This window comes from Phaenicophaeus curvirostris, chromosome 7 (genome assembly GCF_032191515.1).
Source record: "Phaenicophaeus curvirostris isolate KB17595 chromosome 7, BPBGC_Pcur_1.0, whole genome shotgun sequence".
Lineage (NCBI taxonomy): Eukaryota > Metazoa > Chordata > Aves > Cuculiformes > Cuculidae > Phaenicophaeus > Phaenicophaeus curvirostris.
The window spans coordinates 28,589,819-28,661,177 of NC_091398.1; the positions used below are offsets into that span (position 1 = coordinate 28,589,819).

General features: G+C 45.0%; 1 protein-coding gene across 2 annotated transcripts; it reads left to right on the forward strand.

Moving 5' to 3' along the window:
- The first annotated feature begins 2,727 nt into the window (after window positions 1–2,727).
- Window positions 2,728–43,772, forward strand: MRAS (muscle RAS oncogene homolog). Of its 2 annotated transcripts, none has more exons than XM_069861391.1 (6): window positions 2,728–2,832; window positions 25,828–26,041; window positions 35,349–35,502; window positions 38,825–38,924; window positions 40,078–40,157; window positions 42,819–43,772. In XM_069861391.1, exons 2-6 carry the CDS (start codon window positions 25,849–25,851, stop codon window positions 42,916–42,918), a joined length of 627 nt encoding a protein of 208 aa, XP_069717492.1. In that variant the 5' UTR covers window positions 2,728–2,832; window positions 25,828–25,848; the 3' UTR covers window positions 42,919–43,772. The 2 variants fall into 2 exon arrangements, with proteins under 2 accessions (XP_069717492.1, XP_069717493.1); XM_069861392.1 differs by having other exon boundaries at window positions 2,734–2,832; window positions 25,831–26,041.
- Window positions 43,773–71,359: the final 27,587 nt, after the last annotated feature.

The window sequence follows — 71,359 nt, forward strand, 5'->3', positions numbered from 1 at the left end:
GAACTGTGGAATACCCTGGAGACCTGAAGTGTAGGAGCCAGGTCAGAGGCTTTTCCTCTCAAATGTTACTGACTTTCGTATGAAATGCATCAGAGACTTTCAGGTTCAGGTGTCTGAATATTTGACTTGGTTTGAAAATACAGCTGTTTCCACAGAAGCAGAAATGTGCCTGTTCTGAACGGTGATATGTTTAAGATGCCTAAGCACAAAGCTGGATGCTCAGATTTAAAGATATAAGTCTGAAAACTTTGGCCTACTGGCCACAGGACTGCTCTGCTCCCAGCATTTAGTGACAACATTTGCAAACCTTCGAGGGGGTATAAATGACCTAGAATCATAAAATCACTAGGTTGGAAAGGACCCACCGGATCATCGAGTCCAACCACTCCTATCAAACACTAAACCATGTCCCTGAGCACCTCATTCACCCATCTTTTAAACACGTCCAGGGAGGGTGACTCAACCACGTCCCTGGGCAGCCTGTTCCAGTGCCCAATGACCCTTTCCGTGAAATATTTTTTCCTGATGTCAAGACCTGCTGTGTTTTGGGAGTCACTAATTGGTATCACTCGCTTGCAGCTTTGCTAGCGCTGGCTTCACTCATGGCATGAGTTGTTGATGTAAAAAAAGAAACATATTTCTTGTAACCAGCCACCTCCATCACTGCACTGCGCAAAGTCTGCCCTTGGGAAACTGAGGAGCCTGTTTTGTCCTGGAAGGATAATTTGCAGCAAACAAAGGAGCCAAGTTTTGCATCAAGTTCACATGCAGACCTGAGACTCCTGTTGACAAACATGTGTCTTACAAACCCAGCTGTTGATTCATGTGAACAAAATGCCTCTGTCCTGTGGTTCAGTTGGGAAAGCCCACAGGGGTTCCCCTGGACAGGTCTCCCATGCCTCAAGATGGTGTGAGATTAGTGAAGATTTTGTAGAGTGAGCCAGCATGGGCACCGCAGCCAAGTGCGCTCTGGCTGCTTGCTGTGGGTCTGCTCTCTCTCACCTCTTTCATGCCACTGGATCAATGCAGATTTCAAGGCAGAGACTCATGTATCTTGTTTGTAAAATGCCAACATGTTCTTCTGCCTCTTGTTCACTTGGGAAAGACAGCATGACAGCTCTCTCTAGTTTCATGCAGACCACAGCTCAATGCTAGACTGCCTTAGGTAGACATTTTCGGGGAGTACTGGGGTATATGTAGTGCTAATTTGGCACAGGAGGGGAGCTGGGTCCGTTCACCTGCCTGTAAGAACCAATTCGAGTCACATACAAATGCTTTGCAGACCAGCATGGAGGCGGGCCCTGCCCCAGCAAAGCAAATTAGCAGGTGCCTAATTGCATCCCACTGAGATGCTGAGATGCTCTGGGTGCTTGGTACATGCCTGAGCACTCTAGGATTGTGCAAAGCAAATTAGCAGGTGCCTAATTGCATCCCGCTGAGATGCTCTGGGTGCTTGGCACACGCCTGAGCGCTCTAGGATCGTGCCCAGGATGCTCCCATGGGAGGACACAGGGCACAGCCAGACCGACCAGTCTGTACTGGCACGGATTATTCTCACGTAGCCATTGCCTGCATCCTCCAACAGGGTAGCATGTGTAAATAAATGAGTGTACGCGCAAATAAACGAGCACTGACTCCTGCTAGCTGCAAGGGGAAGGTGAGAAGGGGCAAAGGAACCTGCAGGTAAGATGAGATGAGCCTTGCCGCATTAAACACCATCGTTTTTGTTGTGATATAAGAAAATCACAGAAATGCTAGCTGCGCTGCCAGATAAATGCTGCTGATAAGGACCACTTTAATGTTATAGAATAAGTTTTATCAAAGTATAATGACCTTCCCTGGAGGCGTTTAAGGGATGGCTGGACGAGGCACTGAGGGGCATGGCTTACTATTTGATAGGAATGGTTGGACTCGATGATCCAGTGGGTCTTTTCCAACCTGGTGATCCTATGATTCTATGATGCGGCTTCCTCGCGTTCAGGCCGAACGCAGCCGCGCGGGGGTGGGGGATGCAGAGATGCTCGTTCCCCGCGGCACCGGCTCCGCTCCTGCCCACCCGCTGCGGCCTCCGGCCACCAGCGCCCGCGGGGAAGCGGTTCTGCACCCTCCTCCTCCTCCTCCTCCTCCTCCTGCGGCGGCGGCGCAGAGCCCCGCGGCCCGGAGCGCCGGCTCCTCTCCCGGCCAGCCCCATCCCCGCCGGGCCCCGGGAGCAGAGCGGGGCCGAGCCCACCGCCTCCCCGGGGAAAACGAGCCGAGAAGTGAGGAACACGCGGGGGACGGAGGGTCCCGGGCCCCGGCGGCGGGGCTGGGCCGGGCCGGGCTGGTCACAGCGGCCGCTGGGGCGAGAGAAGGGATGGCCGGGGGCGGGCTGCGCGGCCGCCGGGGCGGGAGGGGGCGGCGCTGCTGCTCCTGCCCCTCGTACCCCTGCTCCTGCTCCCCCTGCCGCTCCCCCTCCTGCTGCAGCCCCTGCCCAGCTGCGAGCGCTGCAGCCCCTCCGCGGGCCTGGGCGGGCGCTGAGGGCGCGGCCGCGGGTGAGCGGGGAGAGCGGTGGGTGGCGCTTTCAGCGGGTTGGGGAGCGGGGGGGGGGGGGGGGGGGGCGGTGGTAGAAGAAAACGCCCAACAATAAATAGCGATCGGTTCCGCTCCTGCCCCCGCGGGGCGAGGGCGCGCGGGGCCGCGCAGGGAGGAGGCGCGGAGAGCCGGGTGAGCTCTCCCCAATCCCTTCCCTTCTCCTCTCCTCTTCCTCCCAGCCGCTCCAGCCGAAGCGCGGAGCCCCGCTCTGGCATGAGGCTCCCCGGGCAGCTGCCGCCGCTCTCAGCATCGCTCGGGACGGTACGGGGGATCCGGGACCGGAGCGGGGAGAGGGGGCGTCGTTGCTGCCCTCCTGAGCGCTGGGGAACGGGCTGCGGAGAGCGGTGGTTGGAGCGCTCTGGGTCTCGCGTCTTCCTCGCGGGGAGAGGGGGGGTCGCTCCGAGGGACGCGGTGTGGTGGAAAAAAGGCTTCGTGGGCTAAGGGTTCGCTGGGGTTTTGTTGTCTTCGGGGTCCCCCAGCAGATTCGGAGCCGCCCTGAGCTTTACTTGCCTCCCCCTTGCGCGTTCTGATTTGTGGGTCTCACAAGATTGCATTAAAACTGCTCTTGGACCGCTAAATATTTCGTGAAAGCTTCTGGAATCGTGTCTTTAAGTTATTTACTAGACTTTTAGAAGGAAGATAGAGATGCTGTCTTTAGCTACAAAGACATAAGGAGGAGTTTGGTTTTTTTCCTAGTTTTACTTTTTCTCTTATTTAAGAAAACGATTTGAACCACAGCTGAAGGACGAGGACTTTTTAACTTTTGTGCTTGAGATAGCTGGGTAGTGCAAAGGAAACTTGTAGCTTATTGTTACTAGAAACTGTGTTTAGAAAATATTGTTTCCCAGACAGAAATGAAGATAAAGCCGTGCTGGCTGCAAGACTCGGACCTTGCATGGACCAGTCTGGGCTTTCTGCACTTGGCTGCTCTAGTTACTCTCCCAGCCGAGCTGACAGGTTTTTATGCAACGAATTGTGATTTTACACCGTGGCTGTTCAGGGTAGAGTCTGGGGGTTTATTAGAAGAGCAAAGCGTATGGTGGAGTCCTGACCCCCGCGTGAGGCTCTCCCTCAGCCCAGGTAACTGCAGACCTTCTGCACCCATCAGCTGGCACTTTTCTAGGTTAGTTGCCTAATGTTACGGAAGTGTGAAAATCTAAGCCACCAACTTCTTAGGTGTCTTAAGTTCAGGTTTTGATGGCAGACTTAAAGAGATGCTATCGACTGGTAACATTCTATTTGTGTCTTATCTGGAAACTGTTGTTCGTGCAGTAGTTGGCACTAAGAACAAGTGCACCAACTTTATAGTCATACCTGGATATAGATGTGCTTTCCGAATTTTCAGTATGAAATTATCCAGTTAGCTCAGGCTCTTTCTGCACAAGAGATACCTTTCAAAGGCCTAACGCTGCTGTTGTTATTTTTCTTTACGAAAGGTGCTTTTCCGTTGCTCTGACTCTGTTAGGAGCGTTGCAGAAATGAGGTGTATTGATTTAAGTAAAACTAGGAGAAGATAAGGGAGAGAACAAGGATCTGGTAAGGAAATTATGAAGTATTTAAAAAAAAAATACTCCTCTTGGTAACATAGCTGTGGACTGCCTAGTAGAGATGGGATTTGTTTCCATTTACTTCAGCCTGAAAGTACAAAGCTGACAGCATCTCTTTAAAAATAATAGAGTGCATATAGAAAATGGGTGTTCTTAATATTATATTTCAGCATCAATTTGTTTGAATTTCTTTGATTTTTTCTCTTTTTTTTTTTTTTACTTCTCCATTCCAGGAGATATCCTATATGATAGCGTGTGTAGCCCAGATTGCAGGAGGCCAAACACACCACCAGCATGAGTCCTGAACCACAGCAGCTGCACCAGGGTCAGAGCTGGCCCAGCATCTGTTTTCAGAAATTATATGAAAGGCAGTTTCTATTTACTGAAAGGTTTGGTGGGTGTTTTCACAAGGTCAAGATTTTTTGCAGAGGAACTAAGAATTACAGAAACAAAGCTTGCCTTCTTCATGGGGGGACTTTTTGGTATGTGTTGGGTTGTTTTTTTTTTTTCTTAAACTGGGGCTGAGGCTAACAAAAAGGAGGAATAAAGCTGTACTATCTGGTCATTACAGAGGACTTCATTCCTTCTCCCCAGTTGCCTTTTTGGCACTGGGAGAGACATGGCATTTGGGGGCTGTAAGGAGGAGGATGAATCCTGTACCTGAGCTGGTGTTGTCATTGGCAAAGTAATACACAAGGGCAACATAAGGACAAGTGAATAAGGGACAGATGAATGTGATGAATCATTATTGCTGATATTATGCTGTGGTTCCTTAGAGCTCCTCTTTTAACTGTGGATGGAAAGAGTGTCCTATAGCCTACACCTACATGGCCCTTCAGGTTGCACTACATGCTGTCCGTGGCGTTTGCTGTCTCCTCCCTTCCCTTCTTGATTCTGAAGGGCTCCTTGAGGAAAGCTGTTTGGCTTTGTTCATTTCTCCCCTTTGCTTTTTACCTTCCCTCTTTGGGTGTGAAACTTCTTTGTGTCTGGATTCAAGCCGGGAGTCTTTACCTCCCACCCTGTTTGCCAAGCTGAGCATCCCTGCTAACTTGTTGGATGGGGATGAATTTTGCCTGGTGTGTTTGCTTTGCGCTGCACCTGTGATGCTGTCACTCCTGGCTCCAGCATCGCTTGGCCTTTGTGTGGTGCCTCTGCATGTAGGAGATGCCCCTGCCTCAGCGCTGTAACTTCTCCATGACTGTGCATCCCTTTACCTCTCTTACCTGCAGAGGTGAAGGCAGAAGAGATTGCGTGAGAATGTGAAGCCCTTGATGCGAAGGCTCTGGAGATGGAATATATTGGCATGAATTCACAGGAACGAAGGACAGTGGTTTTGCATGATGGTGGTATTTCCATGAGCTTTTACGGTCATAAATAAGTAGATCAGGGCTGAGGTGATAGATTCAATATGGAAACTGTGGAATTAATTTTCAGGTTTCCAAGACAGTACTATAGACAGGGCTGAGGAAGAAAAGTGGTGTTAAGATGTGGAAATGTACCTTGAAAGTGACCTTTCAAAGAGGCACCCAAGTTTAATGAAGTGTAAAGCAGAAGGGGTGGAAGGATTTGGGCCAAGTGAAAACAGAATGAGCGTGGGACTGGCAGATGGGAGGAACGTTAGCCTGCTCCTTGGTGGAGTTATTGCTTCTTTCTCCTGTTGTTGCCAACAGAGGGACTTGACAGAAGATACATAGTAGGGAGGGAGGCACCGCCTTTCTATTCTATTTGAGTGTCACAGGCTGTATTTTTCTCCATGGAGAAATGAAGGCCCAGCACTCCAATCGGTCACATCCTGTGAGTGTTTGTATCCAGTGTAAATCTAGAGCAAGTCCATCAGTTTCAATAACATCTGCAATAAGCCACGGATGGCTCTTTTTGAACAGGGAGAAGAAATGAACAGCTGTAACTTCAGATGCTGAATTTCTTGGCATACTCATTTTTTGAGATTTATGACTCTCTTATTCTCCATTTGAGAATGTAGTGAAGCAATTGCTGATTATATGCTGCATGTATAGATATGAGAAGATGTCAGCGGAGGAGTAATATATATGGAAGTCTTGCATAGAGATATGGCAAACCGGCCACCTGTTCTTAGATGAGGAAATAATTATTCAAAAATATGTCTCCTGAAATAATGATTGAGGAAGGAGGTGGGGGGAGGGTTGGAGGAGGTTAACAATATTTTTAAGTAGTTAGCTGTACTTGTACTTATGGTACTTATTACTGACTCTTCCATTAATTTTACTGCTTTGTATACTAGTTCTTCAAGTAAGTGGTGTTCAGTGCTGCACAGATGTATGGGTCTCATCAGAGACATCAATCCAATGGCTGGAGCTAGCTGAAGAGGTGGGAAGCATGCCCCCAGGTACCTTCTCTCTCTTGGACCACCCAAAGGTAGGGAGGCCAAGGTCAGCAACTCTTATAGGTACTCATAACTGTGAACTTGTCTCTCATAGAGCCTGCTTTTCTTCGTTCTAAAGTGTTCTTCTTTGTGGGGTGTTTTGGGAGCGTAAACATAGCAAATGCTGAGATACTTCAGAAGTCATCTAAGTATCCAAGATACTCTGGGATTGGATTCGCCTTCCTGCTGCTTCTCTTCTGGCCAGAATTGACGAGAACAACTGCTCAGTGCTCTGCAACTGAGGGCTTTTATTAAATTTTTGCTAAATCTTATTTGCGTCAGAATTTGTTAGCCATTGATGAGATTAAAATCTTGAACTACTTTCTTGTACTACTGCTATAGAGCAGCTTAAAAAGTGTGCTGTCTCTTCACCTTCTCCCAGGTGATATAATGCCTGTCTTGCCTTCTCTTGCAGAAGGTCTGCTTTTGGAAAGAATGTTGTACTAAATATATAACTTCATGTAGTGTGGTAAAAATGGTTTATTCTTCCTTCATCTCCCTCAGCCCTCCACCATCTAAGACTTCTTTGTTGCTGCAAATCCCGCCTACTTTAATACAAAGCCTCTCTTTTGAACGTGCAGCAGTTCTCATTCCAGTATTCACTTGCTAAACCTACCTGAAGTGGGCACCTCATCTCCTGGAGGGGGAAAAAAAAACCCTGTATTTTCCCAAAGACGGGTGAGAGACCCCAAAATGGCTTGCTGACCTCTGCTCTCTCTGTTTGGTTATTGTCAGCTCCTGACTGCACCTACCTCATTCTTGATCTTGAGATGGGTGTCACTGAGTAAATCCTGGGGACTGTTTCCCATCTGAATGGTAACTTGTAGTGATCAAACATGGTGGGGCAGACCACTGGTTTATGCAGTGACTGGTCTTAGTCCACTGAAGACCAAACAACTGCTCCAGGTTTCCACCATCTCCAGTGAAAACGAGTACAATTGCATCAGCTTGCAGCCAGATTACAATAAAGCTGCTGCCTGGGCTATAGATTAACCTTGCTAAGGTTCTCCTGGGGTCAGGTCTGCTGCTCTTATATGTGGAAGTAAGTCGTAGAATCATAGAATAACCTGGTTAGAAGAGACCTACTGGATCATCGAGTCCAACCATTCCTATCAAACACTAAACCATGCCCCTTAGCACCTCATCCACCCATGCCTTAAACACCTCCAGGGAAGGTGACTCAACCACCTCCCTGGGCAGCCTCTGCCAGTGCCCAATGACCCTTTCTGTGAAGAATTTTTTCCTAATGTCCAGCCTAAACTTCCCCTGGTGGAGCTTGAGGCCATTCCCTCTTGTCCTGTCCCCTGTCACTTGGGAGAAGAGGCCAGCACCCTCCTCTCCACAACCTCCTTTCAGGTAGTTATAGAGAGCAATGAGGTCTCCCCTCAGCCTCTTCTTCTCCAGGCTAAACACCCCCAGCTCTCTCAGCCGTTCCTCATAAGGCCTGTTCTCCAGCCCCTTCACCAGCTTCATTGCTCTTCTCTGGACTTGCTGAGTCTTGGTGTATTTTCTGATTTACCGGAGTGTAAATAAAACAAGAAGGTATTTCATTTACAGGCTCACTCATCAGCATATATTAGTAACACTTATAAGCTTTTGCCTGGAACTTTGATGGCATAATTACTCTAAAAGGGTAACATATTCAAAACTACCTGTGTGACTTTGGGAGTTAGATTCCTAAGAGTCTTAGTCATTGTTTTAAACAGGAATCAGCTTTTTAAGCCACACGTACTTCTGGAAATTGTGAGAAAAGACTTCTGTTATCGTGTCTTTAAAACGATGGTTTCTAGGACAAGCGTGGCAGCTCTGCCACTCCACTCGTTTCAGATATTAAATAAGGAGGCTGACAACACAATTAGAAAAATACTGTGGAAAATAGATTCTCATGGCAATCATACTTGAGAGGTCGAAGATGTAAAAATGTCTATTCTTCAGTCATCTGACAGCAGGATGGATGTGAGCATGTATTTTCAGCTATGTCTTTAGGACAGCTGGGAGGATGGCTGATGTCTTGGCCATCATTGTAGACAGAGCAGAACGTACATTTTTTCAGACATGATTTGATGCGCTGAATTCAAACAGCTTGTGACTGGAGCAGTTTGAGTTACAAGGGCAAACGTGGTTATCAGAAGAAATGGATAAACTAAGAAAACAGCCTTGCATACTCTAGTATTTATGTTTGTGTAGGTGAGACTTTAATTTGCTATCAGTCTTGGATTTCTTTTTGAGCAGTAATGGATTAGACTTGGTACTTGTGCAGTTTTTAAAGCATAACACTTGTAACACAGAATCTATTTATTTTGTAACATACCTGTGAGATAGGGACCTACTATTTATCTCACTTGTACAGCTGGGGAATTGGCATATTCAGTAAAGCTAAGCACAGCACACAGGAAAGTCTGCAGCAGGACAGCCAGGAGGGTGCTGAAACTAGGACTCAATTCCCATGAAAACCACTAGGCACTGTTCCATGCTTGCTCTTCCCATCAGGTTCCTCCTCGGTGCTTCTGAGGCAGCTTGGAGCATTTCCTTGGCTAGACAAGATAGGGTTTGGCTTTTGTAAGGAGGAAAGCTCAAGCCTTGTGATGGAGGTAGGAAGATGATTATGTCTGGGGGAGGACGGGGAATGGGGAGCATCCCTCATCTAGAGATGCCATCCCTTCTTCTTTAGCAAGCCCAGATTTCCCAATGCTGACACAGGCTGCTTCACAGCTATAGAAACTCCATTCTTCTGGGCAAATCTCTCCTCCTCCTGTGCCCAGAGCCAGCTCTGCTCTTTTTAGTGGAGTTAATATGAGTGGCTGGGTTGGTGATGAAGCCTTCTGCCCAGCTGCTGGCTCTGTATCTGCTGCCACTGTGTTGTGTCCCTGGCCTCCCTGACAGAAGAAAAGCCACCTTTGTTCCATCCCAGCCTTGGGAGAGGCACCAGCATTTTATGTTTGGAGGAGAAAGCTGTCGTAAAGCCAGCAGGAGGAATTTTTTGTATTGGTTGCATGGTGAAGAGTAACAATATGACTTTTATTGCTCAGAATGTATTTACATTTATAGGATGCTATATTTAAAAAGGAGAAAAAATGAGTCATGGGGAGCTATGCTAATGCTAAGTATTTATGTCTGCGTCTTGTGAGGCTGAAGGCAGCAGGAGTTGAGCAACACTCTTGTGAAGTGTCTAGAGGATTTACGGATCAAACTGAAGCCCACTGAAGTCAGCTGTAAGTCACGCTGTGCCCCACTCAGGGTCTATATTGTGTACCTTGTGCTAGTTACAGTGAAAACTATTCTTGAAAAATCTGGGAGCGATCATTGCTGTCAGCTTCCCTGGGCTTGGGCAGGAGCTCGCTGAGCTGCAGGCTGCAGCAGAGATCTTACCCTCCCAGCAGCTACTGCTCCTCTGGAAGGTCAGGTCAATCCCAGCCAGGGGAAGGATATCCCTGTGTCTCTCAGGTCATGCCTACAGCATCACATGAGGTACCTGTACCCTGAGTGGGAGGAGGCAGAGCCTGAGCATGTTTAGGCTTCTGCCTGTTCCTTTACAAGAGCTGTAGTCTTAAAGGAAGATTGGGGTCTGCTGCAGTACAAGCTGCTGGAGCTCTCCTTTCAGAGCCTGTTAGGGTTGCAGGGATGTTATGGTTTGGATACTTTCACTTATGGCATGTCTTGATACTAATTAATTTGGCTTGCACTTTATTTTGAAGTACAAGGGTTGTTTTGGTTTTTTGTTTTGTTTGTTTAAAAGTTCCTTAATGAAGTACTCTTTTATTTGAGAGTGCCAGTGAATTCAGCTATTCAAGTGTCCACTTGCCAGTGGGGCTCAGCTCTGATCACAGGTAGAGGAGGGACCGGGGCTTCTCTGCTGGGTGAGCTAAGAACAGAGGATAGAGATGGACTCACTACAAACAAACCTGGACAGCAGACAGAAGATGCAGATTTGATAACAGCAAAGTGCTCTGCAGTGCCTCTGTTTTACCCACATATGTGAGAGGATGTGTTTTCGAAGTGAGCAGAAAATTATTCAAGTGAAATCTTCAAATTTTATTGGGGTCTATGGTTTTATTGCTGTTTGTTTTCATTCAGGACTTTTTAAGAACTGGCCATATCCATATTAATATAAGTATATTTAAAGTTCCTTCAATGTATTTTTGAAGGGTACACTGAAAAACAGAAAAGGCTGCAATGAGGTAGAGTGCAGAGCTGGTTATGGTTTGTGGAAACAAATACTTGCTCATCTTGCGGTCTTAAGAGAAGCTTAAAAGCTTTTCCAATAGGGGTCTGTTATTTGCCTTGCTGGAAGCACAAAGTAGAATAGTGAGTCTGATATGTGGTAGCAGTAGCTGGAACAGTGACCCAGCCGACTCAACTTAAAAGGATGTTAATTTGTGCAGAGGGAATCCCATCCATTTTTTTCTTGAACTGGCCTTCCCACTTAAAGGGCTACTAAAACTTCCCTTGTAACATGTCTCTCACTAGGCAGTACCCAGTCACTCCAAAAAGGCGTTTAAAGGAATTCCTTCTCGAAGTTTGCAAGCCTGTGATAGAAGCTACTTTACCAGTTGGTTGTTGTGAAACAGAATGACTCCAAAAATGTATGAAATGACAAAAAGTAACAGGTTACAGGTGGAATTTAATCTTTCAGGCATATCCAAGCGTTGTCAGGTCTGTCATCTGTACTTAACATACAGAATCACAGAATAACCAGGTTGGAAGAGACCCACCGGATCATCAAGTCCACCCATTCCTATCAAACACTAAACCATATCCCTCAGCACCTCGTCTGTGATACCCAAATACCCAAATAGCTCGAGTGGTCTGCAGAGACAGCCTGCGATTTAGTAGACATGGTGATCTTCAGAAAATATGTAGTTGATGTTTTGTGTAATACTTGATATGCAAGTATTACAGCCATCAGCATAAATACAGGACTTGCTGGGTGGGGGAGTTCTGCCTATAAAGTAGGACTCATGGGGAAGAAGCTATTCAGTACCCAGCACTCAATCCCAGAAACAGTTGTGGTGTGGGAACTGGGAAAGAGATCACTGAGGGAATTCCTTCAGCTCAGGAGTGCTCACTGCTGAACTGCAGACCAGAGGTTGGTTCAGTGGCTTCTGGTGTTTGATGGGGTCAAGACCTCCCAGATAACCTCAGAGAAGGAGGAGACATGTCCCAGTGCTCTGCCAACCCCCCAAGTTTTTATGAATTATATTTGTGAAATGACAGTGCAACATATGAAGTATTGCCGTCCTAGCTCTCAGAGCAGCTTATGGTGTTGCTGCTAAGGTACCTGCCTAGCCACAAGTCTATGTCTGCCTGGGAGAACAAGGCAGGTATCGTGAGAGTCCATCCATCTGTGTGTGTCTTGCGTTGCTTCCACTTGGAGAGACCTTGGTGGTAGCTGGTGAAGGACCAGAACTCTGGATTAAAAGTTCGAATGTTACAATGAGCCACAGTGATGGGGTGGATTTGAATGTGTACTTCCAGCTCTTCCCTCAGAAAATATTTTGTAGCTTGGGGGCAGAGCACTGCAGGAGAGATTTGTTTCCTCCACATCCTGGGAATGCTTTTAAATTTAACCTCCAAACAGGAGAGGAGCAGAGCAGACCAATTGTTTTTCTTGAGCTTTGTTCTAGCCTGAAGTGATACTGAATGCACTGTTAAAACGCTCTGCTAAGCGTTGTTGCCTCTGTGCATTCCACAAAATAGCTCCATGCGGCACAGAGACAATGAGATTCTGTGAGCAGGGAGTGTTTTGTTACATGAATTTTACGTGTGGAGTGTTAAGTCCATATTCAAAAGTTTGACTTTGAGTGAATGTCTGTAAAGTGTGAAAAATCTTTAATGTTAATCACCAAAGTCTGCTAAGGGGATATAGCATTTCTTATTCTTCTTACCATATAGCAACTCTGTTTAATTAAACATCTGGGATTTGAATTATTAAAGAACAGAACAGTTTCAATGGACTTTTCTGTTGGTAAAGATCTCCAGTAACCCATTTTTAATCCTTGGATTTTTAAATTACGAACTTCAGGAACTCTTTGAACCTCAGGAGGGTGACTTAGTGGATGCAGAAGGGTAGAGAAATACAACTCTTTTTCTAAGGTCTCTTGAGCACAGCAAGTAACTCCCTGTTGTTTACATACCAGCCTTAAAAGAATATGGGGAAAAATTGTTAGGTTGTTGAAGCAAAGCAGGAAAGTCGCGTTTTCAGGCGTATGCTGCATTGAAGCATCTGTTTGGTTTTGTGCAGTGGAAGGATAAATCCTTCCATTACACAAAACACTGGGAGCAGTTCTCTTGTTTGGAGGTCATATGGCATCATCCATTTTAAGGAAAAAAGATAGAGAAAAATAACAAGAGTTGCAGTTCACGAAGGTTTGGGAAGTCTTAGAAAGAAGTGGACAGGTCTAGATGAGAGGCAGGAAGGGACAAAGAGAAGTCGTCTCAGCCGAAGAGTTGAAGGGTTCCTGGTGGGGGTCTGCCACCTTCAAGGCAATGAACAAGGATCTGGGGAAGGTGAGGAAGTCCCTGTTAGCATCCATGGAGGAGGCAGAGGAGCAGGCAGCCCTGAGCAGGGTGTCCTCACAGGCAACAGGAGGCGAGGGACTTGTTGATGAAGCCACTTGGCCCTGACAAGCTCCCAAAATGCTTTCCAACCTCAAGAGCACTCCACCTCCCCAAGCCCTCCTGACCCCATGCTAATGTGTTCTCACTCCCATTTGAGACCACTGCACTTCAAAAGCGTTATTGAGTGGAGAGGTGGGTGGACACAGTGGGTGGAGCTGATGACCCAAAATACCATTTCCCCTTCCTAAGACTGGGCGTATACCAAACTGTGTCTCTGTGTGGTAAAAGAATATGAACCAAAAGTGCTGAGAGATGCAGTGGTTAAATTGAAACATGCTGTGGCAGGATGAAAGTAATCTTGTCCCTTACCAGTCCTTAGTGCTTTGGGGCTTTTTTTTTTTTTTAAGCAAGTGGCAGCAATCCATGCTATCTCTCTGTGCTTTTAATAGAGAAATGCAGAAACATGTCAAGACACCACCAAAGTAACCCCCCCCCCACCATGTTGTGTTGTCTTATAGGTCACAAGGTCAAGATGAAACATTGGAATATCTACCATTGTCTTTCAGTTCCAGTTTTATTTTTGTGGTGTCTTTGAATGTGCTGAAGCGCTAAGGGGCATGGTTTAGTGTTTGATAGGAATGGTTGGACTTGATGATCTGGTGGGTCTCTTCCAACCTGGTTATTCTATGATTCTATGATATGAAAAGGACCCCTGTGTGGAGTGAACGTCCCTTACAGAGAACCCAGGAGTTCACAGAAGGGCCAAATTCAAATTTCATGCTATTTCTCTGAGTCTGGTATGTAAAATATGACACAAATGAGAGATTTACCTGAGTTGCCAAGATTAATGCTAACATTTCTTTGCTTGGTGTTTAAAAGTAATGGCACTACATAGGTGTAGGATCTACCATAAGCTCAGGGCAACACAAGCCTACATCCCAATGTTTTCGAGAAAAGGCCTTGATATCTTGACTCCATTGTGACTTAGCAGCATTGCAGTGATTGGAACGTAAAAATGGATCTTCCTGGGTTCTGATGGCAGAGCCTAAACATTTCTATGAAATATCTCAGACAACATCTGTAGGGGATTGAAACTCAGAAGAATTTGAGCAAGGGAACCTGTTCAAACAAGAGAACAGAGTAATTGAACCAAAATTATGCTCTGGATGAGCTAATCAAGGACCAGGGTTTCTTCTTTGAAAGTAGCTGATGATATGACATCAATAGTCTAGACTCAAACTTTGTCCAATTACTTTGCTTTGTTCAGTTTGTGTGTGGTCTTTGCTGTGAAATTATTCTTCTTATTACCCAGGTAAGGCAGAAGTCTTGTGCACTTGTGGGAGCTGGTGCTCTATACCACTGTAGGCACAACTTCACATAGTACCATTCACGTTTAAGGACAAGTGAGTGTGTCCAGCTCCAGTAAACGATGAGCAATGTGGTGATAATGGTGTTTAACCAGTGTTTTATTTTCTTGTCCCATCAAAGGTACTTATCTGCTTCTTCCTTGAGTGATGTGTTTGTCTGCATTGCTGCAGGGAGGAGGGTGATTGATCCTTGGTGTGTCCAGCACTGTCTCCTCATCCCTCCACGACAGCATCATCTTGGGAAATTTGACTCCACAGTTTATTGAAATCTGTTTGTGCCAACCTGATGATTAGACAGAAGGCATCATTTTTGGCATTTTTGGGGCTCTGGGAAGCTGAGTATTTTGAAAGCTGACTTCTGAAATGAGTATAACCATGTGAAGTGTGCTTCTCCATTGTGATTACTGGAACCAGTTTACAGGTCCAAAGTAGATTTTACTGTTTGTTTTGTGTGAAAGATGCTTTGTGGCAATGGCAGTGGAGAGTGTGCCTCTCCCTTTTCTTTTAACTGGGGAGAGATTTCTGCTGTTGCTATTTTTTTTCCTTCCTCTCCTGCCCTAAACAGCAATTGATTTTTGAGGAGGTTTATCTTTTCTTGAAGTTGTGAATTTCTGATGTGATTGCACAGAGGTAGTGGTGGTTGGAGCCCTGCTGTCACCATGTTTATTGAAGGTGCTTCACAGGAGCACAAAACACTTGAGGTATGATTTCCCATAGCATGCTAATCCAGTGAAGTGCTGTAAACTCACTTGCTGGCACTGTTTAAATCCATAATGCAACACCACCTGCCAAACCACAAGGCATAATGGAAGTGTTAATGAATGTACATATATACCCTCCCACGCAGCTGCAAGTTGAATGACTTAAAAGTTGAAGCGGAGAGTTTAAACTGAGCATAGAAAGAACCAGGCTTAGGGTATCCTTACACTGGTCTGTGCTGAAACTGTAGGGGTGAAGGGTGGCCACAGGGGTCTAAATCTGGGTCAACCTGTAGGGTGCTTTCAAAGAGGTGTTGATTTTCATGTGCCATTCTCTGATATATGGAATCATCCACGTGTGACACTTGAGTAGAATCTTGAGCATTCAACAGCAAATTGCAGGTACTGAGTAGCACTGAATGGGACCCCAGTACATCTTTTCCAAAGGGCTGCCCTTATCGGGGGTTTCTCTCTGCTGCTGGTGAGATTAATGCACTTGGTACGAGGAAGGACTTGAGTCCTGCATAGATAAACTGTTTCTCAAGGGTTATTTGGCCAGTTGCATGCTGGTCAGAGTGTCAAGGTGTGTTTGCCACTGCGAGGGCTTGTCCAGTCTGGCAGCGAGCAGGAAGAGGAGAGCAGGGAGGGAGCTGACAGCCCAGCAGGACTGAGAAGAACCACCAGAGCTGGCCTGGCACGTGGCCAGGATGCTGGTGGTGTACAAGCACCGTGTCCTTAGGTGGGTTCTTGGGGATGCTGTGGCTTCATAGAGCTGCACACCTGCATGTGTAGGGCAGAGAAGGTTCATGCAGTCCCCCTTATCCCATTCCTTATCCTGGTACCCAGCCCCAAGCTCTGCCCACACTCCTCTTTCACACAAGCTGGTTGGATTTACCAAGTATGGAATTGCCTCCCCAGCATGTTTTACATAAATAAGAGACTCATTCTCTTGGCAGACACTGTAACAAGCCTGGAAAAAATTACTGTTACGGGTCTTGGGCCAGTGCTGAGATCTTGGAGTCTTCCAAGCAACTCAGTAATGTCATGGACCCAGTAAATGCCTGGAAAACAGCCTTCCACATGGTTCTAGCATTAAGATACATGAAATTCTACCTAAAATTTGCCAAGTTCCTATTTGGGTAAATCTAGCAGATGGTGTTTATGTGAACCTGGAAGATGGCTGTTCCTTCATCGTCTGAAATTCATGCTGGTGAAGTTTTCCTAAAGCTTCATCGTCACAGACTAACACACTCTGTGCTTTCCTGTAGCTGTAAATGAGTATTAAATGGGTTGCAGGGAACCAGGCAGTCCATCCTTGACCCAAGAGTCTGGGAAAATTGACAGAGTGCCCTATGAGCCTGCCCTGTGCCCTAGAGTGGAGAATTGTTGCAGAAATGTCAGTGCTGCCCTACAGCTCACAGACAGTTCCAGGCAACACTGCAGCGCAGAGAGGGAATGGGCAATCTGTCTGATTTTTCCATAGAATCACCAGGTTGGAAAAGACCTCCATTCCTATCTACGACTAAACCCATGTCCCTGAGCACCTCATCTACCCATCTTTTAAATACCTCCAGGGATGGTGACTCAAACACCTTGCCGGGTAGCCTGATGACCCTTTCTGTGAAAAATGTTTTTCCCCGATATCCAGTCTGAACCTCCCCTGGCACAGCTTGAGGCCATTCCCTCTTGTCCTGTCCCCTGTCACTTGGGAGAAGAGCCCAGCACCCTCCTCTCTACAATCTCCTTTCAGGTAGTTGTAGAGAGCAATAAGGTCTCCTGTCAGCCTTTGTCACAGTTGTTCCCTTTGTATCCTATAAAGACTGAATATTCTCTCTGATCCTCCTTTTACTATTGATGTATTTGTAGAAAGATTTTTTTATTACCTTTCACAGAATTGACCAGTCTGAGTTCTAGTTAAGCTTTACTCCTCCTGATTTTTTTCCTCTGCGTGATTTCACTTCTTCCCTGTAGTCCAAGATGCCTGTCCCTTCTTCCCTTCTTCCATCTCATGATCACTTTGCCCCAGGCATCCTCCAACCGTCACGTTACCCACAAGGCCTTCTCAGTCCTAACACCACCATTATCGATCTCGAGGGTATCAAAGCACTCTCTAACATAGAGGGCTACTCCACCACCTCTCCTACCTTTCCTCTCCCACCTGAAGAGTTTATATCCCACCATAGCAGCACTCCAGTTATATGCGTTGTCCCACCATGTTCTGTGATGGCAACTATGTCATAGTCTCCTTGCCCTACAGTTGCTTCCAGTTCCTCCTGTTTATTGCCTGTACTGCGTGCATTGGTGTAGATGCACTTCAACTGGGCTGTTAATCCCACTGTTCTCATAAAGGGAATAGATTTCATTCCCAAATGACTGCTCCTTAGATTATCTAACCCATCAGTGCCATTTGCATCTTTCCGTCACAAGATGTACTCGCTCCTACTTGCTCTGAGGTGACATACTGGAGGTCCTCACCAGTACACCATCTCTCAGGCACTGGAGTGCCATTTCCAGGCTCACTTCTGTCAAGCCTGCATTCATCCCCCTTCTCATCTAGTTTAAAGCTCTATTAATGAGCCTTGCTAGATTTTTGGACAGAATTTTTGTACCCCTAGAGGACAAGCGTGCCCCATTGCCGGAAAGGAAGCCTGGAGGTGTGTAGGCCAATCCATGATCAAAGAACTCAACCTTTTGCTCCTTACACCAGGTTTGGAACCAGGTATTAACTGTCTGATTTTTCTTGCTCACTCTCTCTTCATTCCTTGTTATTGGAATGGTGGAGGTAAATACTGCTTGCACCCTGGAGCCCTTCACCATTCTTCCCAGAAATAGGATGTGGGCAATAATAGTCATTTTGCCTAGAAAGGACGTAGTCATGAGTCAAGTTTTGGAGAAGATTTGCAGTAGAGCACAACCTTCCTCCATCCACCCTGTAAGAGGGAGCATCAGCATGGGGCTTGATAGAATTCACTCATGCCCTCCTGGAAATGCTATTATCAGGGACCTTCACAGCCTACAGCTCTTCATAGTTGTCTGAAGGGATGCAAAGTCTGTTTGCCAGGAGGGAAAGGCGTCTTTAAAAAGCCATTTACATCCCAAAAGATACTTGGTAGGAACACTGGAGATGTAAAAAGTATTCAATACCAAATTGAACCTGACAGGAAGACAAACTTGCACACAAAAAATTGATTGCTTTGCTGGACTGGAATGAGATGGTCCTGTACCCTTTCCATCCATAAACCATCTCCAAAGCATTCATAGGTGCCATGAAGTCTGTGCATTGACTCAGCCATGCCTGCCCTTTGCACAGCATGATGTCCATAAGACTGCAGGGGAACAAGCCATCAAGGCGCTGGATGGAGGGTGGATGCACAGTGCAATCAGGATACTATTGAGCACCCCCTGTTTTGGGAGGAGGATGCAGGGCTGTAGTGGGAAAGGCAGGGTGGAGCCCTGAGGTTAGTCTCTGCTGGGAAGTTCTTGGCACTGCTAGGGATTCTTCCACAGAACCAGTTTGTGGTGCACATGGAGTGTTTCCATCTGCCCAAGGCAATGCTGGTCAAGGCCAGGATGGCTGTGCTGTGCTCATCTGGCCGTACCATGCACATCTGGCTGTATTGTCAGCAGCAGGACCACAGGCAGGCAGCAGAGCATCTGGCTGCAAAGTGAGTACTGCCACAGCACTGGACTATTGCTTTGGAAACCTTGCTGAGCAGAGTAACAGAGCAGCAAAACCACCCAGGGCAGACGATTTGGGGTCTCTATAGTGGTGTGTCAGCAGGCTGGGATGTGTAGGAGGGAAACTGCCCATTTCCAGGGATTGTGCAAGCAGGAAGGGCAGCTATTGGAATTTTAAGCTGCTTCCTCCACTGTAAATTTGTTCTTGTTGTGTTATCTCTGGCTGGGCAGGGCTGGGGAACATCTTGGCTATCTGATTTTTTGCTACAGTATATTTAGGTCAGCTTCATCAATTCCATGATAACATAAGAGAGGCATTCCTGGCCTCACAATCCAAGAATTTTCAAGAGTAATACAGGAATCTGTCATCCCCCAATATCTCCTGAGAGCTTTGGAAATAAATGAATAAGGAAAGGGATGGTGGACTTAAAGACACAGAAGTGATTGATGTAAAAGTAGCTGAGCCACCTGCTTCCTCAGTTCCCAGTCTAATGTACAGGGATGCTCTCATTTCACGCCTTAGCAGAAGGTTTGGATCAACCTCCAGTGGTCGCCCCAAAACTGGAAACCGTACAGTTTTAATCGATGTCTGAGAGATAAAGGAATGGATCTCACCTAGCTGATTTCTGGTTGTGTATCTGGATTCTCCTACAGAACTGGTAGCAAGTGTTGTAATTCTGCAGATGATCCAAATCTGACTTCAGTGTTGTTTTTTATTAAAAATCTGGCTTTTTCTTCTGAGTGTTGGCTCATCAGAGTGGCAGGCGTCTTCTTACCTATATTGAAAAGGGCACTAAATCACTGAGAAGCAGGCTGAAGATTAATGAAGTGGTTGTGGGAGGTGGAGGAGGAGTTAGGGGAGGGAAGCAGAGTTTGTTTCAGATGACATTTGTCAATATGATTGATGATTGCTGTGTTGCTGCATTTATATGTGGATCAGGACACAAACAGGCACATGGTACTAAGTAAGTACGAGTGAACCCCCAAGCTCAGCCTGGGCACAGGAAAGCTGCTGCTCTGTACTATAGTGAGGGTTCCTTCTTATCGCTTAAGGATTCACAGCAGGGGGGGATGGGGAGGGGGGGTGCCACCTACTACCCAAGCAATTTCCAGTGATGTGGCTTTTTATTATTGTTATTTGTTCAGGCTATAATTCTGTGTTTCCTGAAATAACTACCAACTATTCATCAGGCAGCTACTGCCTTTAGCTGCTTTTTCTGTGAATCTCAAGTGCTTCATTACTCCCCCGGTGAGTTTTATTTCTCTTACAGTAAATCTGAGCAGCATCTGTGCAGTGGGGGAGGCGATGCAATCTTGGGTTGAAAAGGAGAAAAGGTCTGGCTGGCACAGAAAGCTGGTGAGGAGTTCAGGGAGCACAGCCCTCAGGGTACCATCTTTTTGCGCAGGAGGAGAATTCTCAAGGCTACTTCCAGGACCCACAGCTACATCCCCCAAATTCAAAACCCAACCAGTTGCAGTTCTTTATTGCTTGTTGAGGATTTTATTTTTAAAACAGTAGTTAGTTTATTACTCTTTTTTTTTCTCCTCTTTAGTAGCAATCTGACAGTGCTTTGATCACTGCTCCAAAAGGAAATGCCTGTAATTTCCTGTACAGATCTTGCCAGGTGCTGGGCTCTACCAGATCTCCTGGAAGCTGATGGGAGTTGAGAACATTCGGACCTGACAGGATTCTCCTTGTAAGAAAACCTCAGAGCTGAAATTTCATTTGGGTTTTGAACAACTTAATGCCAGAACTACAGAGGGCATCAGGTTCTGGCTTTCCGTGCAACTGATCTCTTCCATGCTGCCTTCCCACTGAAGAGTTGCACGTTGCCCAACTTCTGCTCAGTGTGTCCTTTTTTAGGCATTGACCAGGCGGGAAAACTGAAAGGCTGGAGGAAACTTGGCTAAGAGATAATCATTTTTATTTCATAATAGTTGGCAGTGGTTGTTCATATACATACAGGTCCTTTGGCTTTCGAAGATTTGGAACACGGTCGTGCCAACTTGAGGGAGAAGTTCCTGAAGTTCATTGGGTCCTCATCAGTATGACTCAAGGGAGGCAGCTGCCTTCTGAAAGGGCATGTCCCAGGTTTCCAGGGTTCTCAGTGGCTCCCAGTCCAAGGAATTGGCTGCAACACATAAGGCTGAACTATTTTGGTACCTGGCGAGTGTCCCTGGGTGTGTCATGGTGGTTGTGTGGCTGCAGCCAGCAGCCTGCAAGAGGAACAGAGAGGGAAGTGTTCAGATCTTGCAGAGCTTCACCCTTGGAGTCATTGCATGGAGCTGCTAATGCTTGCGAAGTGGCCGGGTAAGAGGGCATAATTGGGTGAGTTGTGGCTAAAGGAAGAGCTATTAATTGCAATCGTAGGAGTAGTTGGCAGCCTCAGTGGCTGATAATCTTCTGCAGCCTCAGGTGAGGTTGGTGTCTTTAGGTATACAGTGGTCTGGCAGGGCGTATGTGAAGAGCTACCCATGGACCAAAGCAAGCCACTGAGAGAAAAATTCCTGTGGCTGTGGGCTGATGAAATTGGTCAGCATACATATATATATACCTAAGTATATGCTAAATTTCAGCCTATTGCTGTAGTGGCCACAGGCTCCTTGATGTTCTCAGTTTTGGAGAGCTGCAGCAGGGAAGAAGGGAGCTGGTGATTCCCACGCAGATCTTGCTGCTGCTTTTTCTTGAGGTTTCATAACAGAATTAAGCAATTTGTGTCACATGTTGCCATGGAGACCATAAATCACTGTCATGCTGGCCTTCTCTCTTAGGGAACCAGTGTCTTTAATTGCACTAACCTCCCCTACAAATCCAGGGCTTAGTTCTGAGCTTGTTTATGGCTGTAATGGCTTTGCCCTGGGAGCTCAGCCTCCAGAAGAGTGGAGCTGGAACTGAGGATAGGGGAGCTTGCACATCCAATATGAAATATCTGAGGTCGAGTTTATTATTGTTGTATGTGGCCACACCTCTGCTCAGATGAACAGAAATTATAATGATTTACATCAGCTGAGATCTGTTCCACTTGCATTCAGGGCAAGTTTTGCAAGGAGGATGGGGATGAGATACATTACCTATATGTTGTGATGACCTGTTGGGGCTTAGTGGGCAAGTCACAAACTAAGATGAATCTCTGGTGTTTTTAAATTACTTGTCTGCTCCAAAGGGACAGCTCAGCCCTTCCACTCCTCCTCCATGCCCAGACAGGTAAGTGGGAGTTTTATGCAATTTATTCTGCCTCCATAAAAAGTCCATTTTGCAGAGGAGGCTTAACCTCAGTGACACTCTTGGATCAGCATTTCAATTTGTTCCTTGCCATCTATCCCAGAAGTAGCCACATTTCTGACTGTCTCAGCATTACTGGCTTGTGCTGTCAGGACACATACCTTGCCAGCACATGTGAAGGCAGTGGTATAGATCAGCTTCCTTCCAGTGACTTAACCAGAGCCCTGATGGCATTCATCAGCATGGAGTATGGATCCTTCTCTTGGCTCCTTCAAAATAAACAACTATATAAGTTGTCAGATGATTATCATCAGAGCTTATTAGTGTATTACCACACACTGCTTTGTATTCAGACAATAGATAAAAATGTCTGTGCTTAGTTCTTTCCAGTCAGATCTACAGCAAACATGCTTATTCTTGCTACTGTCTGAGGAGGACGTTGTCAGTACTCTTGCCAAAAACACATGAAAATCAACCCAAGTCTTGTGCACTTACCCATAGCGATGTAACCAGCCAGTGTGGAAGCTCTACACACCTTTGAGTGTTAAATGTTCTCCAGGAGGTGGCATGTTGTTTTTAAGGTTTGATTTATTGGCTAGTTTAGATGATAATCTCGTCAAGGTATGAGTTGTCTTCTTGCTTTGGTTATCAGGGCAGGTGGAGGTGTAGAGGGATTGACGTACTTGGCTTTTGGAGGGTTTGCATTATGTACCTGCGTGTTGGGAGCACAGGACCCGCCATCTCAGTTGAAGGGGGAGTATTTTCATGACCAGTAGGAACAGCCCTGCAGAAACATCTAAACTTATTGCCTTTTGACACTCAATAGAAGTTTTTGTCTGTTCATCACCTAAGATATGGGGGTTGTGCTCAACAAACCAGCCTACAGTTCTTCACATCTTTTTTTTTTTAGTTTATTTTTTTAGTGTAGTGGTTGCTGTTCTCCCCAGGCTACATAATACTCACTCTGGTAGCTTATACATACAGTATGACTAAACTTCTGGAAATGATGGGAAGGAAATGCCCTGATTCAACCCTGTCGCGCAGAGTCAAAGTTTGTTCAATAGGCTAAATATTATCCTAGTACTTTGGGGAGCGTTTCATGCAAGACAAAGTCAGCGCTTCTTAGGAGTGAGCTGAAGGAGCTGGTACAAAAATATCAATGGAAATGCAATGCTTGTCTGCTGAGCAGTAGTTTTTGCTCTTGTGATGAGGTCAAAAATCATGCACAAATGGAGTATGGTTTTAACATCCATGGCCTGTTCCCTGCCATGTCAGGAACAATCAGTTCTTTATACTGCCTGGCCAGAGCCACTCCGTCATGTAAAGATGGATGGGGTGACATCCTGACCATGGATAAAGCAAAAAATTGTCATCAAATGTTAGGGGGAAAGGGCAGAGTTTTATCCAGGGTCTCTGTCCTAAAGAGCCTATGAGGATCGTCTGACCTAAGCAGGATTATGCAGAAAGAAAACTTGGTCTTCCAAGCAAAAATGAGAAATTTAATTGAAATTCATAGGTTTCTATGCAGCCAAGCATGCTGCTTTTTGATGTGTCATCTTGCACATATGAGAAAGTTGCTTACTCTCTGAAAAATGGTGTTAAGAAATTTTCCCTTGGGATTATGGTCAGCAGCTGAGGGTGAGGTCTCATTTGGTGCTTAATCTCCTTCTCCTGGTCCAGCAGCTGTTGTTTGCAGTGGAAATTCTTGCTGTTCTGAAGAATTTCCTCCAAAGATAGTTTAGAAACTACCAGACTTGATCAGACTTTCTTCTTGCTCTGAAAATTTTAGCTTATCTCGACTTAGATGAGAGGCCTTTGCACTTCCTAGTGGCCTCAGCAATGTCACCTCTGTGATCACCCACTCTCTCCCTCCTACAAGACTTTCTTTATAGTGGAGAAACTAAGACAGTTCCTATGCATTTGGTTCAAGGAGAAATGTCCAGTACATGACCTTAATTTGGGGTCAATGCAATTAACCTACACAACATACAGGTTATTAAACTGAAATAGTGAACTAGAGAAACCAGAAACTAAACTTAGAAGTCAGATGTCTTCTTTGGTGTGAAACAGAATGATCATGGGGGTTATGTTCTTGTCTGTTCAAAAAATGGCGTAAGTCAGCTTTTGGGCTTCTTAGGAAATGAAGAGTCAAAGTGTTTCATTTAGAAAATATAAAAAAATTAAGAATTTCTGATTTTTTGTTTGTTTTATATATTACAGGCCAAAATAAAATTGTATTAATCGGCAACTCAACTTTCCCTGTGTACACTCTGCAGTCTCAGCTCCTAATCACCACCTGGGCCAGGTGTGGCACCAATCACATCAGCTTTGCTCAGTAGTTTCTAAGAACAAAAAAAGTTAGTCGTCTTCTTAATGAAGAAAAATCCCTGTAGTTATTTGGGAAAGCCTCCAAAAGCTTGTGTGGGTAGTGGGGATGCTGAGAGTTGATGGAGGTTCCTTCAGAGCAGCCAGTCCAGAGCATTTGTTGTCCCTCCTCAGCTGTGACCCCAGGGAGCACCTGCAGCCCGAAGGGCTTGAGCAAAACCAAAATGGGTGGGAGCAGCTGCCTGCAGAAGGTGCCACCCCAGCTGTTCCTGTGCTGTTTGGCTTGCATCAAGAAAACTAATACTAAGGAAATCAGCTGCTCTCTCTTGATTGAGCCTTATCATTAGGATGGGGTTTGGTTTTTTTAACTGGCTGAAAAACATCCCTGAAAAGGCAGTGGTCGTTCTAATCTGGGAAATGGCCACCCATTTTCCATCTAATTTGAGTGAGCATCACTGCTGTCCCTGGGGGCAGGTGAAGGGCGCTGCCCTCCATAGCATTTGTACAAAATTGCTTGCCTGACTGCTTCTTAAATAAGCGGTTGCTGCTGTTGAATGTTGAAATGGGACATTCAGCAATAGCTGCCTCTTCTCCTCTCTCCACACATGTGCCATTGCCCAGTTGCAGCTGGTGATTTTTTTTCTTCTTTTCTTGAAGAGTCAGCTCCTCTGTGGCTCACCCGAGAAGGGGAGTGGTGTGACCATGCAGCAGGGGAAGCTGCTCTCCTGGCTCTGCGGGCTATGTTGTAGCCACAGAAACCAGCCTTCTTGCCATGGCAGGGTTGGGGCTTTTTATTGAGGGGAAAAAAAAGAAAAAAGGCAAAACAAAACCACCTGTCGTTCCTGGCCTGCTGCCTACTTGTTTTTATTTCTTGAACTTGAAAATGAGGGTGAAGAAAGCAACTTAAGTGCGTTTTTGTCTGCCGGTGGGGCCAGGATTGGACTTTTAAACCCAGTTTCATCCATCAGTGCCAGTTCTGCCTGCAGATTTGGCCCCAGGATGTAATGCACCATTTAATGTTTGTTGTACCTCAGGTTAAGCAGTGAAAAATAGCATAGCTCTGTCTCACTAACGGGATTTGGTCACTGGCAACTGGAAGTCATCTGGAGCTTGACAGCTGGGCTGAGCCAGGGTGATTTTCAGCATGGGCTCAGCCTCTATAGGAAAGGTATTCAGACTATAGAAGTTTTGGATGTGCATTTGGTGGCAATTAGTCATCCTAGTAGATGAGGCAGGAGTAAACAAGCCATAGCAGTAGGGTTGTCTGCACTCCCAAGTGATGGGTCTGAGTTGCAGTAGAGTTCTCGGGTATGGTAGGTGCTGTTCCTCCTGTCTAAAAGGACTTTAGATGTCTGTACTGCCTTCATCCTTACTTCTTAGGCAGCAGGTAAAAGCTGCCTTGAGTATGTGCCCCTCTTTTCATTGCTAATGAGTGATTGGAGATGATCTTTTTCTCCAGCAGGTTTAGCACACTGGAAGCATGGCTACAAGTGCTGTTCCCAGCGAAAACCTCCCCACATACAAGCTGGTGGTGGTTGGAGATGGTGGTGTGGGGAAGAGCGCTCTCACCATTCAGTTTTTCCAGAAGATTTTCGTGCCAGACTATGACCCAACTATTGAAGACTCTTACCTGAAACACACGGAAATAGATGGGCAATGGGCAATTCTTGATGGTAAGCAAGCTACTTTTTGTGGTCCCCTTTCCCATCTAGCTGAGCAAAGTGTAAATAGACTTCAATGCCTCCCACAGTGTGTTGTACCCTGTGTCCCTCCTACTCCGCTGTGGGCTGACAGGAATTTGAGTGCAAACTGGTCTGTGGGCTGCAACACGTGTTCTGCAGCTGACGTCCTGCAAAGCTTCTGCTTCCAATTGTGTTGGTTCCAGTTCTGCTCAGAAATGTTTCTTGCAGGAGCATGTAAACCTATAGCTCGTCATAGACGTTTGGGATAGGCTTCCACGAAGGGTGAATTATAGCACTGTGAGGTGGCTATTGCTAATGATACTTCATGTGGTTAGGCTCCTCTCCTGGGAAATAAAAGTGAGTGGGTAACTGAATGCGGGTCATAACCAGAAAAGCCATTTAATCAGAACTGTCATCCACTGACAGTGACGAACTGTACCTTCTCTTAACTCTCATCGTTCAAGCATAATGTTTTCATATCTAGTTACCTGTTTCATTTAAATATGGGTAAGGTGCTGGCCTGGAGAGCTGCTGTAACCAAGATCTTTACATTCTGTGAAGAAAAATATACAAACAAAATACCGAAGAAAAACAAACAAGCAAAAAACCCAAACAAAAACTCTTTTAAAAAAAACAAACAAAATGCAGAAAAATCCAAAGCAGCCAACCCCTCCGAAAAACACCCAAACTGAAAAATCTTAATTCTGGAGGTGAGGAAAAAGCTTTATATTGCCTAAAGGTGCAACTTATTAGTTTGCACTGCAAGAGAAAGACTGACCACAGCCATATCTTGTTAAATGTTATAAGTTTTTGTTTGGCTTTATACAGTAATTAAGTGGTACATAAAAGCAAGCAAATATCCTGTGCCTTAATGACCCAAGTGCATATTTTTGCCACTAACGCAAGTGAACTGAATTTAACCTCACCTGCATTGAGTTCCTGCCTCTACCTGCTTGTCATCAAGAGTTTTGATGTCTCTGTGTGTATATATCACTGGTGTGGGGACAGAAAACTGGGGGATTGGCATGAGCGGTGGAAAATGAAGGCTGGTGGGTTTTGCTGTGAAGACTGTATGCTTGATCTGGAAGCTTAATTGCACTCTTAAGGATTTATCAGGTACAATTTAGTGCGTACAATTGGCCTTAAAGTCCTTAAAGAACAGCCTTTACTAAGTGTTTAAAAAAAAAAAAAAGCAACTTAATCTTGCCAACATTTGTTCACATAAATAAATTAGTACCTGATAGCTGACATGAGATAATATTTGTGAAATTGGTGCCCAAATGTGTCTTCTTGTCATCTGCGTCTGAAATACCAGCTCTGAACTAACCATCGTACCTGTGCATCATTGTTTCTAAAATGCCAGTGTTGTATAAAAGAAAAATCCAACCCTGCTGTAAATGAAATCTTTTTAGTCCAGGATCCAGCCCTCTAAAATGACCAACATTTCTCTTTTCTGGTATGCCCTGTGTTCTGATCTAACAGAACCAGCTGCTGTACACATCGACAATGGTTGAAACAGACTGTTTTTTCTAAACAGTTTGAAAGTAGGGAAGGCACCTTTCACTGAATATTTGGAATTTTTGTTTAGTCAAAAAACTACCCTGACCTGGGATGGGGTTGGTGAAAGTCATTATTCTCCAACAAGCAGAAAGTTAACCCTTTGTTTTAGTGAAAAAGCTTTCCTTTTGCTCAGTTTAGTGGCTGTACTTGGGATGAACTGAATTCAGCTGTGGCCTTGAATGGCATGTTGGGAATCCCTGACTTTCAGAGTTCATGGGCCCACAGATGCTTTGCAGTCACAGAAGTGAAACTGCAGCTTCTCCTTCTCTTTCCCACTGCTTGAGATTCTGTACAATGAGAACTTTGGAAGAAAGGCAATGTCCTTGCTTGGAAAAGCATGTGAGCCTTTACCATCTGCCCAATAGAAACAGGGCATAAAGACTATCACTTGTGTCTTCTGCCACAGCTTTCTGTGGCTTTGGATCTAGGCCATTCTCTGAGGTCACCATATACTTGGACAGCTGCTCTTGCTGCGGTTATACATGGTTGTGCAAATCACTTGCGGTATAAAATTAGTGACGAACGTTATCAGAAGGGTAAAGATGCATCATGATAAATTCTGGAGTTTCCAGTTGTCCTTTATGATCAAATCCTTTACAAGCTGATGTTGTGTGCAGTACTTGGTAGGGAGAAGAGGCCGCCCACCCCCAAAATGGGAGCTGGTTTTAGAAGATGAAACTATCAAGTAAGAACATAACTTGAGGGGCTCCATAAGTTTCTAAGTTTGCAGAAGCAGTTATTTAAAAAAAGAAAACCACAAATGCATTGTCATCCAACAACTTAATTTAAAAAGAAAAAAAAAGGAAAAAAAACACAGCCCACCCTCTTCCAGGCTGTTGCCTGAGCAGTTCTGTACAAAGCATCTCTAGCATTTGGTATCTGCACCCACGTTATGTTGTAAAAAAATGCCCTTGTGCTAGCCAGCTTGCATAAAGCATTTGTCCTCCCTCTGTGTAGACCTCCACCCACATTTATTCAATAGCACTGGCAGTGTGATGAAATGTTTGGCTTGCATTTTTTTTCCCTTTTCTGAAATCTCCTGCTGAAAGTAGACTTAAATAGGACAGGCTATTTCAGATTTTAGACCTTGGAGCCAAACCTATGTTCAAACTCGTTCATATTTGCTTTCTGTCTTGGGTATATATTTCTGCGTCTATTTTCTTACCAAAGAAAAGTCTGTGATAGTTCCCTGCCTCCCAGAAGATTGTGGGACCTTTTCTTGGTGTGTTTGAGTCCAGTGCCACACAAAAATACTTTATTGTTGGCCTTATACTAGCTTTATAGAACCATCAATGCAGTGTCTGGAGGAAAAGTGCCGCAGAGGGGAACAGCGCACTTAACCTGAACAAGGGATGCAAAGGCAATTTGTGGCCAGCCCATTTTTTCAGCTGCCACCCCAACAAGGCTTTAAGATCACTCTACAATTTTTTTCTGCATATGTTATCTTCATTTGTTCCCTGCTGTTCATACTGAAATCAGCACAGTGATGTGCTTGGTTAAATGCATTCACACGCAGGGGCCGTATAGGCAGATCAGGTCAGAATTAAGTGGGGGCCAGGGTTAATCTGCTTTGATTAGCTGTTGCTCCAACTGAGTTGCTATCATTAATTTTGTACGCTCCTTTCTGTGTGCAGGCTAACTTAGCAATTAGCAGAGGATTTCTTTTGGTATGGCTGCAAAATGCCAGTCTGGAATTATTAATCTGGGCAAGAAGCCAAAAGTGGAATATCTTAATAAAGCAAAAAATTCCCAATGGTTCAGAATTCCTTATGGCTCATCAACCACGTATAGATAAAAAGGTAGTGAGGAAGGATGGTCGGAAGGACATGGCTTGGGCATATTGATGAATTGGGCTGAAGCCTTAGCTGTCAGTAGGACTGTGCCTATTGGTACTAGCAAAGCAAGGAATTGTGCCCATGTGTTGGGTGAAAGGAGCCTGTGGTCTCTATTCTTCCCTTTCCTTCCCCTAGTATGATTTAGATGAAACTCTCGCTGCCTAGAAGTTGTCCTCCTACTCATGCACTTCAGTTTTCCTTTTTATTTTATTTCTTCCCAAGTCCCCCTCTCAATGCCTGGGTGCCTTTGTGCCTTTGGATCTGCAGAGCCCTGGTGTGCAACCCAGTGGAGAAACACCAAGCACCGTTCCTTCCTCCAGGCTCCCTCTCTGTCCTTTCCACTTGTGTCTCACATGCATCCCTTTTTCCTGAGGATTTTTGCTGCTAGTCATCCCAGGACAAGTTGTCTGCTTTTCTGCTTTTCTCCTCAGGAAGTTTGGGAACAATTCAGCCAGGAGGCCAGAGAGGGATCAAAGGTCACTTCAGACTTAAAGGCAGAAGAGTTAGTTTGCAGCTTGCTTTCTTTTCTTTATTTAAACTTCAGGTAGTGTCATTGAAAGAATTAAAATTCAAATTAAGTTTATACTTCTTTTATTTGTGTGTACAGTGTTTTCTCTCCCTTCATTGCTGGGATTTTGCAACCTTGAAAGAGAGGTTTTTTATTTTGGGTTGTGGGGATTTTTTTCCTGCCAGGAAAATTTTGGTGTTGCAACATGGAAAGCACAAGGCTTTGAATACTTGCCCTTTGTTAGAGAAAGAACTCCTTTAAGGGCTCACATCTTTATTCTGTTTATTGATGCGGAAGCCTTTCTTCTGAAGGCTCCTCTTTTTCCTTAAAGAAGGGGCAAGAATTCAAGTACTTGGGTTTTCCATGTTATAACATCTGTGTATTTAATTAGGGCAGAGGAGAAGAGCTCATAAAAGCCCCAGTGTTTCCCTTTCGCAAGTTTTTCCCTGAGGAAAGTTCTCATGCTGGAGGCAGTGTGGCTGTATCTGAGGAGTAGAAGCGTTATATGAAGCTTCTACCTCGCCTTGCTCACAGCATGAGCACCTCATACCTCTTCAGGGTGAGCTGGGATGGGGAAGTATGGAATATAAGCCATGGTTCCTGCACTCCGTCTACTCAGTGCCCAGAATACTAATTCCTCAGCTGAAGCCAGTGTCTGATGGGAAATCCCGTCTCCTACCATGCTGCTGATGGAAGAAAGACAAAGACTGTGAGAATGGTTTTCCTCAGCCTGAAACTCTTTGGTTTAATTTGTCAATTCAAGTTTAGTTTTCCCTTGAGCTTAGCTACCAAGCTGCAGGACAGCTGGGGATGGAGTTTCTCTGTGGCTCTACCTTTTGAAGCAGAGCTGTGGTGCTGAGAAGAAAGCAAGACTTGGAAAGAGAAGCATCTTGAGGAGTCTGACTGTGTAACCTGTGGTGCCCTGACAGTGCCATGTTCCTAGTTCTGCTCTTTGCTCCAGGGACTTTTTCTGTATTTCATATTAAGAAGCGGAAAATGCCTGGAGTCAGACTCCTTAGCACTGCTCCTCTCCCTGATGCTGTCAATCCAGGTTCCTGTCTGCCTGCTGATCCATCCACGCCCTTAAAGGCTCGCACATGTGCTGCACATGCCTAGCCAAAGGGATTTCTCTGGAGACTGCTTGCAAGAATGAAGTCATACACAGTGTGCTCGCCTTTCAGTCAGCTGTGTCCTGTCCCTGAGCTTCATGATGTGCAGCCACTCTTCTGGGTGCTGGAGGACAAGGCACTCCAAGAGCTGAGTTGAGCCACATTCAGGACCGGCTGTAGCAATGTGCAATCACTGCTTGGAACAGGCTTCTTGTGTCTGGTTTGGGCAGTGAAACACAAGGGCTGAAGGATAGGAAATGGGTTTAACCTGCCTGTCTGTTCATCTTTGGCCTCTTAAATGCCATAGACAGTGGAGAAACTCATGAGTTGGTCTCTACATCAAGCTTCTCAGCAATGTGAAGTTAAAGATGTAGGAGGGAATTTTGCCTAGGTATGAAAAGAGAAGAGGAACACACCTGTATAACCAGAACTGAGGTCCTCAAAGGCTGTGTTTGAATCTGAACTGAATCCAGCCTAGGCTGTAGAAAAAACAGTGCTGTCCCTGGCTTAGATTTACGTGCCTGTGTCTCCAGATGGGTGCTCAGAGGACTGTCATTTGCAGCAACACTGCTACTTAAAATACCTGGAAGCACCAAGTGCTGTTTTGGGCCACAAATTCCTGTGTGTTCCTGGGCTCCTATGTCTGCTCAGAAGTGCTTTCTAAGCAGCTGCACTCTTCCCTAGCCCTTCAGGATTCACATGAAAATGGTGTGGAGAGCTCTAAGGGGGCGGGACTCAATTACCAAGGAATTCCTCACAATGGTTGGGGTTACATCCCCTGGAAAATGGAAAAAGGCATGTCTTTTCTGAGCAACCTCTCACCTGCAAAGCAAAAGACTTCCCTGCTGGGCTCCCTCAGCCTAATTGCTCTTATTTTAGTCTCTAGCTGATTGCGTGATAGCTCTGTAAAATGGCTCTGCCCTCTATGGATGTCTGTTCCTATGTCAGACGTATTCCTTGGCTTCTCTCTTCTTGCTCTTCACCCAAACACTTTTGTCAGTGCTTTTTCTTTCAACTTCTTTGGTCAAGTTTGTGGGAACTTCACCAAGTCTGCTGTCAGAAGTCTCTGGCTATGCACTGCACAGCCTATGAATTTGATTTCAATTCTTGGAAAAATGCTGTGCTTTGGTCCAGCCTTATTTCCGCATTGCCTTTTATGGGGCAACTGCCAATAAGAGGCAGCTGCTGGTTTTCAAGTGTACCAGGGCAGGGGAGAGCTCGCAGTTCTTGTGTGCTTATGATTATTTCTGTGTTTTCTGATATCCTGTCTTCAGAAACAGAGATTTTTTAAAAAGGTGAATGCTAACGTCCTAAATCTCCTCGCTCATTTGGGAAGCCAGTTAAATCATCTTCTGGTTTCCCCTTCCTCAGATTTCTCCTTGCTACTTTCCCATTTCTGTAGATAAGAGTATTTTTCAAGCTTTTATGACATAAGATTACAGCAGGAGCACAGCCACTTACATCTGGCCCTTTCTCGATGCTCATGCTTTCCACAGCATGGTCCCATCCTGCCTACGAAGGATCCAGATTGCACTCTCTTCTCTGATTGTTTACAATTCATGTAGCACAGAAGCATTAGGGTAAGAGCAGTGTCTTTATGAAGAGCACATTTAAAGTTAAAACAAGGATGTTTCTCTGGCCGTCCACATGATGCTTAACTTTGAGTAGCCTCTCTGAGATTGACCTTAATCTTAACTGCTGCATGTCTTTTACTTTCATTTCCAAAGCACCGTTTTAAATATTGCCTGGACTTGCTTGCCTTTCTATGAATGCTGCAAGTGCATTCCCTTTAAATAGCAGCTGCTGACACAGCAGCTCTGCCTCTGTTTAGTGTGATGCTGGGGCCAAGATCCAGGTGAGGTAGGAGTGGCAGGACTGCAGCTCTGTGCTGTCCCTTGGGAATCCCCACAGCTCTCCCCCAGGCGCATCCTCTGCCCTCTCGCAAGGGAGGGAAAGCTTTGGAAAGGCAGCAGCTAGGCGTGGGCTGATGGGTGCAAGAGCAGAGCTGGATGCTCCTCATGTGTTTCCTGGGTGGTTTGCAAATGCACCAGAGCGAGGGGAACTCCCTAAGCAAATTACCATGCAGGATATGGCACATCCATCTCCACCATCCTGCCCACAACTTGTGCTCAGGCACCTGCCCTATCTCAGGTGGTAGGGAGGGCAGGAGAGCCTGGCCTTCTTCAAGAAGCTGTCCCACTCTTATCACAAGCTGGGTGTGTGTATTGGAGAGGGGAAGGGTGTGTGTGTTTGTGTGCGTGTATTGGTTGTCAGTGCTCAACCCTGCCCTGATGCTGTGTCCAGCTGGTACAGGAGTCAGATGAGGGCAGCCCAGCCTCTACTGACAGGCTGGGCAGGTAGGAAAGATTAATTTCCTCTTCCGTCCTAGCCACATGGTTCTGGCCTTATTCCATGGCAGCAGTTCTGCTCAGAGCATAGAAATTCACGATCACATGCAGTGTCTTTGGGTTGCTTTTCTTTTTTCTCCTTCTCCTTCTCCTCCTCCTTCTTCTTTGTACAGTCCTTAAGAGTAGCCTGGATGTCTTTAAGCTGAGACCCTTGTTTCCTAGATTTAGATGGGAGAATTATAATGAAAGGCTATGAAGAGAAATCTATGACTTTCCAGCAAGGTCCAGATTCTTGGCAAACAGGCTTATATCTCAGGGTCTCTGCAAGAGCCTAGAGGCTCTTTTCACTTTAAGAGCTCATGGAAACAGACGTTTAAGACCAGGTAAGGCCGGCAAACAAATGGAGCTGAAGGCTTTAAAGGGCAGCAGCAGCAAGTAAGGTCTCCAGGTCCTCCAGTGCAGCTGCCTTCCCTCCAGACATGTAGTGAACTGGCTCATGGCACATGCTGTGACATGCAGCATGTCCACCTGTGGCCATCTGTGCTGATTCAGCAAGTAACACCAGCAGCAAAGTGGCCTTTATCCTGACCCCATCTGGAAATGGGGTAGCCCGTGTACTTACCCCTACAGGGAACATATTGCTAGGACTGTGGGCCAGCTCAGACTAGAAAAACCTGTGTCAAGCCCTGCTGCTCTGTCAGCAGTATGCTTCTGCCACAATCTGTGTCCACTGGTGCCCTGGGCTTTCCCCATTGCTCGTGGGCAGCAGATGCTAACGCTGTGGCTGTACAGCAGGGGTGGAAACAGTTTTCCAACCCAGCCCAGCTGACTGGAATTTGAAAATTTTGCCAGTCATTATGAATGTCCTGCATTTGCCTCTAGGATACAATGAGGCATTTGGGCTATTACTTCTGAGTAGCCGATGCATTTTGAGCTCATACTGTGTTTGTACTGGTGTAATCTAAATTGATGAACTCCACTTTTACCTTCCTCCTGGCAGTGTCTAAAGCTGGGGCCCAAGAACTGGCATTTATGTGTGCACCAGTATGTGCTGTTCACCAAGAAGGCTGGCATAGCTTGTTCTCCATGTGGTCTGTGATGTAGCTGATTGGACCCCCTGCAAGGCAGAGCGGTAAAGAACCAGTGAGCTATGGTCACATTAGACAAGTGGTTGATCTAGTGTGGAAAAGCATCTGCGTTACTGCCACAAGTGAAGTGTTTTGAAGGATTTGAGCGTAGATCTAGCCATTGTCAGTGTACAGAAACACGATTGCTATATGGGATAAGCAAGGCATCACTTAAAGCTTTTCCACGTGTTTTAACTAGCTTCTCAGTATCAGCACACAACTTGGGAATAAATATTGAAGGGGAGTTTGTCAAGGCCATACCATCTTGCTCCAAAGGCACATAATTGTATAGAAATAACATACAGGTATTGAGAAAAGGAAAATGTTTGTAGCTACCACTTTGGGTTGTCTCGCAGCTCTGCTTCACCATGTAGTTTGTAGATTGTCTCTGGTGTTTAAACTGACATTAACATACTCTTCCAGTCTTGGGCTTTTTTTTTTCAATGCAGGGAACAGAGGGAGCTGGGATAGGGAAAGGTGGAGGGCTGTGAAATACTTTGAGTCATGTCATGCCAGAGGAGCAACTCCCCATGTTCAGTGGTCAGTATTTGGAACTGGAAAAGGAAGGTCAAATCCGTGTAGTCTTCTTCCCCTCCATCCGCTCTCAGTGCAGGCACATAGTAATGAGTGGGGTATTGGAGTGGGGGATTTTTTGTAACAAGAAAACACTTTGTCTGTCCAAATGGCTTTCATGAGCCTTTAAGAGGTGCAAGAAGCTCAGCGGAGGCAGAAAGGCTGTGTAGGACACACAGCAGTGACAGCAGCCACAGGTCCTTACAGTAACTAATAACCTTTGTCTCTTCTGTCCTAGTTCTGGATACTGCGGGCCAAGAGGAGTTCAGTGCAATGCGGGAGCAGTACATGAGGACCGGAGATGGTTTCCTTATAGTCTACTCAGTGACAGACAAGGCTAGCTTTGAGCACGTGGACCGGTTCCACCAGCTGATACTCAGAGTCAAGGACAGGTGGGTACCATGGAGCCAGGCACTGCCTGACCCCACTCCCATTGCTCCGGACACTGTGCCATGGGGGTGGTTCCACATCTTGCCCTGCATTTTGCATCCTGGGTGTCCCAGGGCAAATCCTTGCATGCTCTGTGTGGGTTTGTTGACCTGTATATGAGGAATGGAAAAGGATAAAACACTTCTTATAAGCATGTAGTGCTTTCAACGTGGAAAAGTTCAGTAGTGTTATGATGGAGTGAAAATGGGTCTGGAAGTGAGAAACTCCAGCCAGAATGGGCTGGCAGACCACCTTTGAAGGTAACCAGTTTGGCTCTGAAGATGAAAATAAAAGATGGGTAGACAAGGTGCTCAGGGACATGGTTTAGGGGCAGGTAGGCATGGTTGGACTCGATGATCCAAGAGGCTTTTTCCAACCTGGTGATTCTACGAGAAGGATGCTCTGTGCACTGTGAAGGCAGTTTGGGAATGCCAGCAGGGAGTCAGCAAGCATTCAGCCCTAACCCTTTTGTGTGTTCTGGCAGCACACTTCTTTCTCTGGCTTCAATTTGTGCCAAACAAACCTTAGAAGATCCTGCATGATTTGGGGCTGCGAACAATTGTCTTGAAGGGGAAAATGCCTCACATTGTGTGACTAGGGAGAAAGCAAGAGAGGTTGCACTCCTTGCGTGTGCGTGGGAGAAGGTAGCGCTGAGAGTTTGTTTGTGGTAAGCAAATGTGTCCTGACAGCGAGAGGGGAAGCTGCCAGGGTTTTATCTCTGAGATGACTCCCTCTTCCCATCCCAGTTCAGGAGGCAAGGTGTCCATCCTTACTGGGTGGGGTGTGAATTAAGCCCTCATATGCCTGCAGCTTTGAAACACTTAGTTTTTCCGTTCATAATGGCTTTTAATTATGGAAGTCATCAAGAAAAGCCACCAGAGGGTTCAGGCCTCGTTGCTGGCTTCCTTTTGCAGCTCTGAATAACTTCCCCACAGGAAGGGTGGACTCATATCATGTGAGGTTCACAGCTGACAGCTCTTCCAGTAAAGTATCCAAAGCAGAGCACACAAGAGTGAAAAGCAAAGGAAAACCCACCCTTTGATTTAATCTAAATGAAGAAAAATGTCAGTCACTCAGTCCACCTCCCAGATAAGGACAGTTTTTTCTTCACTACCAGCTCAGCTTGAGGCAAATTAAATCTGTTTCTGAAAGCTGAAGAAGACAGGGCAGCATTTCTTGTAACCTGCCCAAACCAGTGTTGGTTTTGTCTAATTTAACTTTGTGAAAATAAGATGTGGTATTAATTGTTTTGCTCTGGATTGAAACTTTTACCCCTCTGCAGGCTGTGCAAACACCGCAGTGGTGCGTGAGAAGCAGGAAGTGAAACAGGCTGGTGAGGTTGTTTTTGTTTCCCTGCTCAACACCACCAAAGCACAGAGCACAAGGAGCTTAGTGCTTCATCCAAAACCTGAGCTTGTTCAGAAAGTTGCAGTTGTGGGAGCAGTGTGAATAAAGAAACAATCCTGCCAGACCCGCAGGTAGCTGGGAGCATTGCCCTGGTTTTCAGGCTAGCAGTCAGCTTTGGCAGCTTAAAATCCAAAGGAATTGCAGGATACCACATTAGCAGAGCTGTTCAAAGCCTTTGTCCTGTTTCTTTCCTTAACCTTCATTATAGTAAAATTTCCAACTATAGCAGCTTTGTCCAACTAGCAATTGTATGGTTTACAACAGGGAACAAAGTCCCCATAGAGTTTTATGCGTGATGTAAACAAGGCAAATGAGATACCATCCAAATGTAATCCCTTTTTTATCAATGTGCTGCCAGCCAGAAAAAGAAATCTAATAATCTAGACAAGTGTTTTGCTCCAGAACGATCAGAGTCAAGATATATCAATGCACACGTATTAAAACTAAATCAAAGCCATGTTATCAGAAGGAATAACTGTAAAACTCATTTAAAATGCAGAATGCAGTACCGTATTTTTCCAGCCAGAGCAATGGGGCAATGTGCCAGAGAGAAGATGGAGACCTTATCGTCTCAATGAAAAATGATGCAGAAATTCTGTTTTAAAATCCAGAGTTACTCAAGGAAGTGTTTTATGCAGAAATGAGTACTGCCAGCTGCTCCTTACCGCAGTAAAATCAGCTCTGTTTTAGCAGAGAACACTGGAATCATTTTAGGAAGGTTTAAAGTTAAATATAAGAAAATAATACTGCAATAACTGTCAATTATCAGAAGTGGCCTCCTTCTTTCTAGCAGTGGGTAAAGGCCCTGCTGCACAACTTTATTCTGTGTCACATAGCTGGAGGAGAGGCTTCTGTGTGGGAGGTGGAGTGGCGCGGGAAGCAGCTGTGGAACCAGGAACCAGGACCTCCCATGACATGAGCTGGCTGGCTAGGTGTAATTCCTGGAGCTGTAAGGTTTTCTAGTGGGGCAGAACCTGACCTACACACCTCGTCAAGAGTGTCTTGCACTGGACATGCTGTGGATAGAGGAGTCTCTTTCAAGCGGTTGCTGAAAAGAGGCACTTACGTGCTTGGTAAAGTTAAAGAAATATGGAATATTGTTAGAGAAGTAGATGGGTTTGCTACAAAAGTATGTTTGTCCATCAGGCTTTTGCTTTGGGGTTAGAAGCAGGACATGGTGGGTGATAGCATCTGGAAGATTAGCAAGACTGGTTCCATCCAGCCTCCTTGCAGCTACCACTGCCAGTCTTTCAATTCGTCTTGGGGTCACAGCCATTGGGGATCTTTACCCCTAGTTATTTTCTTTCCCATTTGATGCCCCTATAAGCACCAGCTCCCAGAGTCCATCTTTTCTTCCCCTATGATTGTCCTCAGTGGATTACCAGGAGATGAACTGACACCAGTTCCCCCACCATACCTCATCGCCTTGCAATGACAAACAGCTGCCAAGATATGCAGTTACTGAGATGCCTTAACTGTTACAAAAGAGTCCCATCTCCTCTTTAAGATCTCTCTCTATATCTCAGGTAATTTCCTGACTAATTCTGTAGTTCTTTCTTGACCAAGTGGGATCTTCAGTCTTAGCTATTGCCAGGCACTGCAAAAATGATGACACTAAGTCCCTGAAGTGCCTGCAAATAAGAATGAATGTGTGGATGCATGCAACTTGTTAAGTAAATTTTTACAATATGCATATATGTGTAGCACAGTCTAGGGGCTGATGTGTGTTTATCTGGTCTTTCTTTATATTTCTTTACACGTATGTAGTATGTCTGTAGCTTAAAATGTTAGATGATGTCAGCATCAGAAAGTGAAACGTGCTCAGCATTTTTTATTGTAGTCTCCTAATAATTGGATGATGGTTTTGATTTTTTCCAGAGAGTCATTTCCAATGATTCTGGTGGCGAACAAAGTTGATTTAATGCATTTACGGAAAATTACAAGAGAACAGGGAAGAGAAATGGCAACAAAACATAATGTAAGTTTGTAGGATTGTTTAATTGGTTGTTTTAAGTCCTATTACAGGCATTCAGAATTGAATTCTCTGCTCATGTGGAGCTGAATTAAAGCATTTCTCTAGCAATGCAACATTTACAATTATGTTTTTGACTACTACAAAGTAGTAGGTATGCATTTTCCTTTCAGTAGAGCCAGTCCATCATTAAAACTAGCACTTTGTTTATAAAGGCTTGTAGGGATAGGACTAAGGGCAACGGGTATAAAAAGGAGAGGGGCATATTTAGACTAGACTTAAGGAAGAATTTCTTCACCATGAGAGTGGTGAGGCACCGGAACAGGTTCCCCAGGGAAGTTGTGGCTGCCCCATCCCTTGAGGTGTTCAAGGCCAGGTTGAATGGGGCTTTGGGCAGCCTGGTCTGGTGGGAGGTGTCCCTGCCCGTGTCATGGGGGTTGGAACTAGGTGATCATTAAGGTCCCTTCCAACCCAAACTATTCTATGATTCTGTGATGGGAGTTCAGCTGGGCAGGTTCACTCCCTCCCACAGGAAGCTTATTTCTGTAGGAGCCAGGACACCTAATCTGCAACACAACATGTTGCACCCACCTGTACACACACACTTTGGAAAAGGGCTTATACAAAAATACCTTATCAGAGGAAGTTTTATAAATCTGCCAACACGGTGGACAGGCACTCTAGGAGGCCCCATCTGGCAGTCAGACTTCACAGGAGAAGTTCATTTTACACTGGAGGGGAATTGTAGTCATGAAATATGCATGCAGTAGTCCTAGTAAAACGTGGCAAGCAAGAATTTTTTGGCAACTGCACATCTTTCAACAACCTTCTGTTATTTTCATGTCAGCAAACACTGCTTAGGGGGAGAGAACATCTGACAACATGAAGTCTATGATTATTCTTCCCAAAACCCATAGCTCTGATAGCAGCTGGTTTGCCTGGTGCTTATTTCAGACTTTTTCTAAGCATTTTCTAACCTTGCTCTGAGTGTGAAGGTGTTGATAGCAATGTCATGACAACACTTTGTGTACCTGTATTTTCCTGGTCTCATAGGCACCCGATTTCTCCAGCCTTTAGAGTTTTTAATTTTGAAATTCGTTTGCTACCAACATGTAGGCTGTTGCCAATCTTTTTATTGTGATACAATTCTCTCCTCCAGATTCCCTATATAGAAACAAGCGCTAAGGACCCACCTCTAAATGTTGACAAGGCCTTCCATGATCTTGTGAGGGTAATAAGGTAAGTTGCAAACTCTTCACCTGCCTGTGGACAGGATGTTCAGGAGTCCTGGCCCAGAGAGCTAATAGCCAGCTTTTGGGGAGCAGGGGCCACGTGGTTTGGGTGAGGGTGTGGGATTTCTGGGGTTTGTTAAACTTTCTTGTCCTCTATCTGCATAGTGTTGTTACTAGTACCTAGTTACCCTTGTAGGACATCAGTGCTAGGCTGAGTTGAGAACTAGCTGTGGCTGTGATGAAAATATATTGTTCAATGAACAGTGCAAAATCTACTATAATGATCAACTTTAAAAGGCTGGCATTAAAAGCTTTGGACCCGTAATTTGGGGTTTCATAGCTTTGTCTTCTCAGGGTCTCACATTGCCAGGTGTGTAAAAGGACTGGCAAAAAAAAATCTACAAAATTCTAATGTTAGAAGTGACTTCTAATATTTTCTGCTCACTAAATGGAAAAAATAGAGAGCCACTTTGTATGAGAAACAGCATGATCTCATGGCTAAGCCACAGGTTTCCTCCTCAGACTGCAGAAGTTTGTTCCCGGTCTCGGCATGGGCTGCCTTTGGTCCCTTTGGCAAATGCCTGCTCTCCAGGCAAACCCCTGCTGCCAGTGCTGGCAGGGAGGGGCTGCCTTCCAAAATCCCAGCTGCCCTGCAGGAAAAGGGCTGCACGCACATCCTGGCATCTCGGCTGATAACCTCAAATCTCTCTGAGAGGATTTGGGTTTTTTTTGGTACCGGTTGTCTGCCAGATTTTTCTGGGCCCTCATTTTTCATGTTTGGGAAGGGTGCTGAGCTGAAATCATGCTCCTCCCCCACCATGTAGTCAAAGTGCATCTCTCAGCAATTAAACCTTGAGGCATTTATTCACAGCGTATCTGTACTTGTGAATATCTTAGCACAGCCTCAAGTCAGCCTCCATCAAAAGCAGATGGTACTACCCACTCTTCCCACATGTCTCAAAAGCAGGGAGCAGAAAGCCTTTGCAGAACTACAGAGCTGAGCTGGAAATGTCCCAAGCTATTTCCCAATAGCTGGCTAGATACTACTTTTGTGTTACAGTGAGCTCTTACCATCATCTATTCTACTCTGAGGGAAAAAAATCCACATTGCCAAAATAAGAGGGTGTGGCTCTGTTTGCTTTCTCTACGTGTCTCCAGACATGCTGGAAGAAACATTGTAATCAGACATCACTAAATTCAAGCCCTGAAAATGCACTGCATAACCTCAGAAACAGGTGATGCACTTTGGTTCCGTGAGTGGTCACTGTAAAAGTCATTGCCTGGTAGGTGAAACCCTCTGTGACATCAAGGATACCAGAGATATTTGCGAGAACTGGAACTCAGGCTAAGTCAGAGAGCAGAGAGGTGCTGTGGGATCTAGCTGCTTATTTGTCACAAAGCAGCTTTGCTTGGTCTTTGGACATTACAAACTGTCCACAGCCATAGGATGGCATTACCCATCAAGTACTGCTGCTCTCTTTTTTAAGTGAGCTTTTCCAAATAGAATGTAAATTTACAGCTCTCTACTATGTTGTTCCTGGAGTGCTTTACAAATGTAGAGGCTCCTCAAAGCCCTTGTGAGTTTGCAGGGTGAGGACACTCATTCAGGTTTGACACTGTTTGTACTCCTTGCACTTGGCTGATTCCCAGTTTATTTAGCTTCATGCAAGAAACTGTTGTCTGGAAGTAAACCAGAAAGGAGTGAGGTGATTGAGTCCTCCTCATAGATTCTTTAAATTTCCTGCTATCCCTTTCATCCTACAGCAGTGCACACACAAGGGCTGCACAGCAGAAAACTTGAGCAGGAGCTGAAGTTGTAAGAAAAACACCAACTGAAGCCATAGTTATTTGTCCCCCAGCTATGTCTCATCTTGGCCTGGGTAATTTGGTCTGAAGGCTCAGTTTACTGGCCTGGCATATTACATGGCAAAGAGGCTCATTTTGATCTATTCAAACTCTCGGGTTGGCTATTTAGACCCTATGTGAATCTACAGAAGCTGCCAGTGTTCTTACGGTTTATCTTGTAATAAGATCTACGTCTACAGGATGCCTATCAGGTGTTTGAACTACAAAGCCTCCTTCTGTTGAATTTGCGCTGCGGCAAACAGGTACAGTCCAGAGCCACCCCATCGGCTGCAGGCTCTGGTTTCTCATTATTATTTTTGAACCCTTCTCGGTAACCAAGTCCACAGCACTGCAGCTGGCTAAAGGCAAAGCTGGCTGAAAGCAAACCTTTCCAGGAGGTGTTATTTCTCTGTGCACTCTGTATCTCTTTCATTCTCTTCCCTAATGAGCATTAGCAGCGTGATGGATGACATTGCATTGCTTAGAGCAGCCCTATTTCCCAGAGAAGGCCCCTAACAGGGGAGGAGGCAGCAGTTCACCCAGGACAACTGGAGGCACAGTGCCCTGGCACGACATACATCCATGCCATTAGCCTTAATGTTTGCTTATGGCTTCTTTCCTCCTTGAAAATACCAGTGGTTGTCCTGTTAGCTGTGTGGCACGAAGAGCCACATGGTGGTAGAAGTGTATATAGAGATAGATATAGAAACATGCATATGCATGTGAAGATGCCATTCTGCTGGCTGCCCAGCGCTCTGGCTGCTGATGTCCAACTCAGCCTTGTGTCTCATCTGCTTGTTTTCTTGTCTGTCTCCCAAAACAGGCAACAAATCCCTGAGAAAAGCCAGAAGAAGAAGAAAAAGACCAAATGGCGAGGGGACAGAGCCACAGGCTCCCACAAACTCCAATGTGTGATTTTGTGACAGGACTGCCTGGGAGTGCCTTGGACACCTTCTTTCCCCCACCCTTGACCCACTGGCAACCCAGGCAAGGGGCAGCAGAGTGATGCCCATGTGGCCTTGCCTCCCCCAGGGGCTCCCCGCAGCGGCTTGGGCTCAGAGGAGGCATCTCAATGGGGTCAGGACCACCCCTGGAGGGGGGCTGTGTGCTGAGGCCAGCGTGGGAGCTGCGCGAACGGGAGGTGGATAGGATCAACAGGACCTCAACTCTCAAACATCCCCAGCACCTTCCAGGGGCCTCCATGATGTTTATTTAAAAAAAAAAAAAAAAGCGTTGGTTTTGTCTGCTAACATTTCTCCTTGTGACCCATTTCTGAACAACCATGAATACCCCCCTGTTTGGTACAGTTGTCTGTGTACATGTGGGGGAAGGGAGAGGGCTTTTCTTTTCTTTCTCTAATTTTTTTTTTGGTTTTGTCCTCTTCTCCTTTTTTGTTGTTTGCTCAGCGAGTGTTGGGTTGCAAAGAAACATGGCCGGGGTTAGATTTTTTGCACTGAACTCTCTCTTAGGCACCAGTGCCAAAACACGACTTCATATGAAAGTGCATAGATGTGGAGGAAGAAAATGAATTCCAGCTGCTCTGGGTGCTCCAGACATTGTGTCAGACTCTGGAGGGCAGCCAGCTCACAGACCATAAACTCCAGCTTAGGAAAGGCGGCTTGGGCTTGGATTAATTTTTTTTTTCTTACCCTTTGTCAAGAGGTTTTGTTTCTGTTTTGTAATTTGGGGCATGTCAAAGTTAAGTCGTTTTGTTAACCTGGAAATATTTAAATTAAAGTAATTTACAAATGGAAGGGTATGTCATCTTTAAGCGGGGGGGAAGGGAGAGAGGAAGTAAAATCTAAACTGAATCTGTTATCTGGGTGTTGAATTTCTCCTTCATAAATGTGTGTAAAGTGGCGCAATCTAAATCCCTCTTTATTATTCCTTAACCTTTCCCTGCAAAACCACTCTTGGAGAGATGAATTGTTTTGCTTTTCCCAGGCTCATCTTGGACACACAAAAACAATCTGGTGTTCTTCGTTTCTTCCTCTCCCTCCTTCGCTGAAAGTCAGTGACTTGTAAGGAAGAGGTATTTTGAAATTTACACAAGTGGGATGTGTCTGTTCATAAGCTTAGTATATCTAAAATGTCTCCCTGAAAACAGTGGAGACTCAATATCTCATGCCTTACGAAGAGGCAAGGCAAAAGACCTGCAGTCATTCAAGCCATCATCTGTGGCACCAGCAATAAAGTTGTGCACATCCTGGAGGGGCCACTTTCTCTCACACCTGCGTTGGTACTAAGAATCGCAGGGGCAATTTTTTTTTTCAGTCTTAAGTGTGTCATCTGCTGGGCTGAAGCCATCAGCTCTGTTCATAAAGTCACCAAACCCCTTTAAAAGTAACAACTTGCTTTTCATCAGCTTGAATCCCATTCAAATATGTTTCATGGACATGACTTAAAATATTGGCAGAGTGTGAATGCCAGAGATGTGTGTCTCTGAGCACAGAAAATCATGGTATGGGCTATTGGAGATCCTATTCAAAGTGGTGGATCATCACAGACTTAATTGTTTGTTTGTATTTGCAATCCATTTGCCATTGGATTTCATTTCTTGACTCTCTGTGTGGCTGCCTTGTGAAATGGGTGTTGGCTGCTGATTGTTTTCAGGTGAGTGCCACTAATGAGAACATCTTAAATTTGTCCTATCTTCATCATGTTGAGAAGACGGCAAATGTCTGTGACTGGCTTAGCAAGCTGCCTGCTGAAACACTGGCTCCACTGCCTCTGTCCCCTATTGTGTGATGACAGATGCTGGGACTGGATTAAGGAGGCGGATATTGGAAAGAAATATTTTTCATTGACTCTTGCATTGGATGCAGGCCACGTGCTTCAGTAAAGTTGCAACACCCTGTGTCAACTAAGATTTGGCTCCAGATCATTGTAGCATTTCTCCCACTATGTTTGTTTCCTTGTTGGCTTAACTGAAACCATCCAGGTCAAATCCTGGCTCTTGAGACTTGCCCGTCTTCTAGTGGTGAAGAGTTCCTTGCAGACATCTCATTTGTTCTGTCTTGAAAACCTCTAGGAAGTCAGAAGGTGTCCAATATGTGCAACCAACCCAATTTGCTGTTAACCCCATTACCACTTTCCTGCCAGAATCCCTGTCGAGCCTGCATACTGCCTTAATATTTTTAAAATTGTACACAACTAATGCTATAGGATCCCCTACAGAAGAAGATGATGGCATTTTCAGGGAGCCCTGCTAATACCCCTTAGAGTGCTTCCACTTAAAAATAACGTGATTCCTGCTGAAATCCCTCATCCTTATTATTTTTATCTAAAACCTTGGGAATACTTGCCTGAAAACAGCATGTGTGCATCTTGAGTCACATCTGCCGGGTACTTGGCACTGCATGTGAGAAATTATCTGCTGTTTCTGAAGCATCTTAATTATTTCTTCAGCTTCTTCAGTTATAGATACTGCAGAAAAACAGAGGGAAAATGAGCAGATTAACGACTGAATATGGGTGGGTAGTGGCAAGTGTGGAAAGCATACCTATTTTCTTCTATGTTCATCAACTTGTTTATAGCAAGGAGTGTTTTCCAACAGGTATCACATCTCCAACGCGTCTAGGGTGCTCAAAATTGTGAAGGGGCACAAAGTCTATTACAGTCTAACTCACCCTTCATATTCAGGGCTGTTAGCAACACGAGAGCACCTTCCCTGCTATGTGCAGGACCTAGAGGCCTGGATGGTCTCTAGGTCATGGTACCGTGACACTGGTTCATGGTATTTATGCTGCAGAAGGCACTAACTGTGCTGGTGGGTAGCTTGTTTTTTTCTGTGGAGCATCCAATGGCAAGGAATTTTTGCTGTGATCAGAGACAGTCCAGAGAAGGATCCTCTAAAGGGTGCACTTGGAGCTCATTTTCCAAAAAGCTGATTATCCAAGTGACCTAACATCATCTTCAGCCCCTGGGCAAATCTGCATTCACTTGTTTTGCAGCAGTCTGGTCCTTCTTCTGCTAGACAGGAATTCAGAAAGGAGAGCTGGCCATAGCCTTACCTTGTTTTTGATAGACACTTCTAAACAATATGGGAAGAGAAGAAGGGTGAAACCTTGCAGATATTTGAGAACCAGTGGCCTCCTTTTTTCATTTTAGACACCAAATAATGTTTGTAAAACAAAAAAAAAATCTTAAGCTCATAAGTTTTGGCTTTGTAAAGGTATAATTCGCCTCCCCAGCATGGGACCTCATCCCAGCTATAACACTGCCATCAGGTAAATCACATTGCTATTTCCTCCCTCAGGTCCTTCTGGCTACAAAGCAGGAATAATGGCACTAGCTTGTTTTCTTGCCAGCTTATGAGATGTATGGCATTTATTGTTCAAAATTGTCTGTCAACCTTTGATTCTCACTAAAGGAAAAGGTGGACTGAGAAGGAAGAGAAGGAAAAGTTGGACTGAGAAGGAAAAGTAGCTGGCTAAAATAAATACATTTTCCTCTGGCATGAGTGGAGGCTGTGATGGTCTCTGCATGCAAACTCTAAATGGAACAAAAGACTCATAAGAAAACCAACAAACAAAAAATGCCGTCTCTGCAGCCCTACAAGGTGATGGGCTACCTACAAACCTGGATTCTTGTCTCAGCCAAAACCGGAGCTGTTGCTGGTACAGCTGCTGAATGGCAGTCTGGGTACATCTGAGTAAAACATGTCCAGCTGATGGTGCTCAGCAGAAAAACGCTAGAGGTGGCAAACAAGATAAACAAGGGCTTAACAAGGGGCTGGGATTGCCTGTTTTGGTTCAGATGTTTCAGTTTGGCAAGAGGGCATTGTAGTATGTTGCTCTGTTCCTTAATCAGTCATAATTAATTTTGGCTGGCTCTTTAAACCCACAGCCCTACTAGAATTTGTAAATTGTAATTTGTAAATAGGCTGAGGGTTTTAGACATACATGATGTGTCTTGTCTCGGGAGGAAATGAGCGTTTTTAGACATGGAGAGGACAGTATTGTAATACTGGCTTAGTCTTTTCCTTTTTTTCTTTTTTTTTTTTTTAATTGCTTGTTACCATCCTAAGGCCAAAACAGACTGTCCAGAGCCTTTGTCAGTTCCAATGATTTCAAGAGATGGTCACTAAATGCTGCTGAAGTTCTTGGGAAGGAGGCAGTCCCCACGCAAAGGTCTGCTAAGAGTAGCATATAATGAGGAATACAGAAGTGTTTTAAGAGACACAGCTTGTGCACTACTGTAGATGTCAGGGTTCAGATGTGTCTTTATTAAAGAGAGAGAGAGAGGGCTTAAGAGAAGTTTGGCTTTAGAGAAATAGCCAAGCCCATGTGACAACTGCCACACCAACTTGTGCACCTGGGACTGGACATGAAAGCTCTGTCTTGGGGAATACAAGTTCTGTGGGTTGGGGTTCAGTGGCCAATCTACCTGCTGTAAGCCGGGCAAAAAGGAGGACCCTTAGTGCATGTATGAAGAACTGTACACAGCAAACGTAACAGTAAAGAAAGGAGATGAAAGATGCTGTGGCACAGGGAGTGTAGTGGTTGCAGTTCACTGCTCCCCATGCTGGGAGCTCTGCTGCAGGCAGTGGTCACAGAGGCTTCATTCTGTGTCTTGCATGTATGTATCCAATGCCATTTAAGATGCCTCTAGATATCCAGGGTGTTTGCCTGAGGCTTTCTGTTGTAACACAGCACCTGAGGGAGATGTGTGCCCTTCTGGAGCAACAGCTAGCAGCCAAGTAAGGCTCACCTGAGCATCTGAAATGGCCCAGCTGCGTTTCTTTAGGCAGATAGCTGAGCATCTAGCTCATCCGGTGCTTAGAGAGCCCTTTCCTATTTCACAGCAGCACCCTGAGAAAAGCCTGTGGATATTTCTAGCTCTTCTGCAAAGTGATCTCACCTACTTTCTAGGGACTCGACAATGAATCAAAACAAAGTCTGAAGTAGAAGTTCCCAATTTTGCCAAATATATTAATTGCATCTTGCAGCCTAAGTGATCTCACGAGTATCACTTGCACAATTAGGCTGTAAATAATTCAATATTTGGCTATCGGGGATTCCATCGATTTTACGCAGGCTTTTTGCTTCTTTTGCATGCAAGGAGAATAAATATTTCATGGATGATCTCACAGGCAGTTTCTGGGATGACATGGGACTTGTTTGCAGCAGAACAGAGCAGGGAGATGACTCTGCCTGTGCTAGGTCCCGTGACAGGTTGAGTTGAAGAGGAGCAGCAGTATAGAGGTATGTTCTGGCTTGGTTTTTTTTCCCTACTATTGCGGAATATCCCTCAAGCTCTAAGTGGCCAGCAGGTTCTTGAGGCCAAGACTTCCTGAAACAGGAGAGACACAGGGGTGCTGCGGCACCTCTGTGTACAGTGATAAAGGGAGGGTGTTGGGGGAAGAAGACTCACACTCAGCATGTGAGACACACCAGTCAGTGAGCATCAGGGTTTAGTGCTTATAACAGTGATGGGGATGTCCAGCCCCAGTGGGTGCAGAGTAGAGATAGGCAAATCCCCTAATCATTCAGGCAGTTTTGGGACAGCTTTTATATTTTATATATTTTTTTAAGATCTTAAGGGACCAGCAATATCATGCCAAGCCCAACACAGCAGTCTGACTTGCTACGGCATATTGCTACTACTCTGGTTTCCTTTCCTTCTCCCAGGTCTCTTCTACAGACCAGGGCATGTGCAACATGGTCTGAGAGCTCAAACTGGGCGTGTGATCAGGTCCAGGAGTCAAAGAGGAGGGACTCAGCCAAAATCCTGGATTTGCTCAATAAGAGAGCAGGAGCAAGAGGAGGAGGAAGGAGTTTTGTGAAGTAGGAGCCTGTTCTATAAAGCCAAATCCTCTGTAAATCTGGGTAAGAGTGATTAGGACAATCTCTGCTGAGAAGCAAGCCTGGCTGAACCAGTCACGAGCTGGTCCTTAGTGAAGACAGACATGGTTATCCTGGAGCTTCTGTGATGGCAGCTTCTCTAAGTGCTGTAGTCCTGCCCAACCAGCCCAGGATCCAGTCGGGGGTTTGGAAAACCTCTTTGCATCTCAATAGCCCACATCCCCTTAGAGCTGGAGCCCTGGTGCTGGGAACACACTGACAGGCCTGGGCACATGCTTATGGGGCAGAGGGTTCTTTCTTGCAAGCTCCATAGTGAGAGCTCTATTTCAAACAACAGTTCCCAGGATGCGAGCAGACAAAAAGCAGGAAATTTGAAGTGAAGGCTGATGCATCAGGCTCTGCTCACACAATTGTGGAGGCTGAACAAAGCACAATGGTGTGAGCTGGGGACAGGGTGCTGCCTGCCCTCCCCTGGGAGCTTCCTGCCTTGCCTTGCCCTCATCCTCTTCTCCAAACCTTCACAAGAGATTACGCTGGTTTCTGGCATTGAGTTTCCCACAGAACTGGTCACAGAGTTTCATTCCCACGTTTTTTTGCTCAGCTTGGTGAAGTCTCTTTGTTTCCTTCAGCACCTTCTGGCCAGAAAGGTTAGCTTGCTGATGGGGAGGGGTGTTGGGGCAGTTTTTGGCAGGTGTTTCACTAGGAAGAGGAGTCACACCACAAAAGTGAAATACTTAAAAGTCAGAGATAGCACTTTGCTACATTTTTGGTGCTTTTCATCTAATATGTAACGATTATTTTGAAAAAAAATTCTCACATTACCTGCTACTATAAGAATAGAGACGTGACACTAATGATTTTTTCATTTCAAGATCTTAAGGCGTTCATGAATCAATCCAACCACTTTGCAGTCAGGACACTCAGAGGCAGCAGATCTTGTTCTCTAGGCTGCAGAAACAAGAGCAGAGATCTAAAGCATGGAGAAAGAAAGAGCTGAAGTTGGTGAGAGGCCCAAACACCTAGCACTGCTGGGACTTGTGCTCAATTTGCATCAACTGAGAAACTATAATTAACATAGACGTAACTGAAGATAAACATTAAATGCTGAAAGAAGAGGTCTAAGGCCAGCTGTCTTGAGAAGTTCAGTCCTCAATACAAACTGTAAATACTACTAGATATAAGCTGCTTCCAGAAGTAGCATATTGTATTTCCCAGTATTTTCAATAATTTTTTTTCCTAGACAATGCATCTCCTTCCTAATGTGGGATTCAGCTTATCACATTATGGAGATAAAATGAAAATGGAAAAGGTCACAAGTTCTACTTAATTTAGGAAACAATGTTTACTCTTCATAGAATGGCTTTGGACTTAGTTATAAGACTGCTTTGGTTTTTCTTACAGAACAAGGGTTTGAATCCTGCTTGTCCCATGGAGTCCCCAGTGCTGGTGACTGTATCAGCAATGGGCTGCCCTGGGAGAACAAATCTGTGAGCACCAAGCGTAAGCCGTATGAACCCACAGCTGGGTTGCAATTTCAAGTTCCCAAGGGGCAGAGGCTAATGCTTATTTTTAAAATGACATGTTCTTTGGCAATATTGTCCCAAGGCAACAACAAAGAAAGGACGGTATCTAATGCCAGCACGGTGTTCTTCTTAGCATCCAGAGGTCTTCAAAACTGGCCATATGAATAATGTTACTGATGCCTGTGCTGAGTGAATTCCTTCTTCTTGGGCCAGAGTTAGTATCAGCCTGACCAACTCTACAGGGAGGAAGGTTGGTTATATGTTTCTTATATTTTATTGCCAAGTAATGCCAAACTGCAGCCTTATTCATCCCTAGAAACCCTCTCAGCTGGGATTCATCTTATTGTGATCAGCATGGGACTTGTAGCACTGAAAAATCACTGGAGAGACAGTTTGGCTCCAGCACAGCGCACAGCATCTTTTACTGCCCTGCTGCCTCTTCTCAGCCACAGCTTTTTACCACAAGCTCTGTAAATGCAGGACAGAGCTGGTGCTCTTCCCTGGAGAGAGGCTGGTGCCTTGAATTTGATGGTAAGGGCTTGGGTTTGCGTCTACTGCACAGAGCAGTTTGAAGGACAAGATCAAATTCATTGCCAACCTGCATCACTAAGATATCACTGTATCACTTTGGGGCGATTTGACTGTTTCCCAGAAATGAATCTCCTGCATCAAGCAGCTAAGGACAGGAACAATTTGTGTTTTCACTTGGTATCAGAATTAGCTGTTTTATAGAGAGGCTGGACACCAGGAGAGCACCTGTAAGGAGAGATGACCTTTCATGCTGTGCAGACTGATCTTGTCCCCTGTGGTTTCCATCAGTTCAACATCCAGCAGCAAAAGTAGACAGGGTGAGTGGTGTGGGGTCTTTCGGACACAGCCAGCCCTACAGGGTCTGGTGTGAAAGGGGAGGTCTATACACCTTTGAGACCCCTTCTAGCATGGGCAGGGCAGGCACTGCCAGCAGAACTGCCAGGTGCTGGACACCTCTGAGAATCTGCTGGGGTGTTTCATGAGGGCACGTTACACTTTTACATACAATCCTGTCCCCTTCACTTTCCTTCTAGTGCAGAAAATGACCTGAGGCTTCTCTAACACCTTAGTCATTTGTGTCTCTTCTCAGCAAATCTGGGAATAAAACTTCCCCAAAACCAATGGTGAAAAAATTGCCAAAGGAGGAGAGTGTAAAAGGAAAACTAAGCACTCTGCAGTTGCATTACTGGTGGATGTTTTTTATTATTACTGTTATTGGCTATTCAAACACTTACCAAAAAAAAAGAAGAAAAGGAGAAGTGGAGGAGGTGGCAGCCTCAAAACAAACAAGATTTTGAACAGTTCACAAACTTTTTCTAAATATATTAATCTTCCAAAGGCTCTTTAGCCTCTTAGTTAGACTTAAATAATCATGACCTAGTACTTACTAAGTAATGAAAATCTTTTGAGAATTTCCATTTATACTCCGGGAGATCATTGTAAAACAAAAGGCTGAAAAAAATCCCATTTGGATGTGAATATTTAATACGGCACTTTGGAAAGCTGCTGTGCTGACATTAATTTGGGCAGACAGTCAAATAAGTATTAAAATACACAAATATGCAGAGATAAAATTAGAACAGGAAAAAGCTCTAAGTTAAGCCAAAAGAAAATGGTTTACAAAGACCTTTTGATGATAGACTTTCAAACACAACTGGAACTAAACACTACAGTTGTTACTTCATAATCAGGATTATAGATCAGCAGCAGTCCCAGTACTTTCTGGTATGTAAATATAGGATGGATGTTGGATTTGTTTAGGACCCATTTCAGAGCCCATGAATGTTAACCAGAGCCTTTCTATTAAGTTGAACAGGCTTCGGATCAGGCTCTATCACCTTCTGATGAAGGAGTCCCACAATTCCTTTAATCAGCATCTTACTGGAGATGCAGGAGTGAAACATATTGCAAAAGCCAAGCTCCAACAGGATTTCTGTTCAATTATGTCTTAACATTAAACTGTAGCTAATGTGCTTTTACCAGATATCCTGATGAAATACTATTAAGAGCTCATGTGTTGCATTAATTAAAGTGAAAATTCATAATGAATTCTTTTTGCAAGGCAGCAGGGATGAATTGGTGACCTACATAACCTCCCTTCCCTCTGAAATAGCTTTCTGAACTAATGAAATGAATCCCCCTGGTTGTGGCAGAGGGAGCCGTGCTTTGCATCCCAGCTACATGCTGTGACACGAAAAAATCCGGGCGCTCTCTGCAGAGATTATGGCTGGCATTTCATTATGTCTAGCAACAAGAGGGAACTTTCAGAGGCAGGAGGACTCTCCATTACAGGCACCTTGTGTAACAGGAGGCTTTTGAAAGCACCATTAAAATTCTTTGAGAGTGCCCTCGCAGAGAAACCAGGCAATAAGCTGGCTGACCCTCTACCTTATAAACCAGTCTGAATGCACAGACAGTTAAATGCACATTCATTTGAGCATAAGAGGCTTAGGGTATGACATTAAAACATAATCCACAATGCACAACAAACACACATGCAGCTGGCAGGCTAAAACCCATTTTTGCAAGCATTTTAGAAGAGGAGAAGGAGAATAAGTTTTACAGCTCATGTATGTGGGGACAGAATGCGAGGAGGGGAGACCTCTGTTTCCAGGCATATGTTTTTAAAAGATAAAATGTGTGTCTGAATTCTGATTATGCCTGTGTTACTACATTTCTATCCATGGTGGTTTGAGATTAAAAGCTATTTATGAAGTTCCTAAATCTCAGCAGTCTACATCTCACTAAGCTATTGCTGTGTAATCAAAACGGTGCCTGTACCGATACTGGTTTGTGCCAGTGAGTCCTAGTTGCCTGGAAGATAATGGCATCATTAAAGTCTCTTGCCCCTGTGAGCCTTGTGCTCCTGGACAGAAAAGATGCTTTCATTGTAGGTTTCAAAGGAGCTCTCAGTCATTGCTAAAGCACATTGTCCATTCAGAGGTACTGGGAAGCTATAGTCTATAGCTGCTTTATTTCTCTGATTTTCCCCTTCTAAGGCAGAGGATAGGGGAGGGCAACTCAGAGAAATGCAGAAAAAAAATGTTGATTTTTCATCAAGAAACCTAAAATACGAATCAGATATTACTTGGTTAGAAACCATGAGAGGAAGAAGTGGCTGAGACTGCTTAGGCTTCTAGCAACAGAAACAGAGAGTGCTCCTGTGAAAGGAGACACGCTCCACAAAAAAATGCCAGCTTCATCAATAATTTTCAATTCAGTAATCATTTTGACACAAAAAGCTGTGACCAGCTTCTTTATTCATACAAAAGTCATTCAGCTCTGCTATTATGCCTTAATTCACAGCAATCCTTCTTACTGGACAATTTCAAATAAGAAATTATGTCTTCTTAAAACATTCAATTCTGCTACATAATCTATTCCTGTCTTCATCCGGTAACATCTTTCTAAAACGCAGAAAGATGCTTATGCAGCAAAATTATCACTTGTCAGTTTAGGATTGTGGTTTTTTAAACAGAATGGGGTTTTTTTCTTACCTGCACTCTGAGCCTTGCTAGTTCTTGTGCTTTCAGAATGACCTTTGTGTTCACTTTGCACTGTGCCCTGCTCAGTCAAGGAGCCCATCTTCACTGGGGTTACCATTACAAGACCACATAAAAATGACAGAGACACACAGAGGTAGCCTATTAACAAGTATTTTCTGCATTTTTTGCCATACAAAACTGAGCAGAGATGTATTTAACCTCTAAGGCTTGGAACAAGTAATATCTGCTGGGAACTGTAAGAGGCTTGGCTGTAGTCCATCTGACCTGCTACCCTCATAAAACCATTGCAATTAAACATACACTCAGTTATGTGTAAGAAAGTTATAGAAGGCCATTACAGCAGAATCCAGAGTGCTCACCAAATGCATGTGGTACAGACAAAATGCTTTGCATTGCTGTTTAAGGGTACTTTCAAGCACAGCATTTATATTTGCAGCTTAGATGAGTAAATTCCCTCCACAAACCAGCACTCCTTTCATATTTTCCTTCTCCTTATCTGCCTTATTATTCTCTTAGTTGTTGCCTTTACTTCTCCTTCACTACCTTTCCATCTTCCCTCCATATTATAAACCATAGCTGGTGTAAGAGCCTTTCTTCGTTGCATCACCTTGCTGGAGCATTCTTTGTTATAGTTTTTGTTATTGATTCTCCATCTGTTTAAGGCTTAGTGGCATTTATTGTTTTTAGTTTGCTGAAGCCTTTTTGAATGTAGGATCTAAAATCACAGAATCACAGAACAGTCAGGATTGGAAGCAATCTCTGGAGATCATCCTTTCCAATCCCCCTGCTAAAGTAGGTTCACCTAAAGCAGCTTGCAGTAGCACAGCAAGGCAGGTTTTAAGTATCTCCAGAGAAGGAGATTCTACAACCTATCTGGGTAGCCTGTTCCAGTGCTCTCCCACCCTCACGTGTTCAGAAAAATGTAGACCTGCTGCTCAGGGCTGTGCCTGTAAGGTGCCACCAGAGCAGGGACTTGATCTGAACAAGGAGTCTCAGTCAGCTGAAAGATTAGAGGCACCTTAAAGGTGGAGGGGAGGAAACAATTAGATAAAGAAGAGTTTAACACTGCTTGCCTGAAAACACAGTCAGGGCAAGAGATTGTTGAAACCCCAAAATCAGATTTGGAGTCCTAGCAAGTTGAAGAGGCTGGTTTACCACCGCACTGGAAAGCTGAGGGCAGTAGCAAGAACAGTTCTCCCCAGCCTCCCAGACCTCCTGATGCACACCAGGCCCTGCCAGGACTCACTTTGATGCCCATGCTCTGCAAAATGTGAGGTCAGATCTTAATCCAGTGTATTCAAAATAGACACTGGTTTAATTGTTTTTATAAATGACCAGAGCACAAATGGCAGTAAATCCATGAGCCTTTTGGTTTAATCCCATTTCAGACACACAAAAAACAAAACCCTGACTGACAGCCACAAGCTCTCTGAGAAGAGTCAGTTCTTCGTGCGTTTCTCTAACTATAATTTTATTCAGTCATGTACTGTCATACTCCAATCCTCTAGTGTCAGTTGGAAAAAAAAATGTTTTCCATTATAATGACAATGCATTGAAGATAGCTTAGAGCAGAGAATGGTGCTTTATAGCAGCCGTCTGTGACAAATCTGGGTTGTGAGGGAACATTGTGTGTGTCCTAGAGATTATAGCTTTTAAAATTAAAAAACTCATTCTGGTTCCCTGGGGCTTCTTAATGAATTGCACATGCAACAATGCCTTAAAGAAGCATCAGTGATTATCCATCTGACTGCAGTCCACTCGGTATTTACAAAATAAAAGAACAGCCATCACCCTGAAAATCCTAAACCTACTTGAAGAGCTCAGCTGATGCTGTGGGTACACCCCATTTTAAAGGCAATGAAGTAATGAAGTAGTAGTAACCAAAGGAGGGAAAGCTTTCAGACAGATGGGACCTTAGAGGCTTCCCCATGTCTTACTATGGTTAAGGGTAAGACAATACACCCACATCTGAGTCACAGACCAGTTGCATCACACAGAGTGCAGGAAACAGACTGATGGCAGTAGGTCCCAGTCAGATGCCGGTATTATTTAGACACCTGGATAAAGGGAAATAATGTTTTACACCACTGGCAAGAGCTAGGATGAGGCCAGGAGCAGCAGGCCTGAAGATATGACCCAGAGGGAAGTGACTCTTGTTGGACCATGATGATAAGGTCCAGTGAGGGTTAGCAGCCTTGTGTCTAGGGCAAGGGATGTCCTGTTCCATCTAGACACCTGTTTAAACATGTAACCACTATGGCCTTTCCGCCTCAGATAGACGTACTGATCACAGCATTTAACTCCACATGTTAGTCATAGGTGTGCAAGGGAAGAGTTCAAACTACCATGGCTCCCTCTGCAGTTGTTGGATGAGATGGGCTCCCCTCCCACGTAATACAGGCTCTGCTGAGGATCACACCGCAGGAAAACCTGCCTTTCTCCAATGAATACACAAGGGCCTCTGGAGACCACAGTCCTAAATTAGAAACCTCATTTAAATGCCTAAGGTTGGGTTATGAAAATACTCGGTCTCAAGAGTTAGTAGAGACCTCTGGCTTCCCTGTCCCATCTTAATCACCCTTCCATGCCCGTGCCACTCACCCTGCACCCTCAGGGGCTCTCACAGTCCTATTACAGCCTGTATACACAAACCTAACAACACCTGCGGGTCCAAAAGTGTGTTTTAAAGCATCTCAAACTGGATTGCTCAGAATACTCTCTGTGCATGTGGAAGAAGGCTAACGCATCCCAACGCATTGGACTTGCTGCACATGGGACACAGTGTCCCTCTGCCTTTGTCCAGGATTTCTGGATGCCCAGCAGCCCTGGCTGGCAGATACCCAAATATCCACTAGCTCCTCACCAGCGTCGCTGTAGAGCTGTCACATCTACCCACTTTCTTAATGCCTGCCCCACATTCATCTTTTGTTTTCCTGGACTTGGTGGCTTCCAGGGGAAATCTGGGTCAATGTCTTTCCACAGGATTTCTGTTCCCTTCCTGCCCTGGCTGGCAGAAGGGCATGTGCCAGGACAGTACTAAGGGGCCATTGATGAGGAAGAACAGGCAGGGAATTAGGGTTTTTTGTTTATGTCAAAGCTGTACAGAAAAGCATAGACATACAGAAGGGTACCATTAGGAAATATCAGTAAAAATCAGAGGCTGATGTAAGAAAATCTCTTCTTTTCTCCAAATATTCCATAGATCAGTTTGAACCAGTGGGAAATTCAGTGTTTGCTTTTTTACTGTGGCTAATAGCTACTCAAGTTTTCATAATTTTAAGCCATTATTCCTAATATATGTAGCAACTTAAGTCTAAAACCATACTTAGACAAATGTAACCCTGACTGCTGGGAAGACCACAGAAAATAAAGAGCCTCATCCCAATTTCACTAAGTGTGCAGGAGGATCAGCATGAGTAAAAGATCTTGTTAGTTCTCTCCTGCTTTGCTCTTAGTAATTGGTTGATATTTTGGGGGTGATATAATCTGTGGATATTGCATTCTGTAGCATGTGCTGCTAACCCTCCCTAGTTTTTTGGTTTTGTTTTCCAGAAGACCCTTTTGAAATTACATACAGATTCTGAAATCAACCCAGACACTGCTTTTCAAGCCAGAAGTATTTGTATAAGCATTATCAATCAAGCCACTATCTCTTATTGCTACTGTATACTTACTTTCTACCTGGTTTGAATTCCTAATCGGCCCTGCCGCACAACTTAAAGCCCCAAAGAAAGCAGGGGAAGGGATGTGGGAGAAAGTATTACTTCTCCAGCTGGGATCAGGAGGGTTTCTTGTGAATTACACTGATAAAGTCCATTTCCTGGAGAAAACCGACGAGAAGCAGTTGGTAACAGGGTGAGTAAGAGACGGATGTGATGGAGTATGATGTATGAGAGTATGTACAACTGGCTCGATTATCATCAGAGCAGTTGGCCTGGCAGCTGCTTATATCATGTGTTTCAGGCTCGTGTACTGTAATGTAAGCACACAAGAAGTCCTTTGGACAGGAACAGAGCAGATAATTCAAGAGACAGACTGTTTTTCTGATTTAAGTACAGCAAAAGCTCTGAAAAATGCAGGTGATTTTCTGTGCTGCCCACAGCAGGCTTTCACTTTCCCTGCCTAGGAAATCACTGCTTCTGTCCCCATCCTCTAGCTCTCAATCATAGCCAATTCTTCGTTACAGTAAGGTTTTCTCAAGCTGCCTAAAGTGCTATTAAGTGGGTGGGAGCTCCCCCATGGGCTGGTGACCCAGGGTAGGGGGATGGTCTGGGTTCTGCCAGAAAAAGAGCTTCCCTCTCCATGCAGTAATGATGATGGGTCGGGTTCCTGCACAGCCCCAGGTACAGTGAACACCAAGGGGACCTGGAACTACCTCTCCATCTCAGGTGTAGAGTGAGCATGAATGGGACCTCTATTCACATATTAGTACAATTATTTCATTGCTTTGCACCCCTGCTGCCCCCATGCTATTCCCATTAAGCACTCACACATGCTGTTGGAAGCCAGGGCAGCTGTACTCGTCTATCAAAGCTTGTCAGTTTGAAAGCATAGGCTTTTCCCATTAATTAAGCAAATGTAATGTGATGAGCTAAGGCTGTAAACGTTTCTAGGCCCACTTAGAAATATACAAAACACTAAGCAACAAGGCTTCTTATTTTTTGTGCACTTACGCTATCTGAGATGCTACTCTGGGGCTGAGATTTTTGTTCTTAAATTTTTGTGTGAGAGAGAAAATAGGGAGAGGTAACAGAAAGCACTAAAAATGGGTCATATCTAGTAATCCTTAAATTGCTGTTTGAATTATAGGAGTCAGAAGAAGAAACTAATTTCTATACTCTAAAACCCTCTTCTGCCTCCACAGTTTTTAAATGGATGTAACTAGAATGGCTGAAAGCTGAAATTCTGGTAAGAATCCATTCCTCATTTAAGATTTCTGCTTGCTTTGATGAAAATTATCTATTACTTAGCAGTTATGGATCTAAACTGGGGTGCTTTAGGCTGTAAACTTGAAAGCAAATGGAGCAGTCATTGGGAAGCTGTGCATAGAATAAGAAATTCTTGAAGTCAATTTGAGTGGTATGAACAAGATCTACTTAAGGACTTAAACCTAAAGTGTGATGCTGAAAATCCCCTATTCAGCTTTTGACAGACTTTCAGCATGTGTGAATTCCAAAGGCACTTCCCTGCTTAAAGCTCCCCAGATACCTACAGTGATAGAGATCTCCAAGTCTCAGAATTGTTCCCATCCCATCCAGACTGATCCGCTCAGCATGTCATGTGCAGCTACAGCTCTTTAGGACCCAGAAATTTGGCATTCCTTTCCATAAATCCCTGCAGTGGCTCAGCCTGGCAGACCTGTACTAAGAATATCTCAGAAAAAGTGGCTGTGCTTACACAGGCAGCTCAGGCCCCTCTTGAGCTCCGAAGAGGACTTCGGAGCAGCTTGCATCTACACATGGTTTGCAGCAAGTTAAGCCCAATGCCTTCTGCCTCACCCTCTGCAGCTTCTGTGCCATAATCAAGATCAAATTCCTGGCATATCACATGCCTTCATGTACATGGAAAAAATAGCCAGGACTTAAATCACGAGAACCATTTCCTGAATCCAAATGCATTTAAATGAACCATTCCACCCACAGCTGACACCTTCTCTACAATCTTCAAGATGACCCAAATTCCTAACTTTTTTTTTTTCCAGGAATCTGTCTACTGGGGGTTTTTCTACATGACAGAGGAAGAAGCTATCATCATGGCAGGCAACACAAGAGTAGGATATGTGCCTCGTAAGTTCCTTTCCTACAAGCCAAAAAGCTTTAGGGAGGCTGGGATAAGAAAGTTTTCCCTTCAGTCTCTCTCTCATTGCTCACACAAATGTCCTAGGGGACACTGGGAAGAAAATGTTTTTGAAAGCACTTTAACTCGCTCCCTGAAAAACGACAGTACTTCAAATAGCTGTAGTTCTTGGCAGGTAGAAAGGGCCAGCAGGCAGCACAGGGGAGGAGGTTCAGCAGGAGCATCTCACAGCCTGATGCTTTCTGAGGGCTTGGTACTCTGACTGCTCCAATCTCTTCCCAGTGAGAACTTCTTGCTGCCAAAGTAGAAATGGATGGGGGAACGGGGCTGTTCCTACAACTATCCTCTCATCTAGATGAGCGTGTTATTAGACATGAGGTTTGCCCTTATGATAGGTCTGTAGTGCTTGAGACCTAGACCATGCTCAAGCATAATAACTGTTAAAACCTGTTTGTATGGGCGAGGCCACAAACACACCTGGGTGCTTCTCTTATAACATGCAGTCACAGCTGCTGGAAGGGCAGTAGTAATGCCACATTTTCTATGGTTTCCTGATGCCGGGATGATCAGCAAGAAGCAGGAAGCCAAGGTTTAATTTTCAGTCAGAAGAAGGAGGCTCAAAGAGCTCTCTCAGTCAAGATAGTGCTCGTGGAAGGCACATATTAGCTTTTGAGTGCAGAAATTCCCCATCTCTCCTGGACCAAAATAGAAGTAAAGGACTATCGGATTTACATGGCCATGAGCACTTGCAGAATAGGATGCAACACTGGATCTTCATGTTTTGGACCTTTTAGTCGGCTGCCAAAATATTTAAGACTAAATTGCAGTCACTGCAGATGTTTCACGCGTAAGTGCAGGTTATCTTTTCTTAACACTGTTAGACCCAAACCATTAGAGGCAATTCCAGTGACTGTAAGCTACCAAAACATCTCCGGGAGCCTACAACTCACTAGCTTTCAAGGAAGAACAGGTTGTCAGCCTGATTTCTGAGGGCACACCAGCACTGGAAGAAACAAGAGGAAACCTGCTGGCATTCTGACAAGCTCTTAGGTACCTGGGTCTAGGAAAGCCTGTGGGAACCCAAAGCATGGGGTATTGTGAAATTCTGCTTGGTGTCCCTCTGCTTCTTCAGGTAAGATCCTCTCTGGTATTTAAAAGCTTTTTTTAATCACTAGTGATTAGATGTCTGAATACTTTTAGATAGCTGGCCTCCACCTTTCTCAGAAACAGGAAATTTTCACTATAACTTACACTATTGTGGTTTATGCTCCACCAATAATAATGGAAACCTAAACATTTGGACACTGGGCAGAGTCCAATGGCATGAGGTTTAACAAGGCCAAGTGCCGGGTCCTGCACTTGGGGCACAACAACCCTATGCAGTGCTACAGACTAGGAGAAGTCTGTCTAGAAAGCTGCCTGGAGGAGAGGGACCTGGGGGTGTTGGTTGACAGTGACTGAACATGAGCCAGCAGCGTGCCCAGGTGGCCAAGAAGGCCAATGGCATCTTGGCTTGGATCAGAAATGGCGTGACCAGCAGGTCCAGGGAGGTTATCCTCCCTCTGTACTCGGCACTGGTGAGACCGCTCCTCGAATACTGTGTTCAGTTCTGGGCCCCTCACCACAAGAAGGATGTTGAGGCTCTGGAGCGAGTCCAGAGAAGAGCAACAAAGCTGGTGAAGGGGCTGGAGAACAGGCCTTATGAGGAACGGCTGAGAGAGCCGGGGTTGTTTAGCCTGGAGAAGAGGAGGCTGAGGGGAGACCTCATTGCTCTCTACAACTACCAGAAAGGAGGTTGCAGAGAGGAGGGTGCTGGCCTCTTCTCCCAAGTGACAGGGGACAGGACAAGAGGGAATGGCCTCAAGCTCCACCAGGGGAGATTTAGGCTGGACATTAGGAAAAAATTCTTCACAGAAAGGGTCATTGGGCACTGGAACAGGCTGCCTAGGGAGGTGGTTGAGTCACCTTCCCTGGAGGTGTTTAAGGGATGGGTGGAGAGGTGCTAAGGGGCATGGTTTAGTGTTTGATAGGAATGGTTGGACTTGATGATCCGGTGGGTCTCTTCCAACCTGGTTATTCTATGATTCTATGATTTTACTCAGAGGACCCAGGTATCCTGTTTTGTACCTTAGTTTGATACTGGTATTCAGTAAATGTTGATGTAATGACTCCTTTAAAGGTTGTAATTATATTTACCAACACAGTCACTGAAGAGCCGTTTATATCTTGTATATATAGTTGCAATTCAGCATGTGCTATGAATATTTCATTGTATTAGTCCTAACATCACAAGCTAATAACACTGGAAACAGGCATATGGGTAAATCACAGAGGACACTGCACTCAGTATGTAGCTAACAGTGATTAAGTAGTCTCTGCTTTCAGAAGGAAGATAAGGGCCAAAAAGAATAGGTCCCTGGATAACATCAGGTAATTCTTATATATAGTCTTTCATGACACAGGCGTAAATCACAATAAAACCCATCTGCAGATCTAAGGGGTGAAATCATAAATTCTGCTTTATAAATGAGACCTGCACATCTGATAGTGTTCATTCTCCCAGATTTACAGCAGCTGTAAATGATGTACTAAAGTTCACAAACCCATTTACACTTTCTGGATGGAAAGAAGGGAGGCAAGATCTTTCCAGGGAGGAGAATATATTTCAAGATGTACTCAGAAATGAGAGAGATCGTGTGTGCAAGTGAGAAACTGACACTTTATTGCAGACTTGTCATTTCTTGACTTTATACTTGAGATTCTCTCCTCTAGCCCCAGTTTTGGCAAGTGTGTTATGCCTTCTCTTTTTCCCCCAGGCCTGGTGAGGTAAATGCACCTGATGAAGTCCAATGACAGCTTTGGCTAGTTCCTAGAGCATACCAGGCTCAGATAAAACCCTTCACATTGGCCAGGTGCCTGTGCCCTTTCCCAGGCTGCAGCTTTTTATTTGTCTTTTCTGTCGTCAGTGTGAGACAGATTACTTCCCTGGTGCCCTTCTGTGGTTTGATGGTGCTAAACACTGGGTATAGGCTGACTCAGCTCCTTTTCACATACATAATATGTTTTTATTTAGACCCGCTCTCCTGCAGGGGCTAATGAGGAGTAATGTATCCACACCTGCGCTTCCCTGCACACTGCTTAAGCCTCAACCTGTTAAGCTGAGGTGTTATCTAAAATGCATGGTAGATTATTGCATTTTGTATTTATTGTTGGAACTGGGTCCTTGTAAATGTTTTAAGAAACCCAGGATGTTTCCATTTCACGTTCACTAGGATGTCATCCCCGTGGCACACTCAGACTGAGGCTTTGGACAGCGAGAGAAAGCCCCAAGCAGGCTTGCACTGCAAAAAGTCTTCTCGCTCCTTCATTTTTAGCTTCTTTACTGTAAACTTCCAGTACACAATCCAGCAGCACTAACTTCTCTCCCTGTTTCAGTACTTCTGCTACATCAAACTTACATTTCTGTATAATTGAGTCCAGCATCTTTGCTTCTTTCAAAGCAGTTGGAGCTTCCAAGCATGAGCTCTCTGTTTCCAAATGTCATCTATGTAAAGCTCAGTACCTCCTCCAAAATCAAATATGTTGCTGTATTTTCTTGTAAAATGCCTCAGGGAATGAATGTAACCAAAATATCAGTCTGTGGAAGAAGTGTCTCCTGAAGGATGAGCAGAGCATGTAGAAATAAGGACTTTGTTTCTCTAAGGGCACCTGCTAGACATCTGATAACGCACATAAAACTATTTGCTATCTGTCAGCTCCCCAGAAATCTTTCTTTTGAAGCTTGTAAAAATAAAACCCTTTCTTTTATTACAGATTTCTTTAATTTTTTTCAGAAATACATAAATATAGCATTCCAGATTTTTAACATAACTCTTCAATATGAATGCATGCATGCAGTCCCTCTGCATGTTTCTCTGTCTGCCTGTAGTAATCTAAATTTCTTGGCCATATAAACATGTTGAGTACGTGGATGGGAGCCTCCAAGAGAAAAAAAAGTCCATACACTCAATGCAGAAACCCATGACTGGAGAGAAAATTATTAATGCATCTACTGAGGAAAAAATTCAGGGCCATCTCCTTGCTTTGGTGGCCGTTGGCTGCCAGTTGGCCCTGTGTAACTTCAGGTTAGCCATATCCCGTGCTGGCTTTTGACCTGGCAAAGGCAAAAAAAACATGATGGAGGGCAGGGAAGCAGCTGGGAAGTTGGCTTAGAGGCCTCGTTAGGAAGTGAAGGGCCCAAACACATGGGAAAAGGGAAGGAAAGAAAGAAAGAAATCACGGAGAGGGGTAAGGAGCTGGATGTTCTCTTTGTGATATCCCAAGAAGATGGATTATTGCATTAGAAGAAGGCAGAGGGGCATGGACTATGAATCCCCAGTAGGTCTGCTGCTCGTGGAAGACTTATTTCAGTAGAGGTGCACCACTGCTGCCATTGCCTCATTAGGCTCAGCACCTGGATTCAAAGACCAAAAGCTACCAATGTCTCAACTATTTTTAGGCAAACTGTTTCTGCAACCCTCTCTGTGGGTCCTGGGAAGAATTCCTGAGCACTACTAGTGGTCCCCAGTTTCTTCCTCCCTGCTGTGGGCACCCAGGTGGCACCTGAAAACCCTTTAAAAGATGATGATGGTTTTCTTTGTATTCAGAAGGTTTATAATATCTTGATCTCCCTTTCACACTCCCATATCTCAGTTCAGCATTTCTGTAGAGCCCATAGCTCACCCTGTTGCCCAAGTCAGCTGAAAACAGTCAGAATGGTCAAGTAGTTCTGAACCTGTTCGAGTTATATATAAAGCTGCTTTTTGCCATCTTCATTAGTTTTGCTGGCATTTGCAGCTAATGCGGACAGAACAACATAGGGTCTAAACAAGTTGTCTTCCGTATTTCCAGAGTTTCCAATCTGTCTCATTTTGTTATATTAGCAAGAACCACGAATAGGTCAGTCAGGGCAAGCAGTTGTGGCTGAGGCTTGTCTTACTGCCTGAGCTTTTGCCAAATGGGCTCCTGCAATGCAAACCTTTGCCCAGCATAACAACCAGCCTCAGCATGCTTGCTGCAGCATCTCGGAAAGGTCCCAATCTTGTTAATAACCTTAATTCTTCCAAGAAAACACTTCACAGACTAGTTTTATCCATTGTCTCACAGCTAGAATACAAGGTAAGAGCAGCAGGGCTGGTGCAAACAGTTGCTGAAAGGAGCAGCAAGTGGAATGAGGTTGCTCTTTGATAAGCAAAGAGGTGCTTTTCATGGTTCCTATGAGGTAAAGGAGGAAGGAGATGTGTCCTATGGATTAGGAAACACCAGGAGCGAGAAGGGGACTTTGCAGCAAGCTGAAATGGCAGTTGACAGAGGTGCAGGGCACATCCTGGTTGCGTGCTTGCAAGCAGCACTGCTCTGAGTCACGGCCAGGGACTGTTTGTTTAGGTTGCAGTTTGAAGCTGGCTGAGGGAAACTGTGGGCAAAGCTCTTTTGATTAGATGCTAGCTCAAGGTCTGGCTGGACCAGAGCTCAGAAAAGAGCTGGCTGGGCAATCTGTGCAGCCTTTAACCCCTCCAGCAGGCCACCACCTACAGCCAACAGGCATCACCTGCACAGTTCAGTGCTATAAAGCAGGGGGAAGGTGGGCTCTGTGGCCCCAAGGAGGTTTTTATTTCTCAGAGGTGTTCATCTGAACTGTTCCTGCTAGAAACAAAGACAACAGCATATATTGTGCTTTAAGGGCCATTTACTATCAAAACTTCAAGCATGGTGTTTCCCGCTCATCCTGTGTCCCTGCTTACCACTGACCTCCCAGTGCGGTGTGGATAATTCAGGTTGGCACCTCTCAGAATTCTTCCGCAGTTAAGACTGTGGTTTAGGACTTCATCTCCTGACAACTTATCCACCCACCCATCCACCCACCCATCCATCCACATGTGGTTTGCTGGCAGGAGTCACTGCTCATCCCTGTGAGCCAGGAAAGGCAGGTTGGAGGTGGGATAAATTACAGTTTCAGATTATACTTGATCTTCAAAGTGAACATTTAACACTGCTAGCCTTCAAAGAGAAGCAGGACCTTCCAACCACCCTCTTCCATAACGTCTGATAGCTTTCTTCCACTGTTATTTTCTCTGAAAATTCATTCCACACCCTTATAGATGTGTTGAGCATCTTAACCCTCCCAGATTTCCATGGTCTCCCAATCTTCAGCTATCAGCTGCCTGAAGCACAGCCTGACCTGTTGGCTTGGCTCCCGTACCCTGCCTTGATGGATTTGTTCAGCTTGTCCCTGATGACTTGGATATAGTAGTTCTTCCTGAAATGAGCTGGCCAGTATGGGAGCAACGGACCTGACAGCTGTAAGGCACTGTGGCCATCATGGAATAAACAAAGACTTCTCTGTTTCAGAGGCTGCCAGGCTGTCAATCTTCTGGTGGGCAAAGGATTTCTCACTGTTTCCCTGTCCTCCTGCTCTTTAAATTAACACAATACTCCATTCTAAACGTGCAAAACTTGCCTCCCCCCTACAATTGAGCATCTGGGAACTTAAAACCGGACTCCCTTAGTAAATAAAAAGAAGCAGTTTGATTAGATTTATGGCAGCAAAAGTGGGTTAATCACTAAAACTGCTTCTTATATTGTCATGGTTCAGATAAATGGGTTTAACACAGCAAGCAGCCAAAGGACATGCTTTAGTGATCCTGCTGCAGCAGAGGAGAGCATGCTCACCAGATCAGCCCTCAGAGGCACCAGCCTGCTGCCTGTGGAGTTGGTGGCAGACTTCCCACTGACTTCAGTGGAGCTGAGATCGTGCTGTAAATAAATATATCTGCTTCCAAAGGGTATAAGAGACAGATCAAACACAAGTGAGCTTTTCCCGCATCTCCTAAGATCTTTTCCTCTATTTCCTCCATGGATTTCTACAGCATTAAAGTTTCATCAAAAAGAAACTGATTTAATAATTGCATTTGCCTATAGTCTTTGACCATATGCAGCTGTATTACCACATAAAAAGCATGTGTATTCTCAGCTTCTATTGGAAATACAGCTATCAGTGCTTCATTTGTAGCCTGTATAGCACCTGGGCACAACAATGTCCACTCTGTCTCCACCTATGCTAGCCCTAGGCCCAAAGCACCAGCAACCAGTTGGCTTTTTACACCCCAGAGCCACAGATAATTTGGGATAATTTTGTTAGTTTGGATGCAGGACTTTAGACTATGTTAAATGATCATGTGTAGCCTGGATTTGTTCACACAGCAGCTATAGCAGTAAAAAGGTGTGACAGCCCTGGTGAAGTACAGGAGGGGAATGAGTATCACCTCCCAGGCAGGAAGGAAAAATGCATTAAGGTTTGGTTTAATCACTGGACTATGGAGTTTGGCTAAAACTTTGAGAGGGAAACTTTGAAATATAGAACACTGTGAGCTTCTTTGACAGTCAGCCTGCTGCTGCTGTTAGGTAAAGCTGTTGTACAGGTTGGTAAATAATTGGTAACTAAATATTTGGAAGCATTGTGTCGTATTAGCCTACTGCTACAAGCCTATCAAAAGCAGTTTTATGGGATACTGAGAAAATGTAAGATAGTTTTCCATTTCTTGAGTGAATTAGTGTACAAGCTTCACCAGAACTTGGATGGATGGATGGATACAGGATTTGATTTCTGATGTTTCATGTGCAACAAAGGCATTCACTCCTGCAAAAAGAGCCACTGTTCATGTGTATCACAAACACGGCAGAAACTCAGTGTTTTGGTGGTTATTGGTTTCAGTAACAGCTTCTGTTGCATTTCGTTATTTATCCATTGCTATGGCAAACCCTCACCTAAAAACAATTGAGATGCACAAAATCATTAAGTTGTGATTCTCCTCTCCTGTCAATTCACCACTGAGTCAGCCACCAGCAGTCCCTTTCCTACAGGATACTGCTCCCTTGGAAGGTTTTTCAATCAACTCTGATTCTGCTTAGCCCTGGAAATCTCGCCAGACCTGAAGAAGCGTCTGTGACCCAGCCACACTGCCTTCCCCTTCCTCATAGAAAGAAATAAACCAAATCTCTACTTTTTACTGACTGTAGCAAACAATTTCAGATGGATGAGAAAGAGAAGCCATTTGGTGTGGTTTTTCACTTCAGCAGAAGCATTCACAGAAGCTGAAACCTCCAGTTCTGCTCCCAAGCCCCACACAGCTCTTCTGTCAGCCCCTCCTTTCACAGTCCCAGTGCTGAGCAGGGAGATGCTGCACAAATTCACTGTCAGAGAAGGTCCCTGGGCTGGTGGGAACTGGCAGATGGTTGCTCTGAAATATTTCCAAAAGAGGGAAAAACCAAGAGCCTCCCAACCCACTGCAAGTCTGGTGCTAAGGCTGCATTGATAAGGCAGCACACTTGAAAGAACCAGGGGAAGCAAATGAAACAAAGAGAAGGGTTAGGTTAAAACAGACACCGAAGTCTCAAATCAGAGTCCTCGATGCAAATTTTTGTGTAATCTAGGTTTCCTTTCTCTTCCCCAATTGCTCATCTGTTGCCCCTTTTTGAAGGGGAACAGACCCGAGCAAATACAAAGCAGAAGAGTCTTGTGAGTTTTTCTAGCTATCTATGTTTCTCTTTCAGCCGTATCATTTGGATTTCTTATTACTTCATTTACTGCTCAGTTGAAATGAGGAAGCAGCTGGCACAGGAAATAGGGAGGCCTCATCTCTGCGCTTGAACTTCTCACTGTTTAATTGCATGAATTCTGGTGACAGACACCTCCAGTGTCGCAGGGACTCTCACCCAGGCAGCTCTGGGACAGCATCACACTGTTAACAGCTTTCAGAAATGCAGGTGGAAGAAAGTAAGCTGCAGTCTCCAGGGTGGAGAGGATCTGCAACAAACCTGGTGCCTCTCCACCTTCCCCAGTCTTGCACACAACATGGAAACAAAGGAGTTGAAGTGGGCTGTGACAATTATGATGTCCCTTAAACTGGTGTGATCAAACATTTCCTAGAGGTCAGGCAATAAAATTACTGTTGTGACCAGGAACATCAACCTGTCAGTGTCTGCTCCCTCTATAGGTGACATTTGCATTGCCTTAAATATATGTATTCCCTCTAATGGCCCACTCGCACAGATTTCCCAGCAAATGCTCAGTGCAACGACCCTCTCCCTCCCACGTCCATCTTACTCTAGGTAAATCATCCTGTATTCACTGGAGGGAGGGCAGAGCAGAGGAAGAGTGAGACTCCACCAAGAAACTTGGACTCCCATTTGTACTCAAACCAATGCTTTCTCCCTTTAGAATCATAGAATCACTAGGCTGGAAAATGGAAAAGACCCACCGGATCATCGAGTCCAACTACTCCTATCAATCACTAAACCATGCCCCTCAGCACCTCATCCACCCGTCCTTTAAACCTGTCCAGGGAAGGTGAATCAACCACCTCCCTGGGCAGCCTGTTCCAGTGCCCAATGACCCTTTGGGAGAAATTTTTTTTCTTAATGTCCAGCCTGAACCTCCCCTGGTGGAGCTTGAGGCCACTCCCTCTTGTCCTGTCCCCTGTCACTTGGGAGAAGAGGCCAGCACTCTCCTCTCCACAACCTCCTTTCAGGTAGTTGTAGAGAGCAATGAGGTCTCCCCTCAGCCTCCTCTTCTCAAGGCTAAGCAACCCCAGCTCTCTCAGCCGCTCCTCATAAGGCCTGTTCTCCAGCCCCTTCACCAGCTTCGTTGCTCAACATCCTTCTTGTGGTGAGGGGCCCAGAACTGAACACAGTATCCAAGGAGCAGTCTCACCAGTGCCGAGTACAGAAGGAGAACAACCTCATCATTTGTTCATCCTTCTTTGCACCTCAGATCTCTCTTGCACCTGACATATGAGCTTGCCTGTTTTCTTGTAATATCCTCCATGCACAACACGCTACATCGTGGATTACTCTAGGAATACACTCCTTGCTGGAGCACATTTTTACAGAGGATATAGAACAGCTCAGCTGAGGAATCATGTGCAACACCCACAAGCCAAGCATCCAGGGAGCAGCTCTTGCGCTAATCAATACTCTCTTCAATTACTGTAACAGATTGCAAGGCCTTCAGAGAAACTGGTTCTCACCCCAGTCCTCCATTGCCTCCTACTTCGGGGCAAGCAAATGGGTGCAGCTCAGTGTATTGCACGGTGCTCATTCTGTCCTGGTAATGCAATCACAGCGGTTGCTACTCTCTCACAGCTGCACAAACTGTGCACAACGTGCTTTGTGAGGTGCAAAGAGCGTGTGCTGTGGGTGAAGAGTCAGCTCTGGGGCTTTGAAATCCTCCAGCGCAGCTGCGATCCTGCCTGCTGGCAATTTGCACCTGAGGGTCCCAGTCTGGGCTCTTAGGCCAGGTCAGGGGCTGCTGACCCAGCTGCAGGTAGGTGGGAGTCCAACAAGCAACTCTCAGAGCCACTGGGCTCTGCCATAGGAAGAATAACATCACTGCTTCATGGCAAGCATCCTTCCTGCGTCCACACTGCTGCTGCTTTACAGAATCACAGAATCACTAGGTTGGAAAAGACCCACAGGATCATCTCCTCCACGCTCTTGATTTTCAATGTATTTATTTTCTCTCCATTTCCAGAGCATAATTATAGAGAAGATATTTCAAAGCTGACAGTAAGTCCCTCCCCGTCCTCAAGCCTCCCTCACTGCTAACATTCCCAGCACCTCCCCTGGCCTCAGGTTAACCCCTGCACTACCAGGATCCCTAGAGCACTGAAGGAGGTGCTTTAAAGGCTCCATGTGCCTACAGAGTGCCTTGCCTTCCAGTCTCTCTCAATCAATTTGAAGTGGATATGGAGATATTATAGCCCAGGGGAAAAAAAAAATCCTGTTAGCACGGTTTGGTTTTGGTTTGTTTTTTTTTTTTTAAAAAAAAAACAAATTTCAAAACCATGCCTTTCTAGCCCTGGGAGATACAGAGCTGTCACAGCTCTTTGGAAACAGTATTATGCTACAGACACAAGCTATTTTAGCTTCTCTTTTTCATTTTTTAATGATATTAAGTAGCATCCTCCCTCTCTCCTCAGGGTACATTCTGGCTAACTCATATCTCACTGTAAATCAAAAGCATTTCCACTAATCTCAGCAAAGACTGACCCAGTGGAGAGCTGGATTTTGCCCAGGTAATTAGAGCACGAAAAACAGTGTGGTCATGAGGCTTCAAAATTTCTCTCCAATAATCCAATAATCTCTATGCAAAGGTAATCAGGAAGAAAGGGAACCTGCTTAATAATTAACTAAAACCAAGATCCCTTCCCTATATAAAAGCTATGTTGATACACAAATTAAATAACCATAAGTCACTCTTAGATTCACTGCTTTGTTTCACTGATATTCGTGCTGATAAAGACAAAGTCTGTTTCATCTCGTTTTTATCGTGCTCTTCATTGGTAGAAGTCTGATAGTGTCTTGTGATAATTAACAATATAAAACATCAGACTGCTCGATTTTTAGCCATGTTTCCTTTTGAAAACAGGCTGATGTAACACTGTCTGTCATCCATGTCCTCCTCCCAGTCCTATCACTATCAGCTGTATCACCCCAATTTAAACCCATTGACAGGGAGAAAAATAGAACCAGAAATGTATTGAGTGTCCATACATTTTATGAAGTGAGAGGAGAAGATAAACATTATTAAGGACCTCAGGCTGCTGCACAGGGTGGAGGGAAGGGTAGTATGGAGATGAACCTTCCTAAACCTGGAAGAGCCCACAA

What these genes read in the sequence shown, in the direction of transcription:
- MRAS (XM_069861391.1), top strand. Translation starts at nt 25,849, where the DNA reads ATGGCTACAAGTGCTGTTCCCAGCGAAAACCTCCCCACATACAAGCTG. An exon ending in ATACTCAGAGTCAAGGACAG is followed by an intron (nt 35,503 to 38,824) that starts GTGGGTACCATG and finishes GATTTTTTCCAG; the next exon opens with AGAGTCATTTCCAATGATTC. An exon ending in GATCTTGTGAGGGTAATAAG is followed by an intron (nt 40,158 to 42,818) that starts GTAAGTTGCAAA and finishes CTCCCAAAACAG; the next exon opens with GCAACAAATCCCTGAGAAAA.